Source organism: Heloderma suspectum, chromosome 1 (genome assembly GCF_057233095.1).
Source record: "Heloderma suspectum isolate Gila_16-S chromosome 1, 16-S_ref, whole genome shotgun sequence".
NCBI lineage: Eukaryota > Metazoa > Chordata > Lepidosauria > Squamata > Helodermatidae > Heloderma > Heloderma suspectum.
Window position 1 is genome coordinate 132,449,961 of NC_139458.1, and position 65,207 is coordinate 132,515,167.

General features: G+C 46.3%; 2 protein-coding genes across 3 annotated transcripts; one reads left to right on the forward strand and one right to left on the reverse strand.

Annotated features, from left to right (window-relative positions):
* Positions 1–14,777: 14,777 nt before the first annotated feature.
* Positions 14,778–20,506, forward strand: LOC146357893 (interferon-induced transmembrane protein 5-like). Its single transcript, XM_084858338.1, has 2 exons — positions 14,778–15,073; positions 18,983–20,506. The coding sequence occupies exons 1-2, from the start codon at positions 14,888–14,890 to the stop codon at positions 19,202–19,204; spliced, it is 408 nt and encodes a 135-aa protein (XP_084714464.1). The 5' UTR covers positions 14,778–14,887; the 3' UTR covers positions 19,205–20,506.
* Positions 20,507–37,963: 17,457 nt separating this feature from the next.
* Positions 37,964–59,456, reverse strand: PGGHG (protein-glucosylgalactosylhydroxylysine glucosidase). Of its 2 annotated transcripts, XM_084849676.1 has the most exons (14): positions 57,950–59,456; positions 56,495–56,786; positions 54,339–54,549; positions 53,009–53,444; positions 51,438–51,557; positions 49,488–49,619; positions 48,798–48,909; positions 47,341–47,413; positions 46,070–46,206; positions 44,523–44,656; positions 44,264–44,359; positions 44,069–44,166; positions 41,254–41,468; positions 37,964–39,849 (listed from the first exon to the last, which is right to left on the reverse strand). In XM_084849676.1, exons 2-14 carry the CDS (start codon positions 56,751–56,753, stop codon positions 39,785–39,787), a joined length of 2,088 nt encoding a protein of 695 aa, XP_084705802.1. In that variant the 5' UTR covers positions 56,754–56,786; positions 57,950–59,456; the 3' UTR covers positions 37,964–39,784. The 2 variants fall into 2 exon arrangements, with proteins under 2 accessions (XP_084705802.1, XP_084704937.1); XM_084848811.1 differs by having other exon boundaries at positions 37,964–41,468.
* Between the last annotated feature and the right edge of the window lie 5,751 nt (positions 59,457–65,207).

The following is a 65,207-nucleotide window of genomic DNA, read 5'->3' on the forward strand; positions in this document are numbered from 1 at the left end:
CGCCGTAGCCGCCGCCATTTGCGTACACCGTTTTTTTGGGGGGGTTAGCCGTGATAGGCTACGTAAATGTTTACGTAGCCTATCACAGCAGCCTGGAAGGATGCAAATGGCAGCCGATATGGCGGCCGCCATTTGCGTCTGCAGCAGCCCATCCGCGGCCGGAAGTAGAGGAAGCAGAGCCGGCCGGGCAGGATTCCGGGGGGAGGACCGGATCGCCTCCCCCCCCATCGAGGATTCCGGGGGGAGAGACAGAGCGCCTCCCCGCCCAGCGGATGCCCCGACCGGAACCAGGTAAGTGTTTCGTACATCCCTATTCTCAGCTCAACGTTACTATATTTTGTAGCCCTTGTTTCATACACCTGTCAGGGCCAAACTAGAAGTTACACACAAAAAAAGTGTGTCATATTTTCAAGAACCTTTAAAATGAATAGGGGGGAAAGAAGCTCCAGGAGGCTGCAGTTGAGAGCACAAGTGTCAGGAGCGCCCTAGCTGCCTCTTGCAGTCCCCACCAATAGCCAACTCAGGACACAGATGACGAGGAATTCTTTCCGAGACTTTATTCCTTTATGACTTTCAGATACTAATCACTAGCGACAAAGCAAGGAACAGCACTGGGGAAAGATAGCAGAGTAGCCTAAGCTCCAGGTAAGGCAGTTGGTCCCCGTTTGAAGGAGGACCACGGGAAGACCCTGAACTTATGGGCTAGGGAGAGATCCTCTCTCTTTCCCTTGGGTCCTCGGGATGCAACCGTTGTTTGCATGCCAAACGAGCGCTACGTCTCCTTTCCGCACCCTCCATCTGTCGTCGCTCCCTGCGTCTGCGCCGAGCGTCCAGCAAGCCCCGCTCCAGGACTCTCTCACTGCCAGGGTCACTATCTATCCCAGGAATGCTGGCAGGAGGGATCTCTGCCAGCTGCTGTGCCTGTGAGAGATGAGCGAGCTCCTCTCCCACGGATTGCTGTTCCTCCTCAGAATCAGAACTGCTCTGGGGCTCTATGGGCTCAGTTTCCACCCTGACAACAAGAGTGGCTGGGGAGAGGGTGTTTAACCGTTCCTTCTCAGATGTTCCCCTACTGAAAACCAGGCCTCTAGACTAGAAAAGGGAAACCCATCTGCAAGACAGCTGGAGTGGAGGAATTCAGTCAGTATTAATGTAAGAAAATAGATGTTTGTAGTTTTTTCTCCATTGCCTTACCACTGTGCCAGTCAGCTTATGATCTCTGACTACTTTTTTACTTTTACTGCATTTACTCTGTTAACTCCCCCTTCTCAGAACACACATCAATCCTCCACCCCTCTCCCAATTTGTCCATTTTCCAAACTGAACTTTACAACCCAAAGCCTACACATTTTAGTTTACAAGACTCAGACTAGCCTTTTATGATATGCATTGCTGGACCAAGTTCTGTCTCCAACTGCAGCCAACCACATTCCCCTAAGAAAGGCCCACTGGCAGTACCTGTTTGCTCCCATTATTAATTGAGGGTACAATTACTACAGGAATATGGTGGTTCCAAGGTTTATTTGGAACTGTACCCATTAGTCTCTCTGTGACCACCATGGCCTGGTTCTCCTGGATCATTAAATCATGGTATAGCACTAGATGCATGCTCAGGAAGGGACTGCCATGGCCCTAGGGTTTGCACACTCCTCTATCTTCCCACGTGGCCAGGAGGACGATTACACTAGAGTTTAGTGTCACTTTCCACAAAAGCTGGCTTGTTATGTTACAAACCAGAGATTGTAGTTTAACATGGACTTGTCAGTAACCAAACAAGCTAGCCTCACAACCCGTCATTTGAAGCTGATTTGCTTAACCAGTGTTTTAAAGTTTTAAACAAATGCTGGTCAGTTGTAAAGCGAATCAACGTCAGACAATGGGTTAAAAGTTAAACTGTGATTTATGGTTTGTAAGTAAGCAGAAGCCAGCTTTTGTGGAAAGTGAAGCCCTCTTCCTGCCTGTTTGGGAGGGAGCACACAAGCTCACATCAGTTTCTTCCTGCTCATAGTGCTAATCCAAAGCTTACTGCTGCATGTGAACACAGCCAAACACCTTCCTCCCCTCCGCCCTGCCGGTGTTTACTGTTCCTACTATTCATAGCAATGTAGGAGAAATATTTTCTGTCCTCTCATTGAACGAATATTAAACCTTCCTGAACTCATCAGTTTTATTAATGCATGCAAAGAGCATAATGGTAGAAAGAGAAGTTACTTAAGTTTAACTATTATCGTTTTGTAAGGGCTGCATTGCAGTTGTAGGAATTTGTGACATTAGACCAAGCCCTCACAGCTGGAGACCTGCCAAGCCCACCAGCCAGTCAGTAAACCACATGTGTGTTGCTGCCTGACTAGAGAGGCAGAAATGGGAGTGGTTGGTCAGCAAAGTGGAAGTGGTCAGGAACCAGCACGCTTGCATGCTCTTGTGCACTCCAAAATAACCCACAGTTAATAAACTGTGGGTTGTTTAATCGTGTGAACTGGTAATTGCCTTGTACTGTAGCCTGCCTTCAGCTTGATGGGTTATAAATTGTGCAGGGCTGAACATCTATATGAAATGTATCTGAACTGGTTCAAAACAAGTTCTGAATGACTGAATCTGTTACTCAGTCATCCCCCCACCCATTACTTTCTGAATGGGAGCTGAATCAAACATTTTTTTTAGTAACTCATGAACTTGATGCAGAGCTGAACCCAAATTTATAATAGTATGACTCTTTGCATTTGCAGACCAAGCACATTGCAAAATGACTTTATTTTGCACAATTCAACTTCGTTTCACCATTCATAAGCCTGGTTCACATGTAACAACCCACAGTACAGGTTGAATATGGGTTGTCATTGAATTCTGGGTCATTGAATCGTGACTTGTCATTTCATGTGAAACCTGCAGAATGGTTTAACTAGGGGTTGTTAACCATGAACAACCCATAGTTTATAACCCAACAACAAACCATGGGTTCTCTTCCTGGATTGTTCTTGGTTCAAAACCCATAGTTAAACCATTCTGCAGGGTTCGCACGTAACGACAACCCATACTCTGGGTTGTCATTGCATGCAAACCAAGATATAGGTTCTGCAAGGTACCAGAGCCCTACCCCTGACTACAGGAACTCAGCAACCCCTCTGGATTCTTGGTCATCTTTATGTGTAAGAATTCCAGTCTTCTCATGAATTTAGCTGGGACAGAATTTATTGGCAGGGCCAGTATTTGCCTGGAACCCATTACTCTGAGATCCCTTACCATTATATTGGTTGCTACTTTCTAAATAGGATGGTTTTTGTACTGTTACATCTTTTAGGGTGCAATCCTATGCATGTTTAGACAGAAAAAAGTCCTACAACTCCCAGCATGCCCCAGCCAATTATGCTAGCAAGGCAATGCTGGGAATTGTAGGACTTGTTTCTGTCTAGGATTGCTCCCTTAACTGAAGAGATCAACATTCCCCCATTTTTTAAAATCCTTAAGAACCCAGGGATTAGAATTAGGACTTCCCACCTTAAATACTTTTAGCCCCTAGAATAACACTACTCGCAAGAGGAAAGAAAGATTGAGCACCAATAGTATTGAAAACAGAGAAAATGTAACAAGTTGAATATACAGACAATGTATGTATGTATGTATTTATTAATTATTAAATTTATTAATCGCCCATCTGGCTGGTCACCCAGCCACTCTGGGCGATATACAGCATACAATAAAACAGTTTAAAACAATAAAATACTACAATAAAAACATTTTCTAAAATACCCTAACCCACCCCAAATGCCTGCCTGAACAACCACATTTTTAATGCACGATGGAAGCTCATTAAAGAGGGGGCATGACAGAGTTCCCTAGGGAGGGAGTTCCACAGAGTGGGGGCCACCACAGAAAAGGCCCTCTCCCTCGTCCCCACCAGTCTAGCTGTCCTGGCTGATGGGACAGAGAGAAGGCCATTCAAGGCTGATCTTGTTAAGCGGCCTGTCTGGTGCTGCTGGAGGCGCTCCTTAAGATAGGCTGGGCCGGAACCATATAGGGTTTTAAAGGACAAAACCAACACCTTGAATTTGGCCCGGAAAACAACTGGTAACCAGTGCAACTCCTTCAGCACTGGAGTGATGTGATCTCGCCGGCGGCTGCCTTTAATCAGACGAGCCACCGCGTTCTGTACCAGCTGCAGCTTCCGAACCGTCTTCAAGAGTAACCCCATGTAGAGTGCATTACAGTAGTCTAAACAAGAGGAGACCAGGGCATGTACTACCAATGGGAGCAGATGGTCGGGAAGGAAGGGGCGCAGCTGCCGTATCAGATGGAGTTGATACAGCGCTGTCCGGCTCACAGCTGACACCTGAGCCTCCATGGACAGCTGGGAGTCCAAAATGACCCCCAGGCTGCGGACCTGGTCTTTCAAGGGTAGCCGTACCCCATTCAACACCAGGTCAACATCCCCCAGCCTCCTCTTGTCTCCCACCAAAAGTACCTCGGTCTTGTCAGGGTTCAGCTTCAGCTTATTCCTCCCCATCCAGCCACTCACCGTCTCCAGACATTTGGACAGGGATTCTACGGCCAACCTTGGTGAAGATTTGAATGAGAAGTAGAGCTGCGTGTACCCTTTCTTATAGTGATCTGGCATGGGGACTGATGTTTATATCAGTTTGGAACTGAGCCCAGAGGTGGAACACTTTATACATGCTCAGAATTTCTCTGGAGAAAATGCAAAATCCCTACAGTATACTTACTATCACACAAATCACGCAGATATGTGACAGATCTGTCTTTGCCTAGGAATATTATGATAATGAGATTTTTGTATTTAGTTGGATCATGGATCAGCAGGTAATGTGTCCCATGCCATAATCCAGGAAGAAACTGTCACCAAGGAAATTGTAAGTTTACAAAATTCCTGGTATTGATTCAGAGTATTTAAATAGAGGACACTGAGATCAGGCATGTCTTTAAATCTTATCTTAGGCAGTTTCTACATAATTCACATTTGATAAAAGAGCATTAAACACAGACAAAAAATACAAAGTTGTTGCAAGCAAAAATATATTTTAAGTGTTCTAAGAACCATTTTGGAGCATTGCCATTAAAAATTAAAGTTTCCTATCCAATGGCATTTCTGAGCTGGAAGCAAAAAGAAGCAGAGGTGTCAAGGTAGACCAGTGGTTTTGCTCTCCCATGAGGACATATGTTGCATCCTTTGAGAACCAATGTTTGGTTCTGTGAGGACAGGTGGAATATTCGAGAAGCCCTGCTCTTTGGCTCTCGTATTAAATGATGTCTTAAGTTGCTTACATATGTTTCCTACAAAGCAAGAAATTTTTCTAACACTTATTAGTTTTTCTAAAGTTCCCAGCTATCACATAGTTTTGTTGGCAATGCTGAGCCAAACATTTCATTCAAAGCAGGATACCCACCTGGTTCTCTTTCCTACCAGGTTCTGGTAGGGATGCTGGAGTAATCTGCTGCGGACTCAAATAAGGCCGGATTCCCAAGAACCCAACCTGCGAGGTCTGCAGCGGACCGGCTCCCCTTACCTCTGCGCCCACTAGACTTCACGAGGGATGAATTCCAGGTTTTAAAAAGACAAGGTCTGTGAACGGTAGCCGCCATTCACAGACCTTGGGAAATTACAGCTGTAGTACTTTTATGGCTGCAGTTTATGTAGGTGTAAGTGCTTTACGGATGCAAATGGCGTAAAATATGAAATTTACGGCTGTAATTTTCCCAAGGTCTGTGAATGGCAGCTGCCATTTGCGGATCTTGTATTTTTAAAATCAGAAAGGCGCCCCCTGAAATCTGTGAGGCACACACAGGGTTCTGGGGAAATCTGGTGAGCTTAAGTAGCCTGGTTTTCCCTATGGTGCCCCCCCGGACCGGACTTTGGGGCATTTGCTCATCCCTAGGTTATGGTCATGGACTATTTTCATCCTGAATTATTTTTCAGTTCTATTTACTTCTCACAATATTTCATGTCATCTTTGACTCTTTTGCATCATACACTGACCATGTGTGAACAATAGTCCAGTAAATAGTTATTTTCCCCCCAACTTTCATATCTGAAGCACTTGTTACTCCTTTCCTGAGTTCAGCTGGGAAAATTTCATCATTCTCATAGTAGGCTCCTAGGTCAGCAAAAAGTTGCAGCATATCAGCACAAATGCTTGTGTTACAATACCTCTGTTAGAGTCAAACTGATTTAAGCAATACAGAAATATATGTTAATATTTCATTGCTTTTTTTTGGTGAAAATTGTAACTTAGAATGTAGCAATTTATGAGAGAAATGTGGAAAACCAATAACTGCTTTGGTTAAATATTTGCAGGGTACCCTATTATGTAGGTTGGTCCAGGAATCTTGCCAAATGTAAAGACTTCTGGGGCAAATATTTGTCACACACGTTTCATATCAGCATCTTCTCCAAACAAAACCAAGTACATTGTGGTTTCTCCAGCTACTGTACTCTTTGAGTGATACTCTTTGCGGCCTCTTATCAAGCAAGCAATCACCGTGTTTTCTTCATTGTTCCGATTGCCATGGTCTCACATTGGCTATCACTTCATCTCAGCAAAGTTAAAAGCCACTTGCATGGAGATGGACTTTGCCACTGTTGTCATAACTCTGAATTTAGTTGTCCCTTTGGCCTAGCAAGGCTGGATTAACAGACCTGATGTTTTTCTCCTCTTCCCTTTTTTGACCATAGATGTTAAGGCAAATGAGCAGTGTGGGTATGTGCGGCCAGGGTGGGGCTAGCACTTGTGTCCATCCTTTGTGGGCTTACTTGCAAGGCCTTAGTCGCTGTTGTAAGGCTATGAAGCCACGGTCCTAGCTACATGCCCACAGTGACACAGCCAGGGCTGGACCTTGGGGCCAAGTCCAGGCCCACAACTCTGGAGGCCCCCAAATGACCAGAGAGAGCAGCAGGTGATGGGGACAGTGGTAAACAGGCCTCATGTCAGCATCTGGGCTGGCTGGCATAGGTATGCTGCGACCCGCTGATGCTAACTTGTTACGAAGTACCCCAAAATTCTGCTGATCTGGGAAAATATGGCCTGTATCTGGATGGGGACTAAGGTTTTTTGGTCTTGGAGAAGGGAAGAAAAACAGGTCCCATAGGATGTTAAGGCCTTGCACAACCCGAGAGGAGATGCAGACTTCTTGCATAAACTTTCTGGCCAGACACTGTGCTCTGATTGCCTTAGTTCCACAGTTAACACTTGCAAATTTCAGATCTTGCCTCAGGACAACAACTACAGAAGCCCCCACCACGAAAATATTTTATGATGATTTCTAATCTTCCTGTTTAAGCCAAATAGAATGAAAAATAAAGAATTCAATGCCTTTTAAAGCTGTAAGAAACCCAATATTGTGTAAGCAAGCATGCCTTGTTGTTGTTGTTCAGTCGTTCAGTCGTGTCCGACTCTTCGTGACCCCATGGACCATAGCACGCCAGGCCCTCCTGTCCTCTGCTCTCTCCTGGAGCGTGCTCAAGTTCATATTCATTGCATCGGTGATGCTATCTAGCAATCTCATCCTCTGCTGTCCCCTTCTCCTTTTGCCTTCAGTCTTTCCCAGCATCAGGGTCTTTTCCAGGGAGTTTTCTCTTCGCATTAGGGGGCCAAAATATTTGAGCTTCAACTTCAGTATCTGTCCTTCCAATGAGCAGTTGTGGTTGATTTCCTTTAGGATTGACTGTTTTGATCTCCTTGCAGTCCAGGGGACTCGTAAGAGTCTTCTCCAGCACCACAGTTCGAAAGCACCAATTCTTCGGCGCTCAGCCTTCCTTATAGTCCAGCTCTCACAGCCATACATTACTACTGGGAAAACCATAGCTTTGATTATATGGACCTTTGTCGGCAAGGTGATGTCTCTGCTTCTTACTATGTTGTCTAGGTTTGCCATAGCTTTCCTCCCAAGGAGCAAGCGTCTTTTAATTTCATGGCTACAGTCACCGTCTGTGGTGATCTTGGAGCCCAAGAAAATAAAATCTGTCACTGCTTCCATTTCTTCCCCTTCTATATGCCAGGAAGTGATGGGGCCAGATGCCATGATCTTTGTTTTTTTAATGTTGAGTTTCAAACCAGCTTTTGCACTCTCCTCTTTCACCCTCAACAAGAGGCTCTTGAGATCCTCTTCACATTCTGCTATTAGGGTGGTATCGTCTACGTATCTGAGGTTGTTGATAATCCTAGCAATCTTAATTCCGACCTGTGATTCATCCAACCCGGCATTTCTCATGATGTACTCTGCATATACGTTAAATAACCAGGGCGACAATATGCAGCCTTGTTGTACTCCTTTCTCAATTTTGAACCAATTGGTTGTTCCATGTGTGGTTCTTACTGTTGCTTCTTGGCCCTCGTACAGGTTTCTCAGGAGACAGGTAAGGTGGTCTGGTACTCCCATCTCTTTAAGAATTTGCCACAGTTTGTTGTGATCCACACAATCAAAGGCTTTAGCGTAGTCAGTGAAGCAGAAATAGACGTTTTTCTGGAATTCTCTTGCTTTCTCCATGATGCAGCGAATGTTGGCGATCTGATCTCTACTTCCTCTGCCACTTCGAAACCCAGCTTGTACTTCCAGTAATTCTCAGTTCACATACTGCTGAAACCTAGCTTGTAGGATTTTGAGCATAACCTTGCTGGCATGTGAAATGAGCGTAATTGTACGGTAGTTTGAACGCTCTTTGGCATTGCCCTTCTTTGGAATTGGAATGTAAACTGACCTTTTCCAGTCTTGTGGCCACTGTTGAGTGTTCCAAATTTGTTGGCATATTGAGTGCAGCACTTTAACAGCATCATCTTTTAGGATTTTAAATAGCTCCGCTGGAAGACTGTCATCTCCGCTAGCTTTGTTGTTACTAATGCTTCCTAAGGCCCACTTGACTTCACTCTCTAGGATGCCCGGCTCAAGTTCAGTGACTGCACTATCATGGTTATCAGGGACATTAAGATCTTTCCTGTATAGTTCTTCTGTGTATTCTTTCCACCTCTTTTTAATCTCATCTGCGTCTGTTAGGTCCCTGCCTTCTTTGTCCTTTATCATGCCCGTCTTTGCACAAAATGTTCCCTTGAGATCTCCGATTTTCTTGAAAAGATCTCTAGTCTTTCCCATTCTATTGTTTTCCTCGATTTCTTTGCATTGTTCATTTAAGAAGGCCTTCTTGTCTCTCCTTGCTATTCTCTGGAACTCTGCATTCAGTTGGATATCTCTTCCCCTTTCTCCCTTGCTTTTCGCTTCCCTTCTTTCCTCAGCTACTTGTAAAGCCTCCTCAGACTGCCACTTTGCTTTCTTGCATTTCTTTTTCTTTGGCATGGATTGAGTTGCTACCTCCTGAACAATGTTATGGACCTCTGTCCATAGTTCCTCAGGCACTCTGTCTATCAGGTCTAATCCCTTAAATCTATTTGTCACCTCCACTGTATATTCATCAGGGATATGATTTAGGTCATACCTGAACGGTTTAGTGGTTTTCCCGACGTTCTTCAATTTAAGCCGAAATTTTGCAAGAAGCAGCTCATGATCTGAGCCACAGTCAGCTCCAGGTCTTGTTTTTACTGACTGTATGGAGCTTCTCCATCTTTGGCTGCAAAGGACATAATCAATCTGATTTCGATATTGACCATCTGGTGATGTCCATGTGTAGAGTCGCCTCTTGTACTGTTGGAAAATAGTGTTTGCTATGATCAGTGTGTTCTCTTGGAAAAACTCAATTAGCTTTTGTCCTGCTTCATTTTGTACACCAAGGCCATGTTTGCCTGTTATCCCGGTGATTTCTTGACTTCCTACTTTGGCATTCCAATCCCGTATGACGAAAAGGACATCTTTTTTTTGGTGTTAGTTCTAGAAGGTGTTGTAGGTCTTCGTAGAACCAATCAACCTCAGCTTCTTCAGCCTTAGTGGTTGGGGCATAGACTTGAATTACTGTGATGTTGAATGGTTTGCCTTGGATTCGTACTGAGATCATTCTATCGTTTTTGAGATTGTACCCCAGTACTGCTTTTCCCACCCTTTTATTGACTATGAGTGCTATTCCATTTCTTCTCAGGGATTCTTGCCCACAGTAGTAGATATAATGGTCACCTGCATTAAATTCGCCCATGCTTGTCCACTTTAGTTCGCTGATTCCCAAGATGTCGATGTTCAATCTTGCCATCTCATGTTTGACCACCTCCAGCTTATCTTGATTCATTGATCTGACATTCCAGGTTCCTAAACAATATTGTTCTTTACAGCATCGGATTTTGTTTTCACCACCAGACACATCCGCAGCTGAGTGTCCTTTCGGCTTTGGCCCAGCCACTTCACTCTTTCTGGTGCTACTTGGAAATACCCTCTGCTCTTCCCCAGTAGTATATTGGACACCTTCCGACCTGAGAGTCTCATCTTCCGGCGTCATATCTTTTAGCCTTGTGATACATTCCATGGGGTTTTCTTGGCAAGAATACTGGAGTGGGTTGCCATTTCCTTCTCCAGTGGACCACATTTTGTCAGAACTCTCTGCCATGACCTGCCCGTCTTGGGTGGCCCTGCACGGCATAGCTTATGGCTTCACTGAGTTACGCAAGCCCCTTTGCCACAACAAGGCAGTGATCCATGAAGGGGATACATGCCTACATGATTCTTTTGTCGCCTTTACTTAAGACCATCACCAAAATCCCTGGCTATCTTGCTCACCTGGACCTGTGAAAGCCAGAAATATGCACCCATCAACTCCCATCAGGAAAGAAAGAGAATCCCATTGTCTTCTTTCTTCCCTTAATGTATGACACCTAAAAATCTATTTTCCAACATCCTTGAATAATCTTGAAAGAAAGCACCCCCCTTCCTCCCTTTTTTCTCCCCTTCTTTCCCAGAGAAGGAACTCAACAGAGCTTCCCATCACTTCACCAGCCAGCAGATAAGGAGAGGTAAATCTTTGCATCATCTTTTCTTCCCTTTTCCTAATATTCCACCCAATACCAAACTTCAAAACTCCCAGGCTTTAGCTCTTTCTCCCTCCACTTTCTCTCCAAACCCTGCATTTCCTCTAAAACTCTCTCTCTCAGCCCCCCGCAAGCAGTCTTTTACTCCCCCATTCAAGTCATCCCAAGCTGAAAGTTCCTTCCCCCCTTCTCCCCCTTTCTACACATACAACCATACAAACACACACATACAAACACACACACACACACACGATTTCCTATGTATCCCAGTGTAGTTCACTATTGATTTTAAATGCTTGTCTTTTAACCTTTTGAGCGTTAATGTATGATTCTAATTCCCCAAATGTATGTATAGCTCTCATAATGCCTCATGTATTATATGGCAGTTTCAATTCTTCTTTTTTTCTTTTCTTTTTTATAACATGCTGAAGGAGATATTTGAATGGAGCTGCTGCTGTACAGGTCTCATTGGCCTGGGCTCTGCAATTTATCACTCTTGGGTAGGGGAGCAAGATGTGAAACAAGGGAGGGAAATCTAACTAAAACACAGAAGACACAGGAGTGGACCAAACAAGGAAAAATATTATATAATGGGAGAAAGCCATCATTAGCACCGCAGGTGGAAAGATTTCCTTTGAAGGAGGGAGGTGAAATTGTGGGGATGATCTGAAATGGAAAAAGCTACATTGTCCCATTGCCGGCAGAAATATGAGCTCAGTTATACTAGGCCCAGTGAGACAATGCAGAAACATCCAAGTGCGGGGCTGAATATGCTCCGTTTGCTATTATTGAATAAAAGGAAGTTTCAAGGTAGACTGCAGTGTGAAACCGCTGAATTGCAACTTACCAAGAAGAGAAGTTCAGTTGTGGCCTGAATCGGACAAAAGAGTTTGTTTGCTTTTACTCCCACTACAGGCGCTAATGAGGCAGGATAGTTGAGTTATCATCAACATTGCTTTGAGAATGGTTGCTTTAATTATTTTACATACGTTTAAGCTTAAGTTTAGTGCCGTTGTCACAGTCTAGTTTTCATTTTTTTGCATTTCATTTCTCTCTGACCTCACCGCTTATATTTTCTTTCTCTGGAGATATGGGGTTGAATTCGATGTCAGTTCCACCTAGAGTGCACCCATTGAAATGGATAGTACTTCAGTTAGTCATGACTAACACGAGTACCATTCATTTCAGTAGATCTACTCTAGGTAGCACTAACATTGGATTCTACTCATTTGTATATAAACCTGCCAACTGAGGAGAGCACTTCATGCATCTGGTGAAGCAGACTGTAGTCCACAAAAACTTCTGCCATAACATATGTGTTAGGTGCTACGTGACTCCTTTTGCATAGCCTTCTTGCATTTCTGCTCATAGTCACATGGTGGTGCCATAGTTTAAAGAAAGGACGTTGGTGGCATATAAAGTTTTGAACTGTACTTGCATAGTAGTAACCTTTACTTGTAGGCTTCTTATGAGCTTCTTTCTTAGGCTGGTTCTACAGCAGAGACCTGGGTATATATACAGCTCCATGTTCTATAGGATGACCAATAGAAGAAATGGCTCCTGTATTTTTAATAGTAACCATGTGGAAGAGAGAAAATGCTTCTTCTGTGCAAAAGCTCTGTCTTCCTTTGCCTTTGGTTATTCTAGTGTTTAACATCTTGGCACCACAAGGACTATAATTCAGCTGGCCAGATACACAGGACTTTGTCCAAGAAACGCAAGAATGGAATGACAGCTCTTAGAAAAACAAAGCAGCAAACACAAGCCACTTGCAGAAGAAGATGTTGGCAAATCATTCCATAACTAGGTTCCATTGATGCAATATCTAAACCTATCGAATAAAGTGACCAAATGTAAATGAGGACGGAGAGCTCCTTGACTTGCAATAGCTGTACAGGAGGGGCAGGCAAAGCTTGACGTCTAAGGATGGGGAAAGTTGCAACCACTAAAACTTCCTACACAGAACCCCTACCCTTCTTTATGCTTAGGATCAGCCTCTAAGGCAGTTGTAGTCCTAAACATACTAAGGATGCAACCCTATCGATTGCTCCCTTGCTGCTTGGAAGTCTCTGAACTCGGAGGCTTCTGAGATTTCTATGCTCTGCTGGGCTGAAGGTGGCAAGGCAGGAAGAGCAGTGGAGGCGATCTTTGCCCCCCTGTCCTCCATCCTTGGTGATTTTAGCTAGACGGGCTTTTCAGCCCATCTAGTGAGGGTGCTTTGGAGGGGGAGGGAAGGAAGCTGGAGAAGGCTCAGGATATCTTATATCTTGGCCTCTCCAGTATCCTCCCCTCCCCACCCACCAGAATGCCCCTTTCCTCCTCCTCTGAGGTCACTTTTCCAAAAAAGGACAGCAGCTGGTGTGTTTCTTTCCATGCTAGCTGGGAGGGGGTGGGCACAGATCTCTGACTCCCCCTTTTGAAGGTGGAGCACTGTCTCCAACCTCGGAAGTGTTTTTCTGAGCAATCCTATGGTCCTGGGGACCCTTTCCCAGGGACTACAGGATTGCTCTCTGACAGCACAATCCTATGCATGTTGAGACAGAAAAAAGTCCTACAGCTTCCAGCATTCCCCAGCTAACCATGATGGCTGGGGAATGCTGGTAGGACTGTTGTCTGTCTCAACATGCATAGGATTGCACCCTTACTTGTTAGGGGAGGAATAGGGGGTGCACGGGTTAAGAGGCTGCACTGCCGCAGAGAGAGGCACTTAGGAGAGAGGAAGGTTGGGCTCTGCTGGTCCATTCCATAACTCTTTATATTTTCTCTAGCCCAGAAAAATGTATTGTCCATAGAGAACTGAAACATGGGGTTATTCTTTGTTGGCTCTCCACCTTTCCTTTCTGAGGTACTCCCTCCCCAGTTGTCAAACTCACCATAACATGCTGAGAATCCTTGCAATTTCATCATTGTTTCATAACCAGTAGCTACCAGACAAGTTTTCCCAGATCTGCAATAGCAGCAGCAACAGCAGTAGTAGTACATGAGTGTCAGTGATGTGCTAGTGGCTGTACAGAACTGATATGGAGCCATTTCAGATATGATGCAGGACAGCGATCCATTAAAAACAAAGCAGGTCCTCAGGAGGTACCTAATTTTATTAGAACAGAGGCATGGGGGAGGGGAGGAGGTATGTATTGCTTCTTTCCCGCAATCTAATTTCACTGATCTAAATTGCCCCCAGAGATGCTATTCGCCCTATAGGGGGGAAATTCAGGCGTAGCTGTTGTATCTATGGGGCTATTAGCAGAACTGGGGAAGTGATACAGGGAAAAGGATTAAAAAATCCACCCACCCCCAGACACACACCAACACTGCTGCTCTGATCAGAGTCACAGCCCCCTGTACCTGCTTTAAAGTGTATGTGTTTACAAATCTTCTGCATCATGTCTCATTTGGCATCTCACGTGACAGTCTCACCTGACAGCCTATATTAAACAAAGTTCAGCTGCTCAACTGGTCAGCGAAAGGAACAATGAGAACTGAGAGTATGCAGGGGAAGGCACTACAACTGGAAGGTTAATAACTAAGAGACATTTCTGCAGCCATGGGATACAATCAGTGACACAAACCATGTGCTATACACTTAACCGACCATCTCCCACATATGAGAGCAGTTGCGATGTAAGTACCACCTTGCCGTTTTCCAAACATGTACATATCCTGGCTGCCTTTGAAGCCACATGCCTGAATTATGGACCAGTTCTCTGGGCTTGGAGGTAGGCCAAAACCAACCACATGGCTATAAAAAGCACTCCTTGTCCAAGGGAGCGAGGGCAGGCTTGAAAAACCAAATATTTCTCTCAACCCTGGCAAGGCATTTCTGATAACCACACTTAAACTAGAGCTGTAATTTCCCTGTTTTATATATAGATGGAGATGAATATATGCCCCAGACAAGCACTATATAAAGGGCTGCCCCTGCCCAGCTTCCCTCACAGCTGCCACTACTGGGAAACGGCATATTTCCTCCAACTTGAATCATGGACACTTCGTACCCTCGTGAAGATTACCTGCCCATGACATCCCACAAGCAGGAATCGCCTCCAACCGTCATCACTGTCAGGCCGCCTGTGGTCCCGCGTGACTACATGATTTGGTCCGTCTTCAACACCATCTATATGAACCTCTGCTGCCTCGGCTTTGTAGCTCTTGCCTACTCTGTCAAGGTAGGAATATTCTGGACAAGCGCTGTCTCTTCTGCACAATTCTTATGTCTTGGGGCCACATACTTACCTGGGATGGTATCCAGGGAATTCTGGTAAAGAACATTTCCCGAATAGTAGCTCTGTTATTATGTGGTGGCAGCAGCAACACAGAATCTGCTATAGAACCTTAGAGAAAAGGAGGAAAACAATTCAGTCTACTTAGGTGTAGAAGACAGACCTAGGTGCCGTGATGAAGAGTTCAATGAAACTCAAAAGCTTGTATGTGACTAGCTAGGTTCACATGGTGATTCCTTTCCATAGTTTTTCTGCTAAGAATAATAAGCTGGATTTAATAGATCTTGGATTTAAATGTTAAATTCTTGACTTTTCCCTGAGTGCTGGGGCATGCATTTCCAATGGACTGGAATTTTTGATTCCTCTCTGACCCCTGAAATCCAATGTACTTTTAAACAATAAAACCAGGAAATTATGGAACAGAAGTACAGTCACTAGGGAATCAAGAGAATACCATGAACTCATTGCCCCATGACTTATGAAGTGTGGAACTGATATAATCAGACTTCAGTTTCCAAGTAAATGTGGCTTTGATTAATATTTACGTGCCAGACGCAGAGATGATTCAGACAAAAATTTGTACACGGCCCAAAGAAATGATTCCAGGAATCATTACAAGCCTGCTAAACGTTATAAAACATACGCCAGTGCAGCTCCCTTCGCACAACTCACTTTCATTCAGCCAGCCTGGATCATCTGCTCTAAAACCTGCTGGATCTCAAGCAAAGAAACAAACAGAACATCTAGCATTTTGTGCAGAGGTGCAGAAGAGGAATGTGTAGAAGAGCCAATATTGCTCCACACCCCTGTGTAGTCCAGTCTTCACGGCTGTTTGCATCCTGCAGGAGAAAAATGGCATACAATAATGCAGCTAGGTAATTACTTAAGAGACTAGGGGCGCAATCCTAAGTAGATAGGCGACTGCCTATCCAAAGCAAGGCAGGAGAGGCACCGGGGGATCGTTCCCTCCGCGCCTCTCCTCCCTTGCTCTTTTTCGCTAGACATCTGTTTTAGGCTGTCTAGTGGCGGGGGGGCCTGCCCGGAGAGGAAGCTGCCGTACGACACATAGGATGTGTTGTACACGCAGCTTCGCAATCCCTGGCCTGGACCGCCCCCAGCCCTGTCCTTTTTCAGTAGCTCTGCGCTCATCTTGCAAGCGCGGAGGATGAGGCTTCTCCATGCTGCCTCCAAGGCAGTGCAGGCAAGGGGGGAGGTCAGTTCTCCGGGAACTGACTGCGGAGCACAGGCTCCGAGGTCTGTTCCCGGAATAGACCATATCCTATGGCCTGCTAGACAGTGTCTAGCGGGTCATAGGATTGCTCTCTCCGGGAGCAATCCTATGCATATTTAGACAGAAAAAAGTCCTACCACTCCATGCATTCCCCAGCCAGCCATGCATAGGATTGCATCCTTAATGGTCTTACAGGAGCCCCCTTCTTTAGATGATAATATGTGTTACTTCACTTTTTTGTTGCTTTTTTTTTTACTTCAAAATCATGCTGCATGGGGGGGGGGGGGGCTCCTGTTCATTCTGCTGAGTGGGAGCCTGGACTTTTGCCCCAGAGTCCTATGCTGATGGCACCATTGATGGAATATTCTGGTTGCTGGAACTTCCAAGTAAAATGCAGAGAGAGGAATTCCAGAAGAATGATTTGGCACTCAAGTCTCTGCTGCTGCTGCTGCTGCTGCTGTACAAGTCTTAGGAAATGCTGGCAGGTGGCCATTTAGGGCAAGCACATGCTTGCAACTATATTTACTGCTTCCATTCAGGAATCAGGCCCAGGAATTTCCTGTACTAATAAACACAGACCGAAAATGAAGGAGATGAGTCCTTTGGAGAGAGTGAAGCAGAGTTGCTTTTGTTTAGGCTGGAGACGGACAGTAATTTCTGAAAGACTTAGAGGTCACATGGCAGAGGGATCAATACCCCTGAAGTGCCCAGAAGGGCTTTTTCGCACCACTGTCCCTTCTGTAACAACACTGCCAAACCTGCCTGACCAGCGGCAAATGCTGGGGAAGTCTGTACAGCATGAGCAGTGATTCCCCCTTTCAAACCACCGTCAATATTTGTCTCCTGATTTACTTCCCCGGCTACTGTGCCTTATTAATGCGGGGCTGATGCTCAGAAAAGGTGGTGCACACCAGACGCTGCATTTTGTGCTAGCGGGTGGTTTCTGAACACTTTTCTAGGGCAGCTCCACATAGAGCACATCACAGTCGTCTAAGCTGTAAATGTGGCCTAAATGTTGTGTGAACCACCCAGAGAGCTTTGGCCAAAGGGCGGTAGAGAAATGTAACACATACATAACATCTAACAAAGAAAATAAACGAGAGGTGATTAATGGATCACCGTGGCCAGATCTGACTTCCCTAGGAAAGGGCGCAGCTGGTGCACCACCTGGAGCTGGACAAAGGTGCTCCTGGCCAAAGCAGCCCCTCCAGGAGTCATGCCAGGCCCAAGAGCATGGAGATCAGCGAGCACGGTGTGGGGGGAAGCTTTGCCTGCTACCTTCTGGTGTATCAGGCTGTTAGTTAAAGGCATAGGAGCAGAGCCAATGTTTAAAAAGTTAGTGGCCCTGCAGTGAAGCATTTATTCTGGCAGAGAGAGAACTAATTTTAGAGGCAATGTGTCATGTGTTCCCTTGCAGTGATACTGGCTCAGGCTCCTTTACTGACAGATTCAGGATGCAATCTGATGCATTTTTAGGCAGATAAAAGGCCTACAGCTCCCAGCATGCCCCAGCCAACAAAGATGGCTGGCTGGGGAATGCTGGGAGTTGCCAGAGTTTATTCTGTCTAAACATGCATAGGATGGCACCCTAAATGGCAAATCAGCTGAGCAGAAAGAGGGAGGGAGTTGTGAGGAGGCATAAGGGATTCCAGTCTATCAGCAATCTCTTGTTACCTTCCTGTCTGTGGAACTTTGGGTGAATCAGTGGCCTGTCCATCAATTACGCTTAAGAAGCTCCATTCTGTGGTTTGTGAAAGTACTGTGAGACTGCCACATAACACAGCATGAAAGCAGATGTGTGAACAAACATAATCTATCTAGATAGGGATGGTAAAGGAGATTGTGAGGCTTCTGGATTGTGTGTGGGAAGCACAGGCTGAAGTAACATTTATCTGATACTCTCTACAAATTCCAGAAAACAATTACATCTTTCCATGGTTTTTCTCTGTAACTAGGGTCTGTCATATTCCTGCCCTGACTCATCCTCCAGATTGCACATTCACTAAGCCCAGGAGTGCACAGGAGTTTCTCATGCTGCCACTTTGGGACTTTGGCACAAAATGAATGTGCATGAAATGCAGACACATGCTCTTGCTATACAGAAATGCCAGGCTTTGTGGACTTTCGTAGCACATAGCTCCATGTGGAAAGTCCCATGTGTGCCAACCATCCAATTTTCCCAATTTGCATGGGGAAATGCAAATTGGAGATTTATATATTTACATACATTTACATCTTGCCTTTCTTCCATCATGGAACTGAAGGTGATGTCCATGGGGGTTTCTAGGTGGTCTCCCATCTGGTCACTGAGCAGACCCAGACCTGCTTAGCTTCAGTGAAGTGTACTACATCATGTGCCCTCAGACTATGCCCTGGCACACCTGCATGTGGACTGGATGGACCAATGTGGACTCAATGCCTTCTCTTCCACATGCACCCACACAACAACTCTATATGAGCGTGCCTTGACTCGGGCTGTGAATTGCTTCTGGTACTGTGGCTTCAGCTTATGGTGTTGATTAATATGTTGCTCTGTTCTATACAGGAGGCTTCCTATGCTATTCCATCCTTTATTTGTAATATATCTAACTCTCAACGCTTTCCCCCCTTCCTCTCTCTCCAAGGCCCGGGATCAGAAGGTCTCTGGTGATCTGGAAGCTGCCCACCGCTACGGCTCCAAAGCCAGATGCTACAACGTCCTTGCCACAGTGTGGAATGTGGTGCTGCCGTTAGTGCTCATTGCTCTGGTGGTCACTGGCGTCCTCCACCTCTCCAAGCTGGCTCAGGAATCCATGGACTACCTGGCTTATAGACTCTTCCCTAATGATGAAGATGATAAGAAGTGAGCTGAGGGCCTTGAGCCTTCCTGGAAATGTCTTTTTGATCATTAAGAGACTGTCAAGCCAACAACTGCACAATACAGAAACCTCGGTTAGTTCTAATTCAGGTCATCTGGTTCCTTACGCTGATGCATTCATGCACCCTGGAGCTCAGCTCACCACTCAGCCTTTGGCGTTGCAGCAGCTGTGCATATTCATCTTTGGCATCCTGCGTAGACCCACGGACAAGCTGTCTGCCACCGTGTTTCCCGCCTGCTGTGTCACACCGTTCTCTTCTTCATTGTTAGCTTCTCTCTCCAGCTTTCTGTCTTCTCCTCCTCTCCACTCAGTTCGCTCCCACTCTTACCAAACCACACAGCAAGCAGATAGCCAAGATATACTAACAAGGCCATTAAATAAGCTTGTGGAAACTGCCTCCCACATGTACAGACATGCAAACTGTGTGTTTTAAACATTCTCATTAGTGTGTTTTCAGTACAGTTTCTATCTACAGGAGTTCTCGATACATATTAATGAACATGCTTGGGATGCATATATCTTAAAAATCACACCTTCATTTGTAGTTTCCCTGTCATTTCTTGGTGTGGTCCCAGCTCAACCCATGTCGTACTGAATAGCTTCTTCATTTCTAGGGTGACTGCTAGCTGGCTGATGTTCAGACACGTGGTGGCTTGTTTATGGTAGCCTCCCCCAACTTGGTGGCCATCCAGATGTTTTGGACTACAACTCCCAGCATTCCTGACCTTTGGCCATGCTGGCTGGGGCTGATGGGAGTTGGTCCAAAACATCTGGAGGGCACCAGGTGGGGGAAAGCTCATCTATAGAAACATATTTAGGCTGCAATCCTACATCCACTTACCCGACAGTAAGCTCCATTGAACTCAGTGGGACTTACTTCTGAGTAAGCATGCATAGATTTCACTGTTGATCTATTAGGTGGGAGAGGGCATGGAACAGCCAAGATATTTTACCTTGTATTGTTTGGTTATTAACATTTTATTTCTGAGTTTTCAGGGTTTTTTTTTTTTTTTTTACAAGTTTAACTACAATTTCCCAATGTCTCCCCACCCAACTCTGTTTTGCAGTTTTGTGTTTTCACTTCATGCACATCGTTTGCTACAGTTCAATTCATATTTTACCTTGTATTAAGAAATCAGATGGACAATATCTTTGAATCTTTTTTGTTTCCTGAGGGACAAACCTTGGAATCTTCCACAGAGCCCTCACCTACTTTCCTTTCCTAACATTGACTCCAGTCTGTTTTGACTGTTCCTATTTAAGTAATTAAATAATTCTACAACTCACTAGTCTTTTGTGCATCTCTGTGTTAATAAAAATAATACGGGTCATTTTCACCTGAGTCATGTTTTCAACCCTTATTTCATAGCAGTAGGAACTAGACATTCATTTTAATCTTAAGAAAACCAAAAGCCTGATAGGGGTCACATAGCTCCAAAAGTATAGTATGCCTGTGGGCAACCTTTCTAGATAGCCCATGGTTTATGCCAGCCTTGCTCCAAATCTACAGCCTTCAAGGCCCCTGTACAATGTAAACACATGGGTATGAGATGTTATAGAATAGTGTGTGGAACATGGAAATCCACATGGCTAAGGTGAGAAGAGGTGACAGATAGGACAGTGACAGAAATGAGCTTGCCACTGGCTTCTAGTATCCTCACAGTGCAATCCTATGCATGCCTACTCAGAAGGAAGTCCCATTTTAGTCAAAGGGGCTTATTCCCAGCTAAGCATGCATGGGATTGCAGCCTCAGACTGTTTTAAGAAGCGGGGGTGAGGTAATATTACCTAATGCAAATGGAATTTAGACCAGGGCTGCCTCCAGATGAAGCTTTTATCATGCTATTGCCCTGCCTCATCCGTGGGATTTTATGGGGGGGGGGTCCAGATGATGTTGTCAACCACTCATAACTCTACTGTGTTTTCCCACTGCTTCGTCCATCTTTTACTGCAGAAAATCCATTGAGAAAAATATGGAATAGATGTACAATGCCTTCTGATGGGTAGCTCTAGGAGCCCTCCATCTGGAAGTACCCCGAGAATCTCAATTCCCTAGAGATGCTTGTCCTAGAGGATGTGCAGGCCTCATCTCAAGAATCACCCCAGAATACTCAGAAATTTTAATAAGTTCAGACATCCTCATGATCAGAGCAGGCGTGAATAGTTTTATACCTCCCGCCCAGCTTCACTCATGCAAAGGCAATCTTAGGGCAAAGTCACAGCTGTTTGCACTCACTGCAGTGAATCAGCAGGGGTCATGGTGGCCTCTCATCGCTTCTTAGTTTGGCTTCCCTTTCAAGAAGACAGTAAAGGCACTGACGCAGCGCCAGCATGTTTCGCTGGGTCACTTTGCATCAGCTTGCTGGCCAATACTCAAAAAGATCCACCAGATCCACATGGTGAGGTGCAATCATTTGCGTGCAATTGTTCCTTTGCTGATTGCATATGGAGCTGTGCAATATTGGGACTGGGTCTACTCGAGCCATGTTACCCTGCTGAAGGAAGTTCCTGATGAATGCAGCCGCTCCCGCAGGGGCACAATTACAGGCAAGGCAAATAGGGCCCTACAGCAGAGGCGGGGAGCGTGTGGCCTTACAGATATTGTTGGACTCCAACTCCCACTGGCCATCACAGCCAACAGTGAGGGATGATGGGAGTTGCAGTCCAACAACAACTGGAAAGCCACATACTCCCCCCCCCCTGCCCTAGAGAGAAGGATTTGTAGAGCCTCACCTAGTAGGGACTGATGCCTGCGCTTTCACATATTTAGATATTATCTCTCACTGGGTCAATTTACATTAATCGCGCGGTCACTGCAATGCGCCTGCTAATCTTCATTTCACTCAGGAAAAATAAATAAGAGAAGTTGAACAATACGATCACCACACTGTCTGTATACCTCCCTTTCTGACATGCTATCAGCATTTAATAGAAATTCACCCAAATCTCACATACCTGGCTATTCCTTGCTTTGCCATGTGGGACTTCTCGGATGATGTTCCACTAAACGCCTATTGGTTCACAACCCCTGTTTAACGTTCCTCTGAGGCAGGCCCATCATTATGTTTCTGGTTACGCTTAAGAGCAGGGATTCAGTGCAGTGCAGGGCTCTGTAATTTACTGGGTTTGCCTCTCTCTTCCCCTGTCAAGTGCCCATGTGCGGCTGCTTGTTCTAAAACAGTTCCCTGGAATAAAAAGGCGGCTTCCATCTTGGTCACACTTGCACACGCCAATTGCCTGCCCTGGCCAGGCGTTCTCTCTTTGCCTGCCAGGGCTGCAGGTTTCCCACAAAACAAGGTTATTTCAATCCGGGATAATAGCAAGTGAGGTTCTGCTCTTTGAAGCCTCCGTGGCGAACTACTTTGTGGCGTTGCTTTAACATCTTGCTCCTTGTTTTCAGCTGTTTTGTTGGATGGTGGCATGAAATTGTGAGCTGCGCTGAAAGCCTTGGGACAACAACGTTGTTATTATCAGCTAAATATTGCAGCCCGTGGCTTTGGGAAACCGGTGGGATGTGCCATCTGCTAATAGAATGCTTTCATTGGCATCTTGACAATTCTAACTGGATTCTGTGGACAGAATGTCCAATTAACCTCTTCTTTACCTTCAGCCGGAACACGGATTTTCCAATTTCTGATTGGTTAGAACATTTCTGGTTTGCACAGGACTTATTTTTACCTGTTAATTGAGACATAGAGAAGCTGTGCTCCTGGCTCAGCTCCTTATTAAGGGTAAAATCCTAGGCATCCTTTGAAATCCTTATCTTTGAATACAGGCCCACTGAATACAGTGGGTCTTGCTTCTGAGTAAACTTGCAGAGGACTGGGCAGTCAGTTTCTTACAGTGGGAACACAGCTATTTGTAGCTACTTCTAACATGCTCAGGGTGGTTGCCTTTTGTAATGCCAACTGTTCTTAGGAGGACAGTGCCCCAGTCTAGCCAAATCTAGTCATTAAGCCCCACTGAAAGTAATGGGACTGAATTTAGTAGCAGTCTAGCTTGCTCTATTGATTTCAGTCTTTTCTGTTCTATTCTATTCATATTTACTATTCTATTCATATTCTATTCTATTTCATATTTTTCTATTCTATTTATATTTATTCTGTTTATATTTACTGGGACATAAGGCCCATCACTACATTCTATCGAGCTTGTTCCCAATAACTGTGTATAAGATTTCTAGTCAAGTCATGACAATTTTTAGCTGTCACTGTTTAAGAAATGGTAATAATTCAGAATGGATTCCTCCATGCTTAACTCTCTCATGGTAATCAATGACTTAGACGTGCTTAACTTTGGTTGGATTATGCTCAGCATACATCTATGGGTGCTTCCAAACTGAAGGCTCCTAGCACTGCTGATCAAAAGACACTATGCACCTTTTCCATCTTTTCTTCCTAAGGGTGCAATCCTATGCATGTTTAGACAGAAAAGTCCTACAACCCACAACATTCCTCAGCCAGCTGGGAGTGTTTGGAAGGTGATAATATCTGAACATTTATTTATTTATTTATTTTTCATTTCATTTCTATACCGCCCAATAGCCAAAGCTCTCTGGGTGGTTCACAAAAAATTAAAACCAAACAGCACACAATAAAACAACTTAAAATATATAGAACATTAAAACCACAATATAACAATACAACCACAATAAAACCTAGCAGCAGAGCAGGAGTTTAAAATACAGATTTAAAATAGCAAAGCTAAAAATTTAGAAAGCTAAAATGCCTGGGAAAATAAAAAGGTCTTCACCTGGCGCCGAAAGGAATACAATGTAGGTGCCAGGCGAACCTCACTAGGGAGCTCATTCCAGAGCTGGGGTGCCACAGCAGAAAAAGCCCTCCTCCTAGTAGCCACCTGCCTCACTTCCTTTGGCAGGGGCTCACGGAGAAGGGCTGCTGACGATGATCTTAAGGTCCAGGCAGGCACGTATAGGAGGAGGCGATCCTTCAGGTAACCTGGCCCCAAGCCGTTAAGGGCTTTGAATGTTAACACCAGCACTTTGAATCGGGCCCGGAAATGGACTGGCAGCCAGTGCAGCTGGAAAAGTACTGGCGTAATATGAGCTCGCAGGCCAGTCCCTGTTAACAATCTTGCTGCCCTATTTTGGACCAGCTGAAGTTTCCAGACCGTTTTCAAAGGCAGCCCCACACATCCTGTAAAATTCTGTGAATTGAGGCACATTGACTGTACAATGGAAACCACGTCCAGAAGTGTGACAAACCGTTATTACTGATATAGATCCAAAGTGCCACCTACAGCATCTGGTCAGCTGGCACCCTGCCAGGCAACCTGAATAGTTTTAGGGTGTATCTACATTAAGCAACCCCCCCCCCCCGATCCTTTCCAAGGCTTTCTGCTTTTGCTTTCTTTGTGGGACTAGGGTGGGATTAGGATGGGCTTCTTTACACATCAGACATGTGGTTTGAATCAAGGGAGAGACTCCCTCCCTCCCTGGCATGTGTGCAAAGGAGCTGGGGGGGGGGGAGTCTTGTTTCCATCCTTAACTTGAGCTGTACTGTTTCTCCACAGCCCTAGGCACAGTTACTTGGGAGTAAGCCCCATTGAAGTCAATGGGACTTACTTCTGAGTAGACATAATATCACACTGTAAATCTGCAACTCTCGGCACATTTACTTGGGAGTAAACCCCACTTAATGTAATGGGGTGCTCTGAATCAACAGAGGACATTGATGCTGAGCTTGGTAGGGTGGGGGATCAGATCTATCTCCCTTTGTTGCAGGGAGGCATTTTGCCCTCTTCTCCCTCCAATCAGCGATCAAGAGCAGCATGTTTGAATCAAGGAAAGTCCTTCCTCGGTTAAGCCAGCATTACACACTGCCGATATGGCACCATTAACTTTTATTACTAGCTTATGCTGATCTTTTTGAAAGCACAATAAAGGGGAAAATGTGAGCAAGGCGTCCTAGAGGTTGAAGATGTCATGTAAAGGACCTGAAAAATTCCGTGAGTGACCAATCACGAGCATGCAATAAGTTGCTCATGTAAAGACAGCCTTAACTAGCCTTATCTCACTTTGTTGTCCTACAAAATGTGACCTAAACCTTAATCCCTTTCTTTGAATAGGCTAATTCCACCTTGGGCTTTTGATATGTAAGTTTTCAGTCATTAATAAGGTGGGAACAGCCACTAAATAATTTTCTGATTTGCTGGCTAGGTCACTGACCTCAGAAACAGAGCCTATAATATTATTTGACAGACCAACCATGAGTCTCTGCAAAGGGGCTGGCTGTTACTGAACTGAATCCCCATAAAAAGAAAGATTTGGTCAGTCCTTCTAGAACTTCCATTTACCGTCTAACTGGAAGCCAGATCCTCCACAATAAACTCTGCATAGTCTCTGGGACTGAAGACTCTACTCAAGTAGCTAATATGACTAGATCAGTTAAGACTGACTTTTTGATTTTATTTGGAATTCTGTGTATGTGTGTGATGGTTGCCTTCCCCAGTTCCCTCCCACCCCCATTTCCCCCTCTTTCTTTTCTTAAATAAACTCCTTTTCATATTTGGACGATTGCTATATTGTTTAAAAGGGATTTCTCACTGAACTCTTTCCAGTGTGAAAGACTGCATGGTTACAAAGCTACTGCTTGTGTTTTAGAATTTTTAATTTTTTTTTAAGGTTTTGTTATGTTTTTTTCCCCAGGCCTGGGCTGAAGGAAGGGGTCCTTGGCAAGAGGGCTCAGGAACTCCCCAAGCAGCTGGACAGACTATGGTGTGTCAGGAGGTTCATCCTGACCGGTGGCAGCCTGTCAGAAATTCTTTTCCTAGGGAAAGGGGTCCACCAGGAAGAAAAGTTATCCCCCCTCCCAGTTTTGTAATAGGAAGCACCTTCTCACTCAGGATCTTGGACATGGAAGAACTTTGTTGGCTGTAAAGGGATCTCTGCTCTGGATCACAGTTCCCTTTAAATCAGATTGTTTTCACCCCATCCAATAGTTTCCTAAACCTCTTAACGGCTCCAGTCTCCTGCAGGCCTACTCAGAAGTTAACTCCACTTACTTCAATGGGTCATACAACAAGTATGCACATAAGATTGCAGAGTGTGACATGAAACCCACATTCCTCAAATCTGCTGTAAGGGGCTTGGAGGCAAAATTGGGGAGAGGGATCCCTTCCACTGACCCACCCAGCCATTGTGGCCTCCTGGTGATTAGGAGAGGCATTTTTTTTTTTTAAAGATAGGCCTTGAGTCTCAGCCAGCCTAATTACAAGGCAGAAAGCCTCACTTCTCTCCCTCCTTAAACATTCCCACATGCTGACTTGAAGCTTGCAGGGGTTCTGAAACTTTTTATATATCAACGTTGGTTTGGGATTCCTGCAATTCGTTTGTACAAAACTGAATCTCAGCAAAGGAGGGACGGGCGTTTCAATGCCCTGTATGAAACATGAACCCATTTGGATGGGAGAAAGAAAACAGATGGCACATCAAGTGCAGAAATGAGACACACTAGTTGCAATTCTGCTTTCTGATGAGCCAGGAAAATACTCGAGATTCTGACTCTTTAATGTGCTTCTACACCATGGGTAGGCAACTTAGCACCCTCCAGCTGCATTGGACTACAACTCCCATCAGCCACAGCCAGCATGGCCAATAGCCATGGATGATGGGAGTTATAGTCTACAAGATTTGGAAGGTACCGTGTTGCCTACTTTTGCTCTAAAAATACACAGGACAACTCTGAAAAGACAAGCGTGATCAAGATAACTATTTCTAAGTCCACCCATGTGATGGCCAGATGGAAAAGAGGACAGGACTCCTGCGTCTTCTATAGTTCTGTAGAAGGTGGGATTTCAGCTGGTGTGGCTTGTCATACAATTAAATTGTCAAGCAACTATTAAAGATCCAGGACCCCTCTCCTCTTTTTCACCTGGACACCCTAATTGAGATCTCATGGAAGCACTCCAGCCCTGCAAAGTTTTCCACTTAGGAAATCCCATTGCTAATATTCAGAGGGGAAAACAGCCTGCTTGCATAGTCAGGAACACAGGAAGCTGCCTATACCAGGGCAGACTATTTATCCATCTAGCTCAGTATTGTCTCTACTGACTTACTGGTAGCCGCTCTCCAGACAAGTGCCTTTCTCAGCCCTACCTGGAGATACTGGGGATTGAACCTGGGACATTCCCCACAGAAGGTATGAGCTCTACCCCTGGGCTATGGTCCCAGTCTTTAGTTCCTGGAAAGATACTTGAGGCTGCCTTTGAGCATTCCAAATTACATATGGAGATGGTAAAGAAACACCCACAGTGGCCAATGCTCCATGGGGGCCACTCTTGAGTGCCTGGAGAATGCCGCTTCCTGGGAGCTCCTGCTTGGAAACACGAGCCACTCGGGGCATTTCTGACTGTGAGCAAGCAGCAAAAAGGTTGCCGTGAGCAAGTAGCAGGCATTTGGCTTGCTGTTCTAATCTACTGGATTCAGTCTTTCCAGAACAAAAGCTGGGATAGGGACTATAGTAGAGTGCCTTGTAGCCGGTGCAGTGTCAACCAAAGGGCAATATGATCTGTTCTGCGTAAGTTTGCAACCCAGAAAATATGCACTTGCCTTTAAAATATCTGATACAGGAGGAGTTGGGGTATTTTATTTACTTATTGAGTTTACTTATGCAGGGCCTCTGAAGAGGATCTTAAGGGCTGGGTAGGCATACACAGAAGAAGGTGAGCTTTCAGATAACCTGGAGTAAATCTGCACCTGTGATTTACTGCAGCAGGAAAGCACTTCAAGGTCATTCGGGACACATGATGCTGTGGCCACCCTTCAGCTTCCCCCTCTAAAACACACATTTTCTGAAAGTTGTTCTAGTGTGTATTTTACTTTAAATGTGGCTCCTGCACACTTCAGCTGTACTGTGCCCCATTCACCCGAATTAGATCCTGCATGCTGGGCGTGCCTAGGGGTGTGCTTGTGCCTGGTCGGGCAAGAGGGGTTGGAAGAATAGCCTGCTGGGTCTGCTGAGATGTAGGGAGGAGTGGTGAGAAAGTGAGTTAAAGGGGTGGTGAAAAGGTGCTGTAAGTAGGGATGTACGAAAGTCACTTACCTTTGCGGAGCTTGGATTCGCGGTGGGGGGGAGGCGCTCCGTACCTCCCCCCGGAATCCTCCCTGGGCCAGCTCCTCTGCCATAGCGGCTGCCATTTGCATCCTGAGAAGCTGCCATGATAGGCTACGTAAGTATTTACGTAGCCTATCACAGCAAGCCCCCCCCCAACCAGCGCACGCAAATGGCGGCGGCTACGGTGGCCGCCATTTGTGTTCCCTATTTTTAGCTGTTTTAGCCTACGTAAATATTTACGTAGGCTATTACGGCGAAAAACAAGGGGAACGCAAATAGTGTAGTGGGCGCCATTTGTGTTCCTCCCCCCCCCCTTTAGCCTACGTAAATATTTACGTAGGCTATTATGGCGAAAAAAAACTAAACGCAAATAGTGCCCACTACGCTATTTGCATTCCCCTTGTTTTCGCCGTAATAGCCTACGTAAATATTTACGTAGGCTAAAATGGCTAAAAGTAGGGAACGCAAATGGCGGCCGCCGTAGCCGCCGCCATTTGCGTGTGCTGGTTGTTGTTTTTTTGGCTTGCTGTGATAGGCTATGTAAATACTTACGTAGCCTATCACGGCCTCCACAGGGACGCAAAAGGCATCCCTGCATTAGCCGTGATAGGCTATGTATTTACATAGCCTATCACGGCTATGATGAAGTGAATGGTGGCCGCAGGGCGGCCGCCATTCGCAAGTCAGCGCGGATGGCAGCAGGTAAGTGCTCTGTTTCGTGCGCCTTTCGTGGGTTGGGGGGGGGGCTGCGTTCCACCACGGATTTTGAGGGGCTGAATGACATTCGGCCTCACCAAGATTCGTGGCGGAATTCTCTGACATCCCTAGCTGTAAGAAGCTGCTGCGGCCTGCTCTCCCCACTGCCTCCTTGAGCAGTCTGCCCTCCCCACCACCTCTGCAGTGTCTTTTTCCCATTGAGAAAATGGGAGCCTCCCCCAGCCCCCCAAGGTGCTTTCCCATTAGAGGCTTGACTCATTCACAGAGTGCAGCCAGGAGGGGTTGGGGGAGAGAGGTTGGGAGAATAGCCTGCTAGTTCTACTCAGATGTAAGGAGACGAGGGAAGAATGCAAGCCAAATGGGTGGCCATAAGGAGCTGCTGTTTAGCGGCTTGACTCATTCATATAATGCAGCCTGTTTTCTCCCTTCCTAAAGGCGCAGTCTCGCAATTCAGATGTGTCAGGATAGCGGCTTGACCCATTCATAGAATGCAGCCTGTTTTCTCCATTCATAAAAGCAGAGTTTTAATCTTTAATCTTTCACAATATCGCAATGGTGGATGAGAGGGGAGAGGTGTGGGGTTAAACTACAGGAGCTTAATTCAGTGCTTCCAAACTTCTCTGAGCAAGGGAGTGTGGACGGGGGCAGGGAACAAGCCTTTCATTTGCTCAGCAGTGTCTACGTGTTGGATGACGTTCAGTGCAAGTGGCAGAACTCCGTCCACATGACCCCAAAGTAAGGAGGATTGACGAGCAGTGTAACCTGTGAAAGTGTGTTTTAAGGTACTGCATACTCCGCATTTCTGGCTATGTGTGTCCCTGATGGACCAAAGCCGCTTTCATGAAAATCCACATTAAACACGAAAGCGCTTCGCATTCCGTTGCCACGTAGATCTGGCCCTGCTTCCAAGCTGTAAAAGGCACTGATTAAAAGTTAATATTAGCAATTTAAAGTGTGCCAGAAGTGGACCGGGAGCCAGAGTAGCTCGCAAAGCACAGGCAGCATGTGGTCAAACCCTCCAGTCTCAGTAAAAAATTTGACAGCCCTATTCTGGATTAGCTACAGTTTCTGAACCAGTTTTAAAGGCAACCACATGTAGAAGACATTGCAACAGTCTAAGTGGGAGGTTGCCCGAGCTTCTCCCACCCATTCCTTGCTATCTGTCGTACCAAGCAGAAACTCCAGGTGTTCCACAAGCAAATGATGTAGGAGACAGCAGGATTGGGAAAAGGACAGACAAGAGAAGCTGTGACTACCCATCTTCTGCACTGGAAAATGCAAAAGGCATCTTCACATTTTCTTCATTGCAACCTGGCATCCCTAGTTCTGAGTGTTTACAGTCCAGCCTTCCCTAACCTTGGGTTCCTAGATGATGTAGGACTACAGCTCCCATTGTTCCCAGCCAGCATGGCCACTGGCCAGCGATGATGGGAGCCGTAGATCAACTTCTGGGAATGTAAGGTTGATTTCCACAGTCCAGTTCAGGGTAGCCAGATGGCAAGGCCATGCACAGATCTATTCTGGCCTTCCCCAACCTGGTGCCCTCCAGATGTTTTGGACGTCAGCTCCCATTGGCCCCAGCCAGCATGGCCAATGGTAAAAAATGCTGGGAGTTGGAATCTAAAGTATCTGGAGGGCACCAGATTGGGGAAGGCCGATCCATCCCCTCCAATGCTTCTATCCCCCCAGTGTACCTCTTTTCCCCTGAATTTGTGGTTTTGATGCTATCATGCGGTTGCTTTGTTGACTTTCAAAGGCTAAATCTGGAAGCAAACTACACCTCCCAAGTTCCTTTAAATAATCCTCTGCCTTCACCCACTCTTGTTCACATAAGCTTCTATAGCTGCAGGGTACACCTTGGACAGTGTTCCATTATTTGGAGATAATGAATGCTTTGCTTCATTCCAATGAAGGATCATTATTAGCTGACTTGGGAACTCACAGATTCCCTTCCTCCGTGCACAGAAGCCTCAATTCCTTCATTCTGAGATGGCCCAGCAATTACTTTCCAAAACAACATCAGGCTGAGGAGAGCCTGTGTAGGAACCGGATGCAGATCATAGAAGTGATAAGCCTCAGAGCATGTGCAAAGGGAGACCCCCTTTACACTGAGTAACCACAAACCAATCCTAACACATCTGGTGTTAGGAAGCGAGACTTTCAAATTGGAGGATGTGATCTGCAGCTTCAACATTGGCACCTCATTTAAGAAATTAAGCACTACCAACGTAGAAAGCACAACCTACACAAACTGCTTTCAGAGCCACCTCACACAAACTGAGTGGGGCCAACATGATTCCAACGCAGATTCTGTCCTACCATGACTCTTACTGGCTAGGCTGACCAGATGAGATTTCATGTCAGAACCTAAAGCACAACTTTAGTGCACATTTCTATCTGGGTAGGCAAAGATGTTATTTTCATTACAGGAGACTGGAATGCTAAGAAGGGTAGTCAAACGGCACCTGGAATTACAGGCAAGCATGGTCTGGGAGAACAAAATGAAGCAGGACATAGGCTGACAGACTTTTGCCAAGACAACTCACTGTGCATAACAAACACTCCCTTCCAACAACCTAAGAGACGACTTTATACATGGAACTTCACCAGACGGTCGACACCGAAATCAGATTGACTACATCCTTTGTAGCCAAAGGTGGCGGACATCTATGCAGTCGGTAAAAACAAGACCTGGAGCTGACTGTAGTTCAGATCACAAACTTCTTATTGCACAATTTAGAATCAGACTGAGAATAGGGAAGACCCACAGAGAGATATGAGCTCACTAATATTCCTAATGAATATGCAGTGGAGGTGAAGAACAGATTTAAGGGACTAGATTTAGTAGATAGGGTCCCGGAAGAACTATGGACAGTAGTTTGCAACATTGTTCAGGAGGTGGCAACAAAAAACGTCCCAAAGAAAAAGAAAACCAAGAAGGCAAGATGGCTGTCTGCAGAGACACTGGAAGCAGCCCAAGAAAGAAGGAAAGCAAAAGGCAACAGTGATAGGGGGAGATATGCCCAATTAAATGCAAAATTCCAGAGGTTAGCCAGAAGAGATAAGGAATTATTTTTAAACAAGCAATGCGCAGAAGTGGAAGAAGATAATAGAATAGGAAGGACAAGAGACCTCTTCCAGAAAATTAGAAACATCAGAGGTAAATTCCAGGCAAAAATGGGTATGATCAAAAACAAAGATGGCAAGGATCTAACAGAAGCAGAAGAGATCAAGAAAAGGTGGCAAGAATATACGGAAGATCTGTATAGGAAGGATAATAATAATATCGGGGATAGATTTGATGGTGTGGTCAGTGAGTTAGAGCCTCACTGAAGAGTGAGGCTCACATCCTGAAGAGTGAGGTTGAATGGGCCTTAAGAAGCATTGCTAATAACAAGGCAGCATGAGACGATGGTATCCCAGCTGAACTATTTAAAATCTTGCAAGATGATGCTGTCAAGGTGATGCATGCCATATGCCAGCAAATTTGGAAAACACAAGAATGGCCACCAGATTGGAAAAAATCAACTTATATCCCCATACCAAACAAGGGAAGCACCAAAGAATGTTCAAACTATTGAACAGTGGCACTTATTTCACATGCCAGTAAGGTAATGCTCAAGATCTTGCAAGGTAGACTCCAGCAATTCATGGAACGAGAATTGCCAGATGTACAAGCTGGGTTTCGAAAAGGCAGAGGAACTAGAGACCAAATTGCCAATATCCGCTGGATAATGGAGAAAGCCAGGGAGTTTCAGAAAAACATCTATTTCTGTTTTATTGACTATTCTAAAGCCTTTGACTGTGTGGATCATAAGAAACTGTGGCAAGTTCTTGGTGGTATGGGGATACCAAGTCATCTTGTCTGCCTCCTGAGGAATCTGTATAACGACCAAGTAGCAACGGTAAGAACAGACCACGGAACAACGGACTGGTTTAAGATTGGGAAAGGAGTATGGCAGGGCCCTACCTATTCAACCTGTACACAGAACACATCATGTGATGTGCTGGGCTTGATGAAGCCAAGGCTGGAGTTAAAATCGCTGGGAGAAACATTAACAATCTCAGATATGCAGGTGATACCACTTTGATGGCTGAAAGCAAGGAGGAGCTGAGGAACCTCATGACGAAGGTGAAAGAAGAAAGTGCACAAGCAGGGTTGCAGTAAAACCTCAAAAAACCCAAGATTATAGCAACCATCTTGATTAATAACTGGCAAACAGAGGGAGAAAACGTGGAGGCAGTGACAGACTTTGTATTTCTAGGCACAAAGATTACTGCAGATGCTGACTGCAGCCAGGAAATCAGAAGACGTTTACTTCTTGGGAGGAGAGCAATAACAAATCTTGATAAAATAGCTAAGAGCAGAGACATCATACTGACAAAAAAGGTCTGCATAGTTAAAGCAATGGTATTCCCCGTAGTAACCTAGGGCTGCGAGAGCTGGACCATAAGGAAGGCTGAGCGAAGGAAGATAGATGCTTTTGAACTGTGGTGCTGGAGGAAAATTCTGAGAGTGCCTTGGACTGCAAGAAGATCAAACCAGTCCATACTCCAGGAAATAAAGCCAGACTGCTCACTTGAGGGAATGATATTAAAGGCAAAACTGAAGTACGTTGGCCACATAATGAGAAGGATACCCTGGAGAAGATGCTGATGCTAGGGAGAGTGGAAGGCAAAAGGAAGAGGGGCTGACCAAGGGCAAGATGGATGGATGATATTCTGGAGGTGACGGACTCGACCTTGGGGGAGCTGGGGGTAGAGACGGCTGACAGGAAGCTCTGGCGTGGGCTGGTCCATGAAGTCACGAAGAGTCAGAAGCGACTGAACGAATAACCAACAACAAGGCAAAGGTACCTGGTAACACTAATCCAGAGTTCCAGAGTGGCACCTTTTGACTCAGTACAGGGGATTTGCAACATTGCCGCCCACTCCTAATGGAGACTGTAATCTAGGAAACGTAATGGGGGAGGGTTACTCGGGGCTTAACCTAGAGAGAGTATTTAAAACACGCCGAACAAAAACCTGTACACTTAGAAAGGCTGGGGATGATGTAGTCCAACACATCTGAAAGACACCAGGTTGGGGAAGCCTAGTTTATCCACTGAAAACAAGGCAGAAAAATCGATACCAAATACACACAAAATCAGGCACATACACATCTGAACACAAACTTCATGCCAGCTAGTTGCAAATGGTATAGGCTGAGGAGAGAGAGTACAAGGCTTCTATAGTTACCAAGAAGACTGGATACTTTTTAATATTATTGTAGTAACCTTGGCTATGTGCAATAAAGTATCTACATATCCATAGGAATAAAATACATAAGCTGGCTGGCTGAGGTGGCCTGGGAGAGCCAGGGCTTGCAGGAGAAGCCACCACCACCACCACTGGGGAAGAGGCGTGCCTGCTGCTGCCGGGCCTGCTGCCACCACCACCACCACCAGGCCTTCCCTGTGGACTCCTGCCTGGCATTATTTTTAAGGGGATTTTTAACTGTTTTTTTTTTGTTTTGTTTTTTTCTGGGGGATTTTGTTGTGTTTTTAGGGGTGGGTAGCCTGCCTGATAGGTGGGAGCGAGGGGGCATGTGTCCACCTGATGGAGGCAGTGGGGGGAGTGTTGGGGGCCAGAACATACCGAGGCTGGGCGGCAGGCGCTGGCGGAGCGCTAGGGGCAGGCCATGCCAGGTAAGGGGAACAAGGGAGAGATGTGTAATATCTGTCCCCTGCTCCGGGCCTGTCCAGAGCCAAAGGATGGTTGGGGGAGGCATGACCCCATCTTCTGGCCTTCGTTTGCTGCTCTGCAATGCCAGGTCTGTTACCCAGAAAACCTCCCTCATCCATGACATGATCCTGGATGAGGGTGCAGACCTGGCATGTATTACGGAGTCCTGGCTGGCCGAGGCTGCTGCTCCAACCCTTGCAGCCATGTGTCCAGCTGGATTTTCGTATGCACAGCAGCCGAGGGCTGGGGATCGGGGAGGGGGAGTGGCTGTTATCTACCGAGAGTCCTTGGTCTTCACCAGACCCCCTCTCTGGGAGACCAAGGTTGCTGAGTGCATGTACTGGAGGTTGGGCCCCAAGGGCAGTCTGGGGATTCTGCTCGTGTACCGTCCACCCCGCTGCATGACTGACTCCCTGGCCGAGGTGCTTGAGGTGGTCTCTGATGTGTGTGTACAGTCCCCTAACTTATTGGTGTTGGGGCACTTCAACGTACATTCGGAGGCCATCCTCACAGGAGCACCTCGGGACTTCATGGAGACCATGGCCTCCTGAGAGCTGCACCATATTCTAACTGGGCCCACCCATGTAGCCGGTCATGCACTAGACCTTGTGTTTGTTTCTGGAGAAGCAGGGAGTGATCTGGAAGTCAGGGGTATATTCACCACCCCGTTGTCATGGTCAGATCACTATCTGGTGACGTTGGACTTCTCGGTTCCACAACCCCTCCGCAGGGGTGGAAGACCTATTAAAATGGTCCGCCCCAGGTGTCTTATGGATCCAAATGGATTCCTGAACGCGCTTGGGGATTCTCTGGGGCACGCCAACGGCCACTCGGTCGAGACCCTGGTGGTGGTTGGAATGCCGCAATCACTGGGGCATTAGATCAGGTGGCTCCGAAACGCCCTCTCCCCCTGAACAGGGCTCGGACTGCACCATGGTTCAATCCGTGGTTACGAGCTCTGAAACAGAAGGTGAGACGGCTATAACGCCGGTGGTGGAAGTCTCGCTCCAAAGACGATCAGACACGGGCTAGAGCTGTATCTTCAGCCTATCACGTGGCGGTGAAGGCAGCAAAAAAGGAATATTATGCTGCCTCTATCGCGTCTGCAGAGTGCTGTCCCAGGAGGCTGTTCCAAGTGGTCCGGAGCCTGGTTGGTCCTGTGGCTCCGGAACCACTGGAGCATTCTAAGGCCTCCTGTGAGGCCTTGGCAAGGCACTTTGCAGATAAAATTGATCAGCTTAGGTGTGTTACTCTGCATGCTGTGGATACAGTTAGTGAGCAAGAGGCGGCCTGTGGCAAACCGGTTTTGTGGAATCGGTTCCAGCTTCTTCCTCCTGATGAAGTGGACAAGGTGCTTTCATCTGTATGGCCGACCACCTGCTCACTTGATCCTTGCCCATCTTGGCTCATTATGGACTGCAGAGAGAGACTGGGTGAGGGGATCAGGGCGGTGGTGAACGCCTCCCTTGAGGAGGGAGTGATGCCATCAGCCCTCAAGGAGGCAGTGATAAGACCGCTCTTAAAGAAGCCCTCCTTGGATCCTCAAGTTCTGAACAACTTTCGCCCAGTCTCAAATCTGCCATTTTTGGGCAAGGTGATTGAGCGGGTGGTGGCGGTGCAGTTGAAGGCACACTTGGAAGAAACTGATTATCTAGACTCATTTCAGTCGGGCTTCAGGCTTGGGCATGGGACAGAAACGGCCTTGGTCGCCTTGGTAGATGATATGAGGAGGGCTCTGGATAGGGGTGAATGCTCCTTCCTTGTTCTCCTTGACCTCTCAGCGGCTTTTGATACCGTTGACCACGGTATCCTCCTGGACCGCCTGGAGGGGTTGGGCACTGGAGACACTGTATTGCGGTGGTTCCGGTCTTTCCTCTCCGGCAGGTACCAGAGGGTAGCACTGGGAGAGGAGGTTTCAGACCCGTGGCCACTTACTTGTGGGGTGCCACAGGGTTCCATCCTCTCCCCGATGCTATTTAACATCTATGTGAAGCTGCTGGGGGCTATCATCAGGAGGTTTGGGGTGCAGTGTCATCAATATGCGGATGACACGCAGCTCTACCTCTCATTCAAATCTTCACCAAGGTTGGCCGTAGAATCCCTGTCCAAATGTCTGGAGACGGTGAGTGGCTGGATGGGGAGGAATAAGCTGAAGCTGCACCCTGACAAGACCGAGGTACTTTTGGTGGGAGACAAGAGGAAGCTGGGGGATGTTGACCTGGTGTTGAATGGGGTACGGCTACCCTTGAAAGACCAGGTCCGCAGCCTGGGGGTCATTTTGGACTCCCAGCTCTCCATGGAGGCTGTGAGCCGGACAGCGCTGTATCAACTCCATCTGATACGGCGGCTGCGCCCCTTCCTTCCCAACCATCTGCTCCCATCGGTAGTACATGCCCTCGTCTCCTCTCGTTTAGACTACTGTAATGCGCTCTACATGGGGTTACCCTTGAAGACGGTTCGGAAACTGCAGGTGGTACAGAACGCGGTGGCTCGCCTGATTAAAGGCAGCCGCCGGCGAGATCACATCACTCCAGTGCTGAAGGAGTTGCACTGGTTACCAGTTGTTTTCCGGGCCAAATTCAAGGTGTTGGTTTTGACCTTTAAAACCCTATATGGTTCCGGCCCAGCCTATCTTATGGAGCGCCTCCAGCAGCACCAGACAGGCCGCTTAACAAGATCAGCCTCGGATGGCCTTCTCTCTGTCCCATCAGCCAGGACAGTTAGACTGGTGGGGACGAGGGAGAGGGCCTTTTCTGTGGTGGCCCCCACTCTGTGGAACTCCCTCCCTAGGGAACTCCGTCATGCCCCCTCTTTAATGAGCTTCCATCGTGCATTAAAAATGTGGTTGTTTAGGCAGGCATTTGGGGTGGGTTAGGGTATTTTAGAAAATGTTTTTATTGTAGAATTGTATTGTTTTAAACTGTTTTATTGTTTGTTGTACATCGCCCAGAGTGGCTGGGTGACCAGCCAGATGGGCGATTAATAAATTTAATAATAAATAAAATAAAAAATACAGGGTAAGCTAAACTCCACCGGGAAGGCTTGCATAGCGTGTGGCAAAAATAAGAATTGTTGGCACGTGTCCAATATCTGGGAGATTATTCCACATAGTAGGAGCCACCATGCTGAATGCCCTGCTCCGAGCCACTGCAGAGTGGACCTCAGGAGCACGTGGCCTCACCAAATGACCTCAAGGACCAAATGGGTCTATAGGGGAGAAGGCAGTCTCTCAGATAACCAGGTCTCGGACTGTTTTGGGCCTTACATACTAGCAAGAAAACCTTAAACCTGGCCTGATAGCAGGTAGGCAGGCAGTGCATTTCCTCCAGCACAGGTGCAATATGCTGCCGGGAGGTCATCCCACTCAACGGCCTAGCCAAAGCATTCTGCACCAGCTACAGCTTCCAGAGCAGCCTCAAGGGCAACCCCACATAAAGAGCACTGCAAGAATCCAGCCTTGAAGTTACCAATGCCTGGCCCATGGTGGCCATGCTATCCTGGTCCAAGCATGGCTGCAGCTAGCATATTAGCCATAACTAAAAGGCACTCCGTGTCACTGAGGCCACCTGAGCCTCAGGCAGCAGAGATGGATCCAGAAACACCCCCAGACTAGGGTTGCACCCAAATTATTTTGTCCTGTTAATTTCATTGTCTGGACTTGCAATTGTATTAGGCACTTCTCCCAGAAATCCAAACCCTACATGGACTGTTACAAGAAATCCAAGCAGATTTCTCTGTTCCTGAAATCCTCACACTGATCAGTTTTCACAGTGTCGTAGCCCATAAACACCTGGATTATGAGGAAGAATGAAACCTTAAATACTGAAAGGGGCCTTCACCAAAATACTACCAAAGAAATGGAATTGGTTTGAGCATCTATTGGTATTCACCATATCATCTGATGCGATAACACCAAGCATCTGAGGTCCTGTTGGCAAAAGTATTGCTTGTATTTCATATGAGCAGCAAGGGAAATTTTCTTATTTCAAATGTGAAAGCAAAAAGAGAATTTAAACATGATGTGAGGATTATGTTCTTGCAAACAACTACATAAATCAGTGGCAGAGAACTTCCAGCCCACCGGACTCCCAACATGGGAGCCTCTCCTTTGCTTCCCCACACCCCGCACTGCAATGAGGCTTTTAAAAAGCCCTCGCTGGTGCAAATGGAAGCTTTTTGAAAGCCTAAATGCTGTTGGAGGGGGGTGTTTTCCGGGGCTGGGGGGAGAAATGTGCATGTTTGAGAGGGCACATTTGCATGTGCACGTGCACACGCAAGAGTATGACTGTGTACGCGTGTGTATGTATATGTACGAACGGGTGTGTGTTATGTGTATATGAGAAAGAGAGTGTGGGAATACTCACCCGCTTTAACTCCGCCCATGTTTCGCAGGGGCTCTGTCCATCTCTGGCATGTTGTCCCTGGAAAGTTCCCCCAAAGGGGATGTGGCCCTTGGGCTGAAAAATGTTTCTCACCCTTGATATTAATGGCTGACGCCCAAAGATTGATCACAAACAACAGAGCAATGGTATTACAGGAAAAATGGGTATGGATTGTTCTAGGTCACTGGTATGAGCTACCAGTGCCTCTGACACTCACATAAGCACAGGCTTCCCAGCCCCCACAATTGCAGTGGAAGTCCTGGCTAGGAGAAGGATCCCATTTTTGCACTGACAAAATGCTGTGGCTCACAAGAAAGTCAGGGCCATACTTTCATAAGCAAACCATAACGTACAATAAGTACATTATTAGGAGAGGTCTTAAAACCCCTTCAAGAACTACCTACCCCCGCAAGAGTGAACCTTTCAAAACCTATCCTGTGGTCAGGAAGGAAGCTACATTTCCGATGAAGTGCTGGTGGAGAACTTGAAGCCCACTCCCGTTGGAGCAGGTTGTTTTTTTAGGAATAATGCAGCAAAGATTCAGACTCCTCCGTGATGCTGAATATCGACAGAGAATGGAGCTCAAAGATGCAGACCACCTGCCATTATCTCCCAGTCAATAAGGCTTTGCAGTTTTCATACTCGCCAAGAAATTAAGAATAAAAATGGGTTCAAAATGTTCCAGCAGGTACCTTCTGGATCCAACCATCAGCTGTAGGGAAGGAGACACTCTGTCCTGAAATGGATGGGGGGAAAAGGCACACCAGCTGTAAAGGTGGTCATCCAAATGAATAACCCTTTTTGAGATGCACATCTTTTTCATCTTCTGAATAGAGGTAGAGCAGCCTTCCCCAACCCAGTGCCCTCCAAATGTTTTGGACGACAACTCCCAGCATTCCTGACCTCCAATCCAAAACAGCTGGAGGGCACCACGTTGGGGAAGGCTCCTGTGGAAGGTCAATAGGTTTCCAGGGGTAGCAACTTGCACCACCTCCATTTAGCTCACCTTCAGGTGTCAACATTTAGGAAAGTGGCTTAAACAGCTTGGTTGGAACTCAGACAGAAGCCGTTTCTAACAATGAGCACAGGCCTTTGCGAGCAATGTTTCCTTGTGTCACTGGGACAGCAGTTTCAACTGGGTACATTTTGTTAACAACAACACTTTCCAAGTGGTGTTATTTGTAGAGTTTTTTGTTTTCTTGTTTTGTTTGCTTTTGCAGGGTTCCCACTGGGAAAATTCAGAGTGGATGAGCCCTGCTCCTGTGAACAGGTGGAAGAGCCACTACAGACGTGGGCCTCCCCGTCAGGAACATTCTTGTGTTTGTTTTTGAGATTCCCCTCCACAGCTCCATTGTCCTGGCCAAGTCACTCACGTCCACATTCATTCATTCAGTCTCTCTCTTTCTCTCTCTCATTCTCTCTCTCTCTCTCTCTCTCACACGTGTAACTTTCTTCCATCTAGATTTTGGCCAGAAACCCTTCTTCTCTGCCTGCCACTGTTGAGAGATTACAGTGTTATTTTCACTGCTGCTTCAAAAAGGAGCCCCCATAACACAGGGACTATGCCAGACAACTCCCAGAATCCCTAGCCAGTTGGCTGTGGACTATGGGAGCTGTAGTCCAAAATGCATGGAGGGTGCCAGGTTGTTTAACTCTGGAGTATGGTATAGGGTAGCATTCCCCAACCTTATGCCCTCCAGATGTGTTGAACTACAGCTCCCATCATGTTGGCTATGGGTGATGGGAGTTGTAGTCCAACACATCTGAAGGGCAGCAGGTTAGGGACTACAGGTACAGGGACTCTCCCTCAGCAAACAGAATCATGGTTCTTACAGTCTGCTGAGTATTCTGCTCACAATCCAATGCTTTGTCACTCTTTGCAGTTTAAGACATTTTGGCTTGGGGTTCTGATTGCCTTCTGCCACAGAGAATGCAGGAAGAGAGCATGCTGTGGGATACTAGATAGGCCCAGTTCCAGCTTCAACAAGCATGTGTGACTGAATGCCATGCTGAAGGCTATGCTGAGTGGTATGCCAGTGCTATGCCAATTCATCCATGTGCAACTCTCCCGTGGAAGGAGAGTGCAGGAGGTCAGGAGCACGGAATGTCGGTATTACAGCTATAGATGGAGATGCTGTACCTTTATTTAGGGGAAGGTGTGTGCCTGTTCCTGCCAGCACAGCCTCCAGGCTAGATGACTGAAGATCAGAGGAGCATTTTGTCACTTTGATGGTGACGTTTTCTTTGGTAAGGATGAAATCCAGCTTGCTTCCTAAGTAACACACTCCGGTGATCTTGAGCTCCTTAACGTCATCAGGACAAATAGGGTCAAAGCTCAGGCGCCTCTTGGTGATCCTAGGAATGGTGGGAGAGTCAGTGGCCAGCATAATGCATGCTACAGAGTCTCACAGAGCCTAATAAACACCGTACCCCGAGCTCTGAGTAATAAGGAGCATGGCACAGAACACAGGCATTGCCAACTGCAGACCACCTCGGGTTGCGACTATTCAAGTCATCCTTTTATAAGCAAGTTTCGGCCATGGCTCAGCAGCAGAGCACATTTTATACCGTCCTTGCAGCTTCTGGTCTCTGATGTCATGCAGCAGGGCTGGAACGACCTTAGCCCAAGAGCCTGGGGAGCTGTTGCCAAGTCAGAGCTGACAGTGCTGGACTAGAAGGACCCTTGTGTCTAACAACAGATTTATTACTGCACCACCAGTGCACATTTTGATGTATTTATCAGTCACACATGGGTAATGCAGTGTGTCAGGTTAACAAGGGGAGATGGACGTTTGAAAAAAGAAACAAAGATTACTGAAAAAGTGTAAGCAGTAATTTTCAACATAGCCAAGTAAATAACAATTATAACATGGCTGTTCTGTCTAAAGTCACACTGCCCCAGCCACGGGATCCAGCTGCCTGGTCCTGACTGCCACTCAATCATGCACAGAAGGTTACACCACCAAATTGGTGATGGCCACCAAATTGGTGGCCATCACCACATCTTGTGGTAGTGAATTCCATAGTCTGATTATGCACGGTGTAAATAAGTACTTCCTTTTACCCGTCCTGAATCTCCCACCAGTCAGCTTCTTACTCTCAAGATAAGTCTTCTTACTCTCAAGGTAACTCTTATAAGGGATGACCAGAATGAGTTTTTATTTCGGCCAGACATGGGGAATGTGTGGCCCTCCAGATGTTGTTGACTACAACTCCATCACCCCTCACCATTGGCTGGCCACAGCTGATGGGAGTTGCAGTCCAACTACATCTGGGGAGCCACACATTCCCCTGCCCCCGATTTAGGCTGTGTCCAGACTGCATAGTCCAAGCTGACTTTGGCACTCACTGAAGCATGCAGAAGTGAGCACAAGAAGCCTTCCCAGGGAAAGGCAGGAAGTTATCAACCTCCCCCAACCTCAGTGTGGGAAACCAGCTACACAAACTGGATAACATAAGCTGGTTCCTGTCAGTTATGTGGGTCAGCAGGGAACAGCACAGACATCAGAAGCAGCCAACCAGATGTGGCTGTGGAAACTCGAAACACAGCTATCTGGCAGTGCTCCAGCACAGCTACCACAGAGGTGAATTTTTTTTCACACATTGTTCCATTACTTTTGCCTCTAAAATATGTTTCTTTGTTATGACAACTACCTTCTTCCTTTTTTAAATAAATAAATAAATATTTTAATAAATATTCTAACTGCCACACACACACACACACACACACACACTCTCCCTTGTAATACTGGGACTCCCAGGCATAGTTGAAAGAACAAACTGGGGGTGGGGGCAGAGGCCAGGCCAAGAACCATCCTCAGGAGGACGTATCTCCACTTCCTCATGTATCACAAAGGAGGACTCTCTGCACCGGGTCTATTTTGGGCGCTTTAGACAGTTCCTGTTCTTCTTCCTTAACCTAGAGGTGGTGTCATGGCTATTTCTAGCTACGGTACCAAAGGCTGTATCCCACTTCAGTATTGACTCAGCTGCCTTCCGCTTGCTGTTGGGAACAAATTTGGGTGGCTATAACCATGTTCCCCACACATGTGGTTTTCACATAAACCAGAGACCTTTTAGAAAAAGGACTCTGCTCTTCTTCCCACCTTAGGCCAGCTAAACCAAAATGAAAAGCCCTTCCTTGCAATGTCCCTCCACTGCTCATCACCTTGGTCTGAGGAAAGATTAAACTGGGGACAAATAAGATCACCTGAAGCGGCAGTGCAGGCTTTACAGCTGGGGGGGGGGGAACCTTTTTCAGCTCAAGGGCTGGACTGCTACCCACGAAACCACCTGGAGGCTGCATGTTAACAGTGGGTGTGGCCGGAGACCAAAGTGGATGTGGCCACCACACTCTCACCCCCCCCCAGTCATTCATACACACACCCTGTTCACACAAACACACACTTTCTAGTTCCCACCCCCACCTCAGCTGATTCATTGTCCTTGTTCAGTGCTGAAAAGTAGCCTCTCTCAGCACTGAGCAGGGAAAAGGTCTTATCTCTGATCAGCTGCTGATTGGAGATAAGGCCTTCTGACTAGGAAAAGGGGGCGGGGCTTAGGGAAGATGCTGGTGGGATGGGTGGGGAGCCCCCGCAGGCCATAGGTTCCTCATGCCTGCTTTACAGGAGCAGGTGAGAGAGTGGCCCTGGTCCAATCCACCAAGAGTGCTCCCCTAAAACCAGTCCGCCCCATGTAATACTCTTTGCCCATTTGCAGTTGCTCCTGGGCCTTTCGCTCTTGCTCGGTGGCATCAACGGTGCGGCAGAAACAGGGGGATGGGGATGCAGGCTTCCTCTCTCCAACAGGTTGTAACAGAGGCAGCAGGTGGAATCTGCAGCTTATCCATGATTCAGGTTCCTGAGTACCTTTTCGATAGGAGCTGCCATCGTCTTTATTCCAAGGGATTTCTGACTCATGAACATTAAGCTGTCACTCATTAATACAGTTTGTACCTGAACCCCGTGTATCCAAACAGGATGGCTTGCAGAAAACCACCCATTCCTGTCAGGAAGTTCACAGCTCCTGATCCATCCGAGTTCTCCACCCAGATCTGAGGAAGTCAGGGAAAAGGGACTGATTGAAGGATGTTATGGGGAAAGGTAGAGTGAGGACATTTCTAGCGGGAAAACGCTGTCAGACTGCCTGACCTTGAATGGCTCAGTGATGTTGTTGAAACACTTGCCCAACTGCTGCTGTGCTCTCTCAGTCTCCTTCAGCTCCAGCCAACCAATAGCAAACATGCTCTAGTGCAGGGGGAAAGAAACCAATCCTATTACGCATGTACTATGCTAACAGCGCACTCAGAGGGACGCAGCTCAGCAATAAACCGGTGCAGGACTCCCACACCTTCCACACTGAAACCCCCGGGTTTCCTTCCTCCCTCCCTCCTCGAGATCAGCTCTTTACCCAGGTCATGGCTGGCCCCTGAGGGTCAGTCACAGCCTCATACATCTCTAAGTCATTCCTTCTGACTTCTGGGTCCATGGGATACATGGCAGGGAATCCAAGCAAGACAACATCAGCCTGTTTCACCTGCTCGCCTGAGGAAAGAGCAAAGAGGCAATGCATAGGGATGATCTAGGAACACGTGTTCGAGGGCAAGAAAATGGACTTTCATATCCCAGGAACCATGTTCCTTTGGGTAGCAAGCAGAATGGAGAAATAACCATATTCCTATTAAAAAGTCCAGGATGTTCAAAGCAAATATTCAGCAGTTGCCGCACTCCATCTACATTGTGGGAAAGCCTAACATTTATGCTGAATTTCTACTGATTGTGCAGCAGTTAAAAGCCTAGGAGCCCTGCCAGAAAGAAAAGCTGGCAACCCTAGAAAAAAGCTTGCAAGTATTCTAGTCCCCACCCTGCAAGGTTAGATTAGGGTATAGCGATTATGTGACACACCCGTCCCTCACGAGTATATTCACTATAAGGTAACGTGTAGCCTGAAACCTGAGAAGTGTTGCAAATTAGTGTAATGTTGGGCAAGAGACCACTTTTCAAGATAGCATAATAAGTATTTTGTGAGCAAACCCACCGCATACATAAGGCAACAGAAACTTTTTCGCACAAGCAAGGGCTTTCATGCTGGGGGTTTGGAGAAACTGTGTTTGGAGGATGTGAGGGTGCTCATTTTCCAAGACAACCCCCCTTCCCTACTCTCCCCAGTGGTCCTTGAATCTGCAAGGGGAACTAACAGATCCTTCAGGCTATGTCCTCTGTGGTCAATTCACCCCTCTCCCCCATCTTACAAATTGTGAAAGCACTGCCCCTCTTGCAGTTTAAAGGATCCTTGGGTGGGGTGGGGTGGGTGGGTGTCAGATTTGACACAGAGGTGGTGCACCTGATAGCGTGCTTTCTTTGATCCCAATTCCTTCCACCTTTTTTCCCCCAAGCAAAAGGGAAATCCAGCCTAAATGCAAACTTTGGTAGCCAAGGCTTCTCTGCTGTTCCTGGCGGCCAGTGTTCTGTGGAAGCATGGGAACAGTGTGGATGGGACAGGCTGGAGCTTGGTGGTAGAGCACCTGCTTTGCATGCAGAAGGTCTCAGGTTTGATCCCCAGCATCTCCAGGCAGGGATGGGAAAGACTCCAGTCTGCGACCCTGGAGAGCTGCTGTCAGTCAGTGTAGGCAATACTGGGCTAGATGGTATAACTTGGTATAAGGTGGCTTATACCAAGCTCAAGTGTTCCCCACTTCAGCCTCTGCTAGTGTGATGTTTTGTAGGGACCAGAATCTTTTTAAAAAACCCAAGATCTTCCTAAATGCCTTGGGGGTCCCCCTTGGTATGCACAAACCCACTCGTACCAGTGCCCATTTTGATGCATGCAGGAACCCACTTTACTAACAGGATGAGTGATTACTGTGACCTCATTGTTATGTGAACCACTTGACCTGTATTGCAGTGGGTATAAAGGGTTAGATGCATCAGCCGCTCACTTGTCCTGAACCTACTCACCTGGGCAGTACCCATCATATTCTGGGTGGTAGCTCCTGCTTTTATCAAAAGGCACTTTCATGTTCTTTGCAACTTCCTTCCACTCTCCAGGGATGGGAATATGCAACTGGGAGCCCAAGTCAATTGCAAAATTCAAGCTGGAAAGGTGCAGAGGAAAGAGTGTTATAGTCCTGGATCTGCCATAGAGCCCCCATAAATAAATAAAAAAAGATGTGCAGAGGATTTTCTAGTTTGCATGTGTTTCAGGCCCATGGAGGAACACATGTAACATGGGTAGACAGGGACAATCTGGTGCATGAATTCTGTAGCTGCCATTTTCCAAGGTAGCTGACACACAAATGAGGATATGGAATAACTCACGAACAGGTGCATGTAACTCATTCTGGTGGCAAAACATGTTTTTTTTTTAAGTCAAGATGGGTAGAAGAACTACGACTAGTAGCCACTATTAGCACCAGTACAGTCTAGAGGATAGAATGCCAGACTAGGAGCAGGAAGACCTGGGTTCAAATCGCTATTCAACTATGAAGCTCACGGGGTGCCTTTTGGCCATTCACCATCTCTTAGCTTAGCCTACCTCAACAGGGTAGTTGTGACGATAACAGGAGTGGAGGGAACATGTATACCACCCTGAGTTCCTTGCAGTAAGGGTGGGATAAAAGCGAAGAAATACATATTTATTTAACAACCACTAAAAAAAGAAAGAACATTGAAACAGCACGCATTTTCGACTGATAAATGCAAGTACATTCTTAGAGTGTTCTGGACCTAATCATCAGTATTGCTGGTTATGTTTTTTGGCTCATTTAGAATGCAATCCTATGTATGTTTAAACAGAAAAAAGGCCTACATGCATGCCCCAAGCATGGCTGGCTGGGGCATGCTGGGAACTGTGGGCCTTTTTTCTGTCTAAACATGCAGTAGAATGCAGCCTTAATCTGTTTTTTGTCTGGTTTGGTTTGGAGTTGTTTGATCTAGTTTTTGGAGCTAGCTGAATTGTATTCATTATTGAATTATTTAATTGTTGTTTGATCTTTGTATCTTTGTGCCTTTAAAAATTTTGTGCTGCTATTTTGTACAGTGTATTTTATGATGTTTTATATTTTTATTCTCAAGCTGTTTGCAAAAAGGCAGTGCATACATGTTTAAAGAAATGCAATTCATGAATTAATGTAGGCCTTTGCTTGGATCCATTACTAAGCAGGAAGAAGGCAGACACCAGAAGAGAAGAGACAGGAGAGCAGACATCAGTGATTCTGAGAGTGTCTTACCTTTTCTGGGCAATGGCATTGGTATAAACAGAGTTATCTACAGCACAATGATATTCATCTGGGGGAAGGACACCTAGGAGAAGGCAGACACTTCAGAACATGGGAGCACATCCTACATTCCACCCCCCATCAAGAATGGCTATAAGAAATGGGCAAAGTTAAACAAATATTCCAAAGCTGAGCCAAGGCAGCCAAAAGGCCCTGTCAAGAAAAGCCAAATTATGTGATCTGAACAAACTGTGCAGGTTAAGCCAATTTGCATAAACTTGCCAATTTGGCACAATTTGTTCTTATGCTGTTAGGTATGGGAAGGTGCACGGAGACATGCCCATAAGTGAAGTCCCTCCTGGTCAGCTCCTCCATAGCTCCTGAGATTTTGCCAGTCCAAGCTTCACTTCAGGGCCTAGAAATGTGCCTTGATGAAAAGGTGTATGCCCGCCTTCCTCAACTTGGTGCCCTCCAGATGTGGCAGGCTAGCCATCTGGCATGCTGGCTGGGGACAATGGGAGTTGTAGCCCAACCCAGATCGTCAGGCTGGGGAAGGCTGGTGTACATACCGTCACACATAATCTCAGGGCCGAACCTGCAAGTGGAAGCACACAGTGCAATTTGCACAGACGGACAGTTTTCTCCCCTAGATTCGAGCTCAGGGGAAACACGTTCATCTGGTTTGCAGCTGAAGGAACTATGCACAGTAGTGACTGCCCCATTGATGTGACGAACACCAAGCCACCTCTCCTACTTCCTCAGAGCAAATTGGTTTAATACTAATACTGCTGCTACTAATGCACTGAAAATATTATCTGCTTGATCACCTGAATATGTGCAGTGCTTAAAAGGAAAAGCACTCCAGTTTACCTGAAGCATGAGGGAGGGGCAAAGGGGCGGGGGTCATTGTTTTTTGATTTGGGAGTTGGACGTGCCACCTATGAGGAAAGGCAATGGCAGGAGGCAAATCTCACCCCTCAAACACCTGCCCCTCTTTGTAGGTCTGTCTCTACACACCCGAAGAAAGAAAGGAATCCTGGCACCTTCAGGCTGCCATTTGGCAGATTATCCTGCCCATCTCCACATGCACATAGTGCAAAGTACAAACACAGAACGCGGACTCATCTCTGTGGTTAGACAGGGAGAGTGCCAAGCTCAGCCATGCTGCCAAGTTGGAGGAATGCGGTGCAGTAGCAACTGGGGAAGAAGAAAGGAAAAGAGAACAGCCACCTTGCTGTCTATCAGCGGAGTAAGGAAAGAGGCGAGTCAACCAGAGACAACCATCCAGCATCTGAATAAGAGGGTGGTGTAAGAGCATCTGACTGCAGGCAGATCGCGAGGGAACTCAGTGCAATGAGATGAAAAAGCCAGCATAGGTCTAAACAGGCATGACGTACACGGGGGATGAAAAGGCTGCAATGGTGGGATGGTGGGTTGCCGCTTAGAAGGTGTCCTCTCTCGCAACGTACCATTGATGTGGTAGTTCTGCTCTTCCGAGTTCCACACCACCCGGTTGCACCAGTATTGAGCAACAGCCTGGACCACATCCCAGCCGCCTTCGTGCTGAAAGAGCTTCAAGTCCTAGAACCAAACAGGAAGGAGGGGCTCAGTGGGCTGTCAGGTCCAGCTTCCTGTCCCGGAACAGGATAACGCGGTTTAGGGCAGGGGCGGGCAAACTTCTGTCTGCCCTCGTGGGTAATCTGTTGGGCGCCAAAGCCAGGGGTGGGGCAAAACCAAAAGTGGGTGGGTCACCCCATTCTCCTGCCACTTCGTCTTCTCTCTTCCTCCCTATGCAGTGGGCTGTCAGGGAAAGGACAGAACGTTCTTGCCACAGGTCTTGCACTCATTGCATGCAGAGGGCATCTGAAATCAGGCCGAGGACGGCATGTGGTTCATAGAATCATAGAATAGTAGGGTTGGAAGGGGCCTACAAGGCCATACAAGGTTCTAGGGCTGCAGGCCCCTGGTTTAGGGAAAAAGGGAAAGGGGCAGCATGAAGAGAGAAATCTGAGGTGAATATCACAAGATGCATCAACTGGAGGGAGTAATAGGACAGGGGCCTGAGTGATGCAGCTCTCTTAAGTTTCAGGAGCAGGTGCCTGAGGCCTGAAAAGATGCCAGTCTCAAGCCAGTAACACCATACAAGATATGGCAGTTACCTGTGTGATGTAGTAATATTGCTCAAACGCCAGCATAACATCTCCATTGATGTGAATTTCTTCGTCTCCATAGACTTTCTCAGGGCAAACCTCTCGGCCTGTCGCTGCACTCTCCCAGGGGAACTTTGCACCCTGCCACAATCACCCCCCCCCCAATTGAACAGGTTAAGACACACTCAGTAGCAAGAGGATGGTTAATAATTCAAAAAAATATTTTCCATTTCTATAGGTAATTTTAAACCGAGAATGGTCAGCTTTTCACTCTGCGCTGTTGAAGATCATGGCCTACTTTGTATAATCCATTTTATGTTAATCAGACTGTTAAAATAACTAATTCAAATGGCACGACTACAGGAATGTTCAGTATGAAGGTTAACCAGATGATGGTTATGAGAAGCACAATTGCGCTCTACTCTAGCAGGAAAATTGGACTTGTTTGGGCACTCCAATTCTATATATGGAGCGAGTGATAGACACGATCCTGCCTACTCTCTGCTTATCCTGCTTTCTTTCATGGGGAGCCAGAAGAGTGGCTTCTATCTTGTTGAGGCCCTGGCAAGACAGGCCTGTCTCCCTTCCAGATCCTGCCTTTCCCCACTATGGGAGGCTGGGCTTTTACACCAGGGCTGGGCAACTTGTAGCCCTCCAGATATTGCTGGACTGCAACGCCCATGAGCCTTAGCCAGCAGAGCCAATCAGGTGAGATGATGGGAGTTGCAGCCCAACAATATCTGGAGGGCCACAAATTGTCCACCCCTGTTTTCTGCGCTAGATCTGCTCAGTTCATACCAAACAAAAGATGTCATGCCATGGCCACCATTAGGGTGCAGTGACATTGTGGGCAAATAAACAGCTCTTCTTCTATAATGCCACATGGGTATTTTTTGGTTGTGCACGGTCTTACAGTGATTCACCAACGATCCCAGTGATTTACCATCAGTTTACTGAGATGTAATTTAATTAATATTAAAGCTCAACAATGCATGTCGAGTTTCAGAAAAGCTAAAGTGCTAATGTATTGGATTCAAGTATTTTAGTTTGTGCAAATATCCCTACAATGCTAGCAGTGGCATTCTGGATGGCCAACAGTATATGCATATTTGGGGCTTTTAGCAAGTTGGCTCTTCAGAATCATAAACTGATCTTGGAAATTATAAGATTTTATAATATAACACAGGGAAGTTGTTTTAGGCCCCCCCCCCCTTTTTTACACAAACTTTTAGAATACACTGACTACATTTTCGGGCTTATTCTCACAACATAAGGACTAGAAACTTACTCCAAGTAAATTCCAAGACTCTCAAGTGGGCCACATGCTCATCATGTGTATGAGGTCCCTGATGTCGAGGATTATAGTTAAGGAATTCCAGACCAAATAAGAAATCTACACCAAACCTTTTCCTGCCCAGTCCCTGGCCCTACTTCCAAAAGTTATTTTCAGGCTGGGTGAATTTGTCTGTTGAAACCCCTGAGGCTCCTCAGGGAATGGTTCCTATTCACTCTTCTGGCCTGTGATGCTTGCTCAGAAGCAGAGAGGCGTTCCCTGATCCACCTGGCCTGCCTTCAGAGCAATGCCTGAAATGGAGAGAGATGCCATCCCACTTATTTTCAGGCAGACCTAATGCAGTCCCCATTCAGGCAAACGGAGACCAGCCTAAACATCCCACTTCCTTTTTCCTTCTCCCACTCTGAACACTGTTTTAGGCTGTAGGAAGTGGCATGATTTTAATCAGCCACTGCGAATTTAATTTATTTACCTATTGTTAAAAACTGCCTAGTGAGTAAAATGAAAACTCATCTGGCCAGTTTAAAAGCAGCCAAGGGGCAACTCTGCATGGCTCCCCAAGTGGCAGATGCCTTTTTCACAAAGAAAACCAGCTTTACTGAAGAAGCTTCCTTCCAGCTGATTGCTTGCGCTCTTTCTTTCCTGCACGTGTCGCTCGCTTCTACCTTGTATCCTTGCTCCTGTGCATTGTACAGAGCTCCTCCTAGTGTTTGGATCCGGTATTTCAAGACAGCACGAGCTGCTTCTGGGTAGAAAAGCAGGATGTTTGGGTACATCCAGGTATCCTGAATTTAACAACAAATCAACAACACATATAAGCATTGCTATTAGATGAAGACGGGGACAGTTAACAAGCTCTGCATACCCCTCTATGCATATTCCTACCAGGACTCCTAGTTTCAGAGCACTAATCTGATCAGAAGATCGGTCGTATATCCGATATCATAAGAACATAAGAAGAGCCATGCTGGATCAGACCAAGCTACAGACCAACTGGTCCAGCATTCTGCTCTCCCAGTGGCCAACGAGACACTTTTGGCAGTGGCACTCGCACAAGCAGGACCTGAGGGCAAGACCATCCTCTCCTGCCCATGTTCCCCAGCAACTGGTGCACATAGGCTCCCTGCCTCTGGTGCTGGAGGCAGCACAGAGCCATCAGGACCAGTAGCCATTGATAGCCTTCTCCTCCAGGAATTTGTCCAACCCCCTTTTAAAGCCGTCCAGGTTTGTGGCCATCACTGCATCTTGTGGTAGCGAATTCCATCATTTAACTATGCGCTATATGAAGCTAGGTACTTCCTATCTCTTTCTCACGCTTTCTCAGAGGCCCCAGAAACACACATGCTGTAGGACCTTCCCACAAGTACACTGTCTAGACTCTGGAGCTCTCTCAAGGAGCCTGGGCAAGCTTTTGGCAGGGGTGGCATCTTAGAATTATGTCTAAGTTTGAAGCCAGGGTTTCTAGGCATTTGAGCCCCAGATCCTCTCCTTTACAGCTTAAAAAAACAGATTTCTATGTCAACGATGCCATTTCACACATCTGATGAAGCAGCTGGCAGCCTGTCAAAGCTTAGGTTAAGCTATACAAGTACATAGGGCCATTCATTCAGAGGAAGGAAGGCTCGCCAAAGGGAAGTGGGGATAGATACACAGTTAGGTCTCCTCCAACTATGCAAAAAGAGCCCAATGCAATGACGGACCATCCTATAAGGGAGCCATAGCTCAGTGGTAAAGCACATGCTTTGCATGCGTAAGGTCCCAGGTTCAGTCCATGGTACCTCCAGTTAAAAAGATCTCCAGATATGGGACTGAGAGAACTCTGCCCAATATCTTGGAGATGGTGGCTGAGATGGACTAATGGTCCAACTCAGTGTAAGGCATCTTCAAATGTTCTTTGATCTTGCAATGGCAGAACAAGCCCACTGCGACCACCTACCACATGCAAACCCTGCCACAAGCGGTGTGTGGCATCAGGATATTTGAGCTAGGAGCTGGTTGTGTGACGATTCAGCCATGAAGCACATGGAGAGGGGGAATTCCACAGAATCCGCACCACCTCCTGTTCTTCCTATGTCATAACTATACACCCCAGAAAGCCCAGATCTGCCCAAGTAAACAAAGAGTAAGCTCAGCAGAGGTCTAGGATTTCCTCACTGGCATGTAATGACTTCTCCAACTCATCACCACTCTGTGCATTGGTGGGAAACTGGCGAGACTCCAATGCCTTTTGGCTCACCTGGTCCCAGAAGACATGGCCCCAGTAATCCTCACTACACCTGCCGTTAGAAAGGCCTCCAGGGCTGATTCCAGAGAATGGGAAGTCAGGAGAACCTGGAGGAGGGACGGCACTTAGCAGGTAATAGAGACATCCGTAGATGGCCTGGCTCAGTGAAAGAGGCCCATCAGCTTCTACGCAGCATCCTTCCCAGAGTGCGGCCCATGCCTGAGTGTGAGACAGATACAAGGAACCAGATCCAATCAGTGACATCCCTTCGCTGAAGTCCCTTTTCACGTCCTCTTCACTCTCCGCTAGGGCAGTGAGAAACTCCCAACTCTTCTCCTTCTCCTCCCCTGGGAGGGTCACTGAGGGTGGCACTGGGGTCCAGATCATGTGTACAGTAGGCTGAGGACCACCCTCCACTTCAGGGACCAATGTCTTTCCATAGAGATAGCTAGAAGAGAAAGGAAAATGGTGTAGGAAGACGTAACGCTTTTATCAGCAGATGAGAGGATTGCAGAAGGAGTTGAAGCATCACTTCTAATCCAACTCCTCACCCGCGCCCCCTGCCCACCCCAGGTCATTAACCCTTCCACTGGCTTCCTACCCCCATCCAGCACAAAGTCCTTGTCCTCCTTACCTTTGAAGCTCTCAGTGTCATGGCCCGACCCTACCGTACGGGGGAAATTTAAGGATAATAAATCTAATGAATCAGACTACCTGCTTACTAGTGACAGGCCCTTACTTCCTGTCTATGGCCCTTTCTACACGACGCATTTATCGTGATTGGTCACTCACGGATGTGAGCTCGTGACTGGTCACTCATGGAAGTTTGCAGGTCCTATATACGATGTCCCCCTTCTCCAGGGCACCTCCCGCTCTTTGCAACCTTTATCACAATTTTTTTCATGATGACAAAAATCTGGCATTTTCCCTCCTCCCCCTATGAACCGCAGTAAACCTATGCTGTACTGATGAAATGGTGCTTTATGACAGCAGTACCACAGCACCATCTAGTGGCTTTATAATAAAACATACAGAACTTGCCCAGAAAGAAGAAAAAAAAGGAAAAAAATATGTGGAAAGGAGCTGACGGTAATCCCGCAAGGAATCCTTAAGCAGAAGCCCCAGTAAAGTTGCAAGATCTTAGCTTCATGTAGAGCAGACCTATATCTGGCTGTTTCTTCCATCTTTTTTCTTACTGGTGAAAATCCTCTATGGAAGAAAAGATGGAATTGCTGCACAATGCCATCTGATTATTAGCGCTAGGACCACTCTGTATGGAAACACCCACAATCTTTAAAGCTCTTTGGAAGGAAAGACCCTTTCTTCACATGATAATACTCACTGAGCTCCCTGGAAATCTGCCCCTTTGTACAAGTCCAGATCTGGACTCTTTGGTGTGAATTGGGTCCGGAGGTCCACAGTGATGGGCTGAGCTTTGAGAGCTGACCTCTGGATGGTGATGCTGAAAGCCAGAAGGTGGACAAGGGAATGGTGGGCATAGATCCTGTGAGTGGCTGTATAACCCAAGGACTGGATTGTGTGGATATAGGTCCCTGTAGGCAAAACAGAGGGATCAGTGTGAATTCATTCTCTCAAATGCCTTTCTCTAAATTCTGAGGTAAAGCCTAAGCACAGCAATTTCACACAAGGAGATCAGTCGGGTATGAAGTTCACTACTGGGGTGAGAACATCTAAACATGATCTGCAGCATAATCATGATATTATGTGACAAATAATACAGGTGAAAAAATAATTGTTCATATTATTATTTTGTTGTTGTTCAGTCGTTAAGTCGTGTCCGACTCTTCGTGACCCCATGGACCATAGCACACAAGGCCGTCCTGTCCTGCGCTCTCTCCCGGAGTGTGCTCAGGTTCATATTCATTGCATCAGTGATGCTATCTAGACATCTCATCCTCTGCCGTCCCCTTCTCCTTTTGCCATCAATCTTTCCCAGCATCAGGGTCTTTTCCAGGGAGTTTTCTCTTCGCATTAGGTGGCCAAAATATTTCAGCTTCAGGATCTGTCCTTCCAATGAGCACTCAGGGTTGATTTCCTTTAGGATGGACTGATGTGACCTCCTTGCAGTCCAGGGGACTTGTAAGAGTCTTCTCCAGCACCACAGTTCGAAGGCATCAATTCTTCGGCGCTCAGCCTTCCTTATAGTCCAGCCCTCACGGCCATACATTACTACTGGGAAAACCATAGCTTTGATTATACGAATCTTTGTTGGCAAGGTGATGTCTCTGCTCCTTACTATGCTGTCTAGGTTTGCCATAGCTTTCCTCCCAAGGAGCAAGCATCTTTTAATTTCATGGCTACAGTCACCGTCTGCGGTGATCTTGGTGCCCAAGAAAATAAAATCTGTCACTGCTTCCATTTCTTCCCCTTCTATGTGCCAGGAAGTGATGGGGCCAGATGCCATGATCTTCGTTTTTTTAATGTTGAGTTTCAAACCAGCTTTTGCACTCTCCACTTTCACCCTCCACAAGAGGCTCTTTAGATCCTCTTCGCTTTCTGCCATTAGGGTGGTATCGTCTGCGTATCTGAGGTTGTTGATAATTCTCCCGGCAATCTTAATTCTGACCTGTGATTCATACAACATGGCGTTTCTCATGATGTACTCTGCATATAAGTTAAATAAGCAGGACGACAATATGCAGCCTTGTCGTGCTCCGTTCCCAATTTTGAACTAATCGGTTGTTCCATGTCTGGTTCTTACTGTTGCTTCTTGACCCTCGTACAGGTTTCTCAGGAGACAGGCAAGGTGGTCTGGTACTCCCATCTCTTTAAGAATTTGCCACAGTTTGTTGTGATCCACACAATGGGGTTTTCTTGGCAGGAATACTGGAATGGGTTGCCATTTCCTTCTCCAGTGGACCACATTTTGTCAGAACTCTCCGCCATGACCTGTCCGTCTTGGGTGGCCCTGCATGGCATAGCTTATGGCTTCACCGAGTTACACAAGCCCCTTCGCCACAACAAGGCAGTGATCCATGAAGGAGATATTATTTACTGAATGCTTAAGAAGTATATTAGGCAATCTGTAGAACTGGAAAAAAACACACCACAGACTAGTACTACAGGAAGCTGGAAAAGCATTCTTCAGATCTTGAGCATTTTGTATTGCAAATAAAAATGTATTCCCTTTTGTATTCCCTAATGATGATCACATTTGGATCCCAACCTTCCTTCAGAAGGGATACTTTGGGTTCTTTTAAAGCTTCCTTTCATTAGGCTGAGGAGAGACTGTGACTGGCCCAAGTTAGCTTCATGTCTACGGGGGGAGTTGAACCCAGGACACCCTAGCCCATCCGCAACACTCTCTGCCCAGTACACCCCGTGGTCTCTGTTAAAGTAATGTGCTGAGCTTCCTTTCAAAACCAAAGCCTAGCTCCTGTACTCAGAGTAAACTTAGCAATGCAGCCTCATCATGGTGGCATTGCTATATTTGCCACCCCCACACACACAGAGGATGATGGCATTATTGCCCCTGACCTGTCTTGGTGTCCAAGGAGAACGTCTCACTTAGGCTGTCCTCAGCAGCCACGCTCATTCTGACATTAACAGGACTGGGGATATCGGCACGATGAGTGTCCCCAACCGCTCCATTGTACACCCCATTTACGTGGAGGATGTCCCTGTAGACACGGGTGCCTAGATAGGCATTGGTCACTGTGGCAAGGAGACGGGGGTCAGAGGGCAGAGCGCCAGACGTGAACACCGCAGGGTCTTCCTCTGCCATTGCTATACTCATGAGCAGAGAGGGGGAAAATGATTGAAGTTCCACCTGAGAACAACATGATGCACACACAGTGAATATTCTGTCAGATGGGAAACAGTGTTTGTGCGGTCACAGTGCCCAACTCAGCACATGCAGAGCTGGGTGCAGGCGTGAAAGGAAGCTGAAACAGACCATAGACAACTCTTTCACTGCATGTTGTGTCAGTGTGCCTAGGCTGACCAGGTAGAAAGGAAGACAGGGATTCTCCTAAAAAAGAAGCACATAGTCACGCTGGTGCATGAGTAAAAACTCCCAAATCCACAGTTAGGCAATGTGGTCCTATTAGGACCTATGTCCTAATAAAGGGACTCTCCTGTATCTCCTGGGTAATAATTTTGACAACTGCAATTTTTTCACCAGTGGATGACATGCCACACCTGCCCAAATTCCCTCCTCTGTGTAGGTATTAGAGACACAGGCAGCCTGCCTTGCTTGTCATCTGGTGTTCAGCGAAGATCTCCCTGCTACTGCAGGGCTGCTTCCCCATGAGGCTTTTAATGCCTTTTATCATGCCATCGCCCTACCTCAATTCAGTTCTGATACAGAAAACAAATTCCTAGCTCTGACTATGCTCAGAGACACCCTGTCTTTAATCCTGAGGGTGCTTCCAGATGGTTACCCCCGGCACTACCAATTGGAAGCCGGGCACTTTCTTCCTTAAGAGTTTTCTGTGGTAACAAAGAAGATGGAAGAAGCCGTGGAAAACATGGGAGGATTAGAGCGAAAGATGTCATCTCAACCCCCCCCCCCCAAATTCGTTGATTGGGGCAGGCCGATGGTGCAAAAAAGCCTCATCTGGAAGCACCCCAAGGGCGTGTCTTTTGCCCCTGGCTCGGGTAGGCGGAGGTCCTGGTAAAACAAAGCAGACCCATCAAACCCGAAGTCTCTCCTCCCGCTGCTGCATAGCGAATGCGCCTGTGAAAGCGCCATGGGGCCCCGTCGGAGAGCTGAGAGCCCGGTCATCTTTCCTCGTCCGAACAGCCGCATCTGGCGGAGGGAGGGAACGTTGCGGCTGCATAAACTGCAGCAGGGGACGAACACATGCGACGGGCCTGTGCGTGTTTACGCGGAAGGCAGCCCAAGCGAGTTCAGAGGGGCTTGCTCCCAAGTAAAGGAAAGGTTACCCCTCAGTAAGGTCCAGGACAGCCCCCTGCCGGCGCAATTTGTACCCCGGGGTGATGCTTCCCATGGATAAAACGGATTAAAAGGAACAGGAACGCCGCGCGCAGCCCTCGGCGACGCCCGGAGGAAGCGCAGAGTAAGACGACACTCGCCGTGCGTCGCCTCCTCCTGCGCGCGGCAGCCTGCTTCGTCTCGTCTCGTCTCGTCTCGCAGGAGGCGCTTCCTTCCCCTTCCTGGTCTCAGGAACCTCGTGAGGCTGCACGGGGCCGGCTCCGCGGCGAGGCACAAGCAGCGTCGGAAGCCGCTGTTCCGGCCCTGCCTGCGTGCGACGAGCGGACCCCAGCCCTCGGCGGAGGCGATTACGAGCAGAGGCGGAAAGCCGCCCGCAAAGGGCTCTGAGTTTGAAAGAGGCGGGAGGCGCTTCCTGGCTGGGAGCGTGGCAGGAGGAAGGGAGCGGGGGCTCGCAGGCCGCCCGGCGCTACACTCCCCCCGCAGCTTCGGCAATCCCCGTAGGGCGCAACTCCAGGCAAGTTGAGGCAGAACAAAAGTCCTACAACTCCCAGCATTCCCCAGCTAGCATGGCTGGCTGGGGAGTGCTGGGAGTTGTAGGACTTCCTTCTGCCTCAAGATGCCTAGGGTTGCGCCCTTAATTACAGGGTCATAGGAAGCAGCCTCCCCCCAGTTGAACCGTGTGTCGTCGTGTGGACAAGTCTGGAAACTAGCAGGCTGCCTTGCTGCCGTCCGGTTTGGGGAAATTTTTATAAGCAAATCAGCACGATCGCTCCAGTAGCCGGAGGGGGACACGGAAGGCCAGCCCCGCTGCCCTGGGTCTGACACCATCACCAAGGTGGGTTGCGGCGTGTGGCAGTGCACGCTCGGCAGCTGTGGCATATTGACACTTGTCCTGTTGTTCGAACACGGGGTGGGTCGGTAGCAAACTACCCGCAGCCCTAAAACAGCCCATGGGTTCCCAAGGCTGGCCAATTTATTTTAGCAGGTGAGGCAGAAAAACCCACAAGCGCCGCTCCCGTTCTCAGTAAAAATATACTAATAATCAAACTACTATTTTGAGTTTATCAAACTGGAAAGGTGAAGAATTGCTCTGTGCAGGAATGTGCTGCTCATTTATTACAGGAAATACAGACTTCGAGGAGGAAGGAAAGACACCTCCAATTTGGGGTGGGGGAAGCCCAGATGCACAGAGAAACATGTTTTAAAGAGAAGGGATGGGGGCAGCCAACAACTACAACAAAAGAACAGAAGAATAAAAAGCTGGAGAAGGGAGGGAACAGTATAAATAAATAAACTTGCATCTAAGATGCACGGAGAGATGGAGTTCACAAAAGGGAGAAGTGGAGAAAAGGGGAGGGCCCAGCATAAATAAATAAATAAATAAATAAATAAAATTCCCGGACACTCATAAACAAAGCGCTTTTCTATTGTTGTTGTTCAGTCGTTCAGTCGTGTCCGACTCTTCGTGACCCCATGGACCATAGCACGCCAGGCCTTCCTGTCCTCCGCTCTCTCCCGGAGCGTGCTCAAGTTCATATTCATTGCATCCGTGATGCTATCTAGCCATCTCATCCTCTGCCGTCCCCTTCTCCTTTTGCCTTCAGTCTTTCCCAGCATCAGGGTCTTTTCCAGGGAGTTTTCTCTTCGCATTAGGTGGCCAAAATATTGGAGCTTCAGCTTCAGTATCTGTCCTTCCAATGAGCACTCAGGGTTGATTTCCTTTAGGATGGACTGATTGGACCTCCTTGCAGTCCAGGGGACTCGTAAGAGTCTTCTCCAGCACCACAGTTCGAAAGCATCAATTCTTCGGCGCTCAGCCTTCCTTATAGTCCAGCTCTCACAGCCATACATTACTACTGGGAAAACCATAGCTTTGATTAGACGGACCTTTGTCAGCAAGGTGATGTCTCTGCTTCTTACTATGCTGTCTAGGTTTGCCATAGCTTTCCTCCCAAGGAGCAAGCGTCTTTTAATTTCATGGCTACAGTCACCGTCTGCGGTGATCTTGGAGCCCAAGAAAGTAAAATCTGTCACTGCTTCCATTTCTTCCCCTTCTATATGCCAGGAAGGTTAATCGGCTGTATCTACTTTCGGTTTCATCATGACGAGTGTTTATGTATTCTGATACATAACCTCTAGGTGGCACTGTGGTATAGCAGAATAACACAACTACAGAGGAGGAAATTGCACTTTCACGATTAAATGCCACATTTTCCTTGCTCTAAAAAACTCAAAGTGTTTGGTAGACACAGAAGCAAAACTGGGAGTCGTGATGTTCGACGTGTGTGAACAGCTGTGAGTAGGGAACAATGTTGTTCAGTCGTTAAGTCATGTCCGACTCTTCGTGACCCCATGGACCATCGCACACCAGGCCTTCCTGTCCTGCGCTCTCTCCCGGAGCGTGCTCAAGTTCATATTCATTGCATCGGTGATGCTATCTAGCCATCTCATCCTCTGCCGTCCCCTTCTCCTTTTGCCTTCAATCAATAAATCCCTCTTAAGAAAACGCCAGTGAGTTAGAGAGAAGCAGAGGGGACAGGAAAATAAATGAACAAAAATCCCAGGTATGTGGAGAGAAGAGGAGGGTTGCAGAGAAGTGTGGGGGGGGTGGGGGGGGACTGGAAAAAACCCAGATGCATAAAGAAATGGAGAGTTGGAGAGAAATAAAGGTTTGGAGAAGGGGGAAGGAGACAGTAGGGGGGGGGAAAGCCCAGATGCAAAGAAGAAAGCGACAAAGCAGAGGAGGAGGTGGAGTTGGGCAGAATAAGTGTTGAAAGCGGAGGTGGGGCTGGGAGACTATGGGGCAACTGAAAGTCTCCACAGGCAAGAGGCTCCTCTGCCTTAGAATCTGGGGCTTCTGGACTTACCACTTAACTACCCATGTGAGGCTGGCACACCTGGCTGTTATTTACACTATGCCTGGAGTGGCGGCGGACTCTGCACAGAGAGCTTCACCTGCCAGGAGCATTCAGCGCTGCATCACATGCGTTTTCTCACCCTCTGTGGAAGGAAGTGCGGGGCGTGGGCTGCCCTGCGGGCTCCTTCCCTGATGTCCTCCTGACCCCTCCCCCTCCCCCTTGCAGGCCTGCAACTGCACTGAGGGGGAGCTCAGAGGAGCAATGGGGAGCAGGCGGCAAGACACGGAACTTAGTTGGGCTTCGTATACTCTGGGACTGGAATGCCCATGCTTCAGTCCACTTTACAGAAAGCTGACTAGTCCGGGCACTCCACAGCTGCCCAAAGGCACCCAGCATTCTCTTCAGGTGCAAGGCGGCCAGGAGCAACAATCAGCAGGTGGGCAGGGCAGCAGTGGAGGGGTGTGTGTTGTGTATGCTCACTCTGCTGCTCCCTCTCATCCACCACTCAACTCATTCACCTTGCCTCATGGTAGAGCCGGTCCTGTTGGTTAGGTAGTAAAGATAGCGTTGTTGTCGTCGTCATCATCATATTTATTTATATCCTGTCCTTTTCCCAATACTGGGACTCAAGGCAGCTTTACAACATTAAAAGTTGTATAGTTAAAACCTATAAATAGAAGTATGCAAAAGTTAAAAATATAATTAAATTATCAATAATATTAACATTGTATAAAATATCAAAATGTTAAAAGACAACAAGAAATGTAACCATAATATCCATCCGTCATAGTCTCACAGGTCTAGACTAGCTATCTCCGAAGGCCATCATATTTTCTGCTTATGACATAAATGACTGAAGATGACATGAAATATTTTGGGTAATGAATAGAACTGAAAATACTTCAGAGTTAAGCTAGCCCCAGAACTATAGACATTGAGGAAGAGAAGTCAGGTGTGACTTAAAATCAAGTATCCTGTTTTGGGAACTTAAAGGAACTCTGTTGTGCAGCAGTGCTGACAAGGATATGTAATAAATATATTACTCCCAGATCATAGCTGGGAATTTTTGTAAAAATAATTCATTGTTGAAGAGTGCTGAGCTTAAGTTCCTTTCTTTGTTAAATACCATATAACCAGCTCATAAAAGATCATATTAATATTAGGGACATTGCTGAGAGATTTCAGGATGTGAACATCTGTTCTCATCTTGACTTCTCTTCTTCATTTGGGACAGCTCAGAAATGTCATGTAAGACATTTTTTTCTTTTATAAGAAATACATGATCTTGAAAGAGTTGTTAGAAAGATTTTTGAAATGTGTTTTGCTTGTTACAACTACTTTATATTTTTGTATGTAGTCTATGCTGTCATACCATATCATGTTATCCGGTAAAGTTTGCTTGAAATTTGGAAGTAAAAGATGGAAAGATCTCAGAGTCCTGTAAAATAATTCCTCTGTGTCTACATTAGGATAGAAAACACACATATCCAAGAAGACACTTTGCACTGGGTAATTGAGTGTGATCAGTTACTTGTTGGTCTGTGATCTTCTACATACAGAAATCACATCTCAGAATTCCTAGGCAAGGGCAAATTTGTCACAAAGAGTCATAGACTGCTGATTAATGTTTACCATGAAGATGAAGGCTATAATTCTGACAATGAACCGTTTGTATCAGCAAGGTATTAGCCTTGTTCACATATTCAGTAACATGCGTTCAACTTAAGCGTGCACATGTTCGCAGCCCAAAATGTGTACATGTGCAAGGACTTGCTCACATTAAGCTGTACAGGTGTTGAAAGAAAGCCCCTCTCTGCTGTTTGTGATAAGAAAACTAACCAAATACCCAGATGATCCTCCAGGATGCCTTGGCTTGTTGCCAGGAGAAGGGCATTGCTTGAAGGTCGCTTATTAAATGAGCCACTGAAGCCATTCCTTTCTCCTGGCAATGAACAGGGCAAGCAATGCTGTGTTTGTTATGCTTCCTAAACAAGTTTATTTGGAGAGGTTTACTATCTATGGGAAGAGTTGTGGCAGAAAGCTATATATAACCTTGTTCACATCATTTTTCCTGCACTGTGCTTTAAGTTTTAAAACCAAAACACCAACTTCTGTAACTATCATAATTATAGCTATTAAAATATTTTAAATACATAATTCTCACTGTCTCTGTTGTTCCTAGTGAATGTATGGTTTACTTTGATGGAAGCAATTCTAAATGTATTGAATTTTTATTTTTGAAATAAATTATGTTTTTTTATTTGATTTGATTTATTTGACGTTTGTCCCACTTTCAACCAAGAAAAATGGCACTCAGAAAATAAATGATTTTTAAGACAAATGAGTTGTTTAAAAGAAATGAGCAAATACATTTAGCTTTTCCCACCTGCTTTCGTCTTGAGGATACTGTATATAGTACTGATACGCTACACCTATCCTTCTGAAACTTTGCTGGTTTCTTAGGAACAACTCTAGGCTGTCTGTAATTTTCAGAACAATGGTCTACAAGGAACATAGGGAGATAAGTATGTCCTCTTTTGGAGACCTCAAAATGTCAAGGCCACCCTTGCACAAAAACTCTTGTAGCTATCATTCTGAAATTTTTATCCACTTCTTCAAAGTAATAAATTTTTTATTGGCAGTTCCCTTTAAAAGAAAATCAAAATATAAACCCTGCACTTATTTTTTTCCCCCTGACATTGGGCAGGTGTAATCTCCTTCTAGGGGGCTACTATGCCTGAAATTATCATCCAGTTCTGGCCAAGAGAAAAAAGTTTCATTTTTTTCTAATTTCCCATGGTAGTCAACAGGAAGCATAAAGACTCATTTTTATTTTTATTTTAATCTATTTTTCTTTTATTTTTATAAATGAAATAAACACTACCAGCAACATAATCAGAATCTTCAGTTTCCAACATTAGAGTATTCTAAGAAAAAGGAAAAATGGAGGATAGCAAAAGAAGGAAGAGAAAAAAGAAAAGAAAAAAAGAACTATATTAAACTTCAATAAGAACAAACCAAATATCCAGACAGTTTTATAGCAAAGGAGTAGGAGCAAACAATCAATTTCCATTGGCCATATGTTACCATTCAGTTAACACGTATTAATAAACATTAAAGGTTTAACCAACAAGAAATAGTAATAATAATAATAATCCCATAATGATATTATTAATAATAAAACTAATAAAAAGAGGGGGAAAGTTTAAGAAAAACATATAAAAAACTAAAAAACAAAAGCAAATCATTTGTATATTTTAAGTAATATCATCTCTAAAAATATATATGTGTACACACACACACACACAAGCATTTTATTACAATGTAACACAAAAAAGGAGACAAAATACAAACATTCTGGCATACTGCCTAGAAATCTTCTTGGCTATAATCCAAACAACACTTCAAAAGAACAGTGAAAATGGCTAAGTTCCAACTCTGGAGGCTGAGAGAGTTGGTTCCCTTATTTTACTTTTAATACCAATTAAAAATGATTCCGAAGCATCAGGATCCAAAAATCTTTTCATCTGGCCTTCAGAAAGAATACAAAATGTATCTGGATATTTAATATGATATTGCAAGTTTGCTTTACCAAACTTCTTGCCTTGGTGAATTTCCTTCTTCTGTCAGCAACTTCTTTAGTATAATCACGAAAGAGCATAATCTTCTCATTTGCTTGTCCCCACCAGAGCTCACCTCGTTCTCTTGCCAGATGCATAAGATAGTTTTGTGGAGACTCATGAAAATTGAACAGTAACAGTCCCAAAAGTCCCTTTAGTGCCACGTATTGAACCAGGAACATGATATGCATGCTCAATATCAAGTAAAAAATCAGATGGTAAAGCAAATAGCTCATGCAAAAGTTTATCCATAAATTCAGCCAAACCTATATAGCTGTGTAGCCACATCTTTAATACCAAGGATATGTAGATTCGCTCTGCGTGTAAAGGCCTCCAGTTGAGAAATTCGAGCAGACCAAGTATTGTGAGACACTTCTGTTTCATGTGCAGTAACTCTATCTTCAAGAGCATTAACCTCCACTTCCATGTTTTGAAAAGAGATATTAATTAAATCCACAGCCCCCTGAAGGGCAGTAATTGAGTCCTGAATTGTTTCAAGTTTCTTTGACTGCTCTGGTAGCTGAGAAGACATAGTTTTTATCAAAGCAAGCAACTCCTCTTCATCTCTGGCATTTCTAGAAACCTTTGCCATGTGAGCAATTGGGGAGGTAGGTGGCGTTCTCAAACCTTTCCTTTTTTTTCTTTGGTACTGCCATCCTCCACACATACTAATGCACCCCTCCACCAAAGACCCTGTGTGTGTGTGTGTGAGAGAGAGATGTCTGTGAAAAAGAAAGCTTACCTCTGCGTTTGAGACAGAGATAGAATGCCTGCCAGAGAGATTATCTTCACCTCCTCCCTTTGCTGATTTGTGC

Coding starts and splice junctions, on each gene's coding strand:
- PGGHG (XM_084848811.1), bottom strand. CDS start 56,753: ATGAGTATAGCAATGGCAGAGGAAGACCCTGCGGTGTTCACGTCTGGC. Junction 44,657..46,069: donor ATATGATGGGTACTGCCCAG/GTGAGTAGGTTC, acceptor CTCTTTCCTCAG/GCGAGCAGGTGAAACAGGCT. Junction 44,360..44,522: donor AGGGGCCAGCCATGACCTGG/GTAAAGAGCTGA, acceptor CCCCTGCACTAG/AGCATGTTTGCTATTGGTTG.
- LOC146357893 (XM_084858338.1), top strand. CDS start 14,888: ATGGACACTTCGTACCCTCGTGAAGATTACCTGCCCATGACATCCCAC. Junction 15,074..18,982: donor CTCTTGCCTACTCTGTCAAG/GTAGGAATATTC, acceptor TCTCTCTCCAAG/GCCCGGGATCAGAAGGTCTC.